Raw genomic sequence first — 72,089 nt, 5'->3', positions numbered from 1 at the left:
CTCGAACTCACAGAGATCCACCTGGCTCTGCCTCCCGAGTGCTGGGATTAAAGGCGTGCACCACCACCGCCCGGCTGTATGTTTTCTAATTGGAGTATGATAAGGATAGAATATTTCTTAGAGGGACATGTAAAAAGTCAACAGAATTCAGAGATGAAGCTACATGGCCAGTGGTTAGAAAGTGCCAACATGTCAGTCATAGAAGTATAAAGTAGAGGAAACAGTGTTCTCTGCACTCTCTAGGTAGACTGCTCTCAAGCCAATGTCTTTGTTAGGGTTTCTATTCCTGTGAAGAGCTGTCATGACCACAGCAACTCTTGTAAAGAAAAACATTTAATTGGGGATGGCTTAAAATTCAGTGGTTTAGTCCATTTTTGTGATGGTGAGGAGTATGGCCAAATGTAAGCAGACATGGTGCAGAGTGTTGCTGAGAGTTCTACATCTGAATCAGCAGGCAGCAGGAAGACAGCATGACATTTGGACTGGCTTAAGTTTTTGAAACCTCAATGTGACACACTTCCTTCAAAAAGGGCACACATAATCCAACAAGACAAAAATGACACCCTCTAAGAACCTATGGGACTATTTTCATTCAAACCGTCACAGTCACACATGGAAGTTTTAGTTTTCTTTTGGCTTAAAAAATTAGGTTTTCTTTGTTGTTGTTGTTCTAAGGTTATATTTGTTGCAATGTAATAATGACAGCAATCTTCAAGAACAAAGATTTTGTTAAATTTTGTGGAATATTGTTGTAATACCTGCCCTAAGATAAAACTTGCATGACGTGTTTGGAAAAAAAAAAAAAGAAGATAATCACAGGAAATGAAGTTTGGAATCATGAAGACGAGTGGACCTTGACCTTGAAGAAATTCAGGGATAATTTTTATAATCCTGAAATGTTTTTTATTACTAATAAAAAAATTGAAGGTGGGAAGAATAAAATATGAGTTTAATATTAACCCTTCCTACTATTGGGCTGAGAAATCTGTAGAAGTACTGGGAAGATTCTGGAACCCAATATAAAGATGCTTAATCAGGTATGAGAGACTTAAGGTAGGGTAGAAAGAGTGGCACTGTGAAGAAGTAGACATTGCTTCCACTTTACATAAGATTTCTCATTCATATTTTGTGGAACAATACAAAATAAAGGCATGAAGACTGTCTTAGTAAGTTAATAATAGGTTGGACCAAGTAATAGAAATGAAGCTTAATTAGAAAAAAAAGAGTAAAGAATAACTGCAAAAGATTCACATTTGAGTAAATAAAGATATTATTTGTCACATATATATATATATATTTAAGTAGAAATATCAAATATACAGTTATATTTAAAATCAACAATCTAGTCTAGAATACACTCATCCATGACTCACCCCACTCAGATGCACACAATTGAATACTGAATAATAAATATGGAGCGTTGTGTATGCTAGATGAGTACTCTATAAGAGAGCTACATTTCTGGGCCAGTCTTGTTTTTCACTTCTTATATTTTTATGAAATGGAATATCGTTGACTTGAGCATATTGACTTTTAAATTACTCTAAATTACTCTATAGCCTAAGAAAACCTTGAACTTTAAATCTTCCTGATTTCCCCACCTAGATAGCTGATATTACAAGCTATAACTACCATGGTCTTCTAGAAATGTATGTCTTAATCTTTAAAAAAGCATTTTCCAGGTAATATCCCAGAGGTCTCTCTTTCTGAATCAGGTTAATACATGATAAACATTCAGGTTATGTAGGTGAAACTTCTGGGAAATGTTGAGTTAATAAAGAGATTTGTATTGCTTTTACTGTGTCTGTAAATCATCAATACCAGACTATAATCTTGACATCTAAAGAACTAGGTAGAATTTTCCAACCTCAATCCATATATTGTGGTTTGATTAAAAATGGCCCCCACAGACTCAAGTGTTTGAATGCTTGGTTATATGGAGTGGCCTTGTTGGAGTAGGTGTGGCTTTGTTGGAGGAGGTGTGGTCACTAGGGGGCAGGCTTTCATGTCACAGATGCTCAAGCTATGCCCAGTTTGGCAATCTCTTCCTGCTGCCTCTGGATCAAGATACAGAAATCTCAGTTGCTTCCCTAGCACCATATCTGCCTGCATGCCACCATGCTTCCTGCTATGATGATTATGGACTAAACTTCTGAACTGTAAGCCATCCCCATTTAAATGTCTTCCTTTATAAAAGTTGCTGTGGTCATGGTGTTTCTTCACTATAATAGAAACCCTAACTAAGACACCATATATAATTTGTATTTTCCAGGACAATGTTTGGAATTGTTGCTTTGAAAGAAGCATTTTCTGAAAACCTGTGACAACATTCAAGACTATACAATGTCAAAGAACTGAAGTACTTGACCACCATCTCATACCTACACTGCAAGGTCCTCTCAACCCTTCTTTTTATGTAAGTCAACCCATGAAATCAAAAAGAGGAATAATACACATGCATTACATATGTAACCATTTGTGGTAGCCAAAAGAAATCAGATTATATTCCCAGAAATTCACAGACAGCTTCATCTGAGTAAATGAAAATGAAGACTGCTAACAGATGTAATGCTGAATGCCCTGTTGATTTTTTTGGTCACAGAATGAGACATTTTAATTAATAATATCTTAATATCACAGAGTATTGAAGCTACTTTGGAGCATACTCTTGATATTGGAAATTTCTTTGAAGTATATAAAAACTGGATGTGTTCTCAAAAATATTTTGAGACACAAATTATTGTATGTATTTTGGGATAAAACTTTCCACAAATGGAAGTCAACAGATAAATTTGTGTCCAGTTAAATTAGGATAAGGGATGAAGAAGTAGTAGAGGAGTGTTAAGAACAATAAGGAATAAAATAAGCAATTTGTAATAAAGATTTGAATAAACTTGCATTATTTTGAAAATACTTTTTGTATTGTGTTTATTATTCTATCAAACTTGGATTGCCTAAAGAAAAATGTATCAGAGATGACTTGTGTACCCATAACAGTGTTTGTGAGTAGTTAGGAAACAGCTGAAAACTGAGCTGTAAGACAGATTGCTAAATGGTCTTATTAATAACAAACCCAAGCCTGATGTTGGGGTAAAAACTGAGAGATCAGAAAAGTAGAAAGAAGCCAGCCACGTTTTTACCACTTGGAAATCCTCAGGCAAAAAGACCTACTTCCTGTATACCCATGCCTATATGCCTTTCTGTTCTGCATCTCAATTTCTCTCTCCACCCAGCTACATCACTTCCTGTCTATCTGTACAGACCCCCAGACCTCTATGGTTAATGCTGGAATTAAAGGCATATGTCACCATGCCTGGCTCTGTTCCCAGTGTGGTCTTGAACTCACAGAAGCCTGGATGACTCTCTGCCTCCCAAATGCTAGGATTAAAGGCATATGCTACCATTGCCGGACTTCTATAGTGGCTGCTTTTTCCTCTGATCCTTAGATAAGCATTATTTGGGTGCACAATATATTGGAGACACAATATATTACTGCACTGAGCCCCCAAGTAGCTTTTACAATTGTTAAAAAATATTCATTCATATTTAAATATTGAATACTAGACTTCAGTATATTTGCAAGTGACAAAATAAGTGAATGATGTAACATGAATCTTAACAGGTCTTATTAATAAAAGCAAACCTGGAGCCAGGTATTGGGGTGAATGCTGGAAGATCAGAGAAGCAGAACAAGCCACAGCCACCTCACCTTGCCAGTTCCTCATCTGATCCTGTTTCCTCAGACTGGAAGCCTCTGTGTCCTCATATCTGAATGGATCTCAGATGAACTGCTGCTCTAAAACCTAAAAGCTTAACAAGGTTCTAGATCCTGGTTTTCACACCTTATATACCTTTCTGCTTTCTGCCATTACTTCCTGAGATTAAAGATGTGAGTCACCATGCCTGGCTGTTTCCAGTGTGGCTTTAAACTCACAGAGATCTGGATGGATCTCTGCCTCCAGAAGGCTAGGATTAAAGGTATAAGTGCCACCATTTTCTGGCCTCTATGTCTGTCTAGTGGCTGTTCTCTTCTATGACCCCAGATAAATTTATTAGGGTGCACGATATATGAGGAAACACAATATCACCACAGAGTGATAAAGGTCTACTAAAATTTGGTATTCCTAAAATCAGCACATTATTGGCATTTATTGATTGTTTTAACTCCACAACCTACAAATACAATTGACTACATCACAATCTTACACAAACTGGGAAACTCACATTCTTACATGTATGCTGCAACAGAAATGAAGGAATTTTCAGTTGGCTGTTCAATTACAGAAATCAATAACTTGAAAATTATGTAGCACTATACTTGCATGTCAGCTGTATTGAACTGTGTATTCAGTGTATTCAAGAACACATCACTTTCTCTCCTTCACTGCTTTATAATCCTACAGATGACCATTATATTCTAAGCATTTTCATGTGGTCTTTTTATTCTACAGACATTTATGAAGAGTCTCCCCTAAAACTACACACAAGAAATGTATTTTTGAGGGAGTAACATTCTATGTCATAATGAATGTGGACTCATGAGGCTAAAAAAGTATATGTGAAAGAACTAGCAATGGAGTTGGAATTTAAGTTTTGACGTCAGAAAACATGATTTGTAATACTAGTATTTTCATTCATTATCTGAGATTTCTAGGGTCAATGACTTATGCAAGCAATGTGTTTGTGACAGGAAATCCAAGCAAAAGTTTGCTATCTGAAAATCAAAGCATCATGTTGTAATACAAATATAGATGTGAATCACTGATTCATCTTTGAGAGTTAATGAAGATAAGCCATAGGAAACACTTAGCACATCATTCAAAGAACAACTGGTTGATGTCAGCTAAAAGAGGAATGTTGTTTCACCATGTTAAACTCACTTGAGATTCTGTGTAGCTATAATTGGTGGTTCTATCTGAAGCTACATGTGTGAAAATTTTTCAAAATCCTGTGAGAACAAGCTGCTTGTCATCTCTTCTCTGCCTCAGATGCTTCACAATCCTGTTAGTTAGTTTGATTGATTTCTTGTTTTGAGATAAGGACTCATGGTGCAACCCAGGCTACCCTTGAATTCTCAGCAACAATTTTACTCAGTCTCCTTGCCTTAGCCATCTCATTTCACTATAATCCACATTCTTAAAACAAATATACCATGGTTCAAATACACTGGGGTAAAGCCCATAATCACTTCCATTGGTTGTTGGCAAGTTTCAGATCCCACCATTATATCAGTTGTAATGTAAATACACAAAGAGGTAATTTATAACACACACATGTGCATACTCCACAAACACATGCATTCACATATACACACTTCAATACTGAGAATTGATTTATTCTATTCTGCCTAAAAGTCAAACACACCTTATAGCATCATTACCCCTGACAAAAATCACAAATTTTTCTGAAACTGGATTTTTTATCTTTCTGAAAGATAAATAACAGTGAATAATTGAACAAGAAGGAAAGAACATTTTCATATTGATTAACTATATAATGTTATTTGGTGCATGAAAGAATCAGAAGCTAAAGTTGATTTTAATAATGATGCATGTTTTGCTTAATGTGGTATGATATATCATCATCATTTAATTTCTGCTAATTTCATGATTTAGATTTAGAAAGCATGTAGATAAGACCTGAGATGTAGAACCAGTGATTAGAACCAGAATCACTGTGATTTATCCCATTGTTGATTTCTTAGAAATTAATTCAGTTTTACAATTAGCAGCAATAACAGAATAGACACAGGAAGTCAGTTTGTAGTAAAAGCATAAGTGTTTAAAACAAAGCAAGTTGTATGTTGGGGAACATACAGACAAGAAAGTAGCTATAGTTAAGACAAACAACAGGCAAAGGTCAAGAAAGTTAATCCAGGACCAAAAGGATACATGGACATGAGGAACTGAAGAACATGCAAGGATATTCCTAATAGCTATTTCAAAGGCCTAATTTCATGCTTTAGCTATACTGCATTTCTCAGTGTATACTGTAGTTAGGGTTGCTGAGTTATGGTAGATGCATATTGTCTTTGATGTTAGTGATTTTGTTTTGGCTCTAGTGTCTAGGCACCTAGGTTTGGAATGAGTAATATGGTCCCAAAAGCCAGCAAAAGTGCTAGAGACAGCCCATATTCTCATTGTTAGGAGTCTCACCAGCAGACCAAGCTACACAACTGTCACATACATGCAGAGACTAGGTCAGTCTCATGCAGGCTCCCTAGTTGTCGGTTCAGTCTCTGTGGGTTCATAGGAGGGCTAATTAGTGGATTCTGTAGGTTTTGTTGTGGTGTCGTCAACCCCTCTGGCTCCCACAATCCTTCTTCCCTATCTTCAGCAGAATTCCCTGAGTTCGGTCTAATATTTGGCTATGGGCTCTGCACCTGTTTCCATCAATTGCCAGATGAATTCTCTCTGATGACAATTGGACAAGGCACCAATCTATGAGTACAGCAAAATATCATCATGCGTCTTTACTGTAGCTGGAGAGTTTTCTCTCCGGGTCCCGCCAAGCCCTGACAGTCCCTTAGTCCACTTATAAAATAAACATACAGATGCTTATATTATTTAAACTGTTTGGCCATTAGCTCAGGACTGTTTAGTTCTTATTTTTATATTTAGTCCATTTATATTAATCTATACTTTGTCACGTGGCTCGTGGCTTACTGGTACCTTACATCTTTTTTGTCCTGGCAGCAGCTACAGACAGTCTCCTCCTTCCCTTTCTGTTCCCTTAATTTTCTTCTCTGTTAGTCCCACCTATACTTTTTGTCTGGCTACTGGCCAATCAGTGTTTTATTTATTAACATATTTGTCACACAGAACATCTCACAGCACTTTACGTTGTCATTTGTTTTTTCTCCAGTAAAGTTTGGTTCTATCCCAGGTTTCAGTATCATCCAGACTCTGAGTCCTGGCACTCCAAAGCAGTCTCATGGGTAAGCTCAAGCTCATGACATGGGTCTCAGGCTGAGCCAGTCATTAATTGGCCTGTTCCACAATCTCTGTTCCACCAATACCCCAGCACATCTCATAGGTAATACAGACTATAGGCCAAATATAAGTGGCTGGGTTGGTGTCCCAATCCCTCCACTGGATGTCTTGACTGATCACAGGATATGGCCAGTTCAGACTATGTAGCCAGGTGGATCTCTGTGAGTTTAAGGCAATCCTAGCTTGCAGAATTATTTACATTTAAATTGGTTAAGATTTGAGAACTTTTTTTTCTTTTTTGTTTAATTGATTTATGCAGTGAAAATTCAATGCTGTGTGATTTCTAAATTCTTTAACAATTAGTCACTTATCACTCTTTCTGATTAAAAAAAATACTTTCTTCACAAGGAAATCAAAATATCTCTTATCAAAGAGAAGGTAAGAATTAGCATTAAAGTTTTTTACAATTTTTGTTAAGGAAAATGGCTTATGTAATCAGTTTCAACTGAAACTTCATTTGTGTTGTTTTCTAGGGACAGTGCCAATTATATGAAATGTACACAAGAACATTTGATCAATATTAATAATATGAGAACAGAAAGGAAGGAAAACCATGTCTAAAATCTGATAAATGATTTATAAGAAAATGTTGTCCATTGAGACTTCACTCTGCTTTTGATTCACATACCCTTCCATTACATCCTTGATATTGATCTATTAATAAAAATTTCAGTTAAAATAAATTACAAATCATTGTTACTATACAATCATTAGAAGTAGAAATCTTGAAAGCTACATTATTGAATGATGTCATGCTTTAATCATCTCTTTATCAGGTTACTATTGCATAAAGTAGATAGTGAACTACTATCCATCAAAAGGCAGCCAATGGCCTTCAAACAGGGAAGATATTAATCTTACCATTTAATAATCAGGCAAGGATTCCCACAAAGGTTAATATATTCAAATCTTCTCTTCCATGCAACTAAACAGCACTCCCAGTGACAGTGATCAGTATGATCAAACAGATACCTCATAGTACTGCTTCATGATCAAAGAACTAAACAGCCATGAAGAATGTGAAATAATACCATGCAAATTTTTATTATTTAGTATTTTTACTCTCAGATCAAAATTTTCTGTGCATTTGTGTGTTAGTGTTAATGTGTGTGTGAGAGAGAGAGAAATGAGAGAGACAGAAAAAGAGAGAAGGGGGGGTGGACAGGCCTAAACTTGGGCAGGGCATGATGCAAGTTTTTGGATTCCGTTAGTTCCCTTTTACTACGCGTATATGTATACTATGTATTTCCAAGGGATCAAACTCAGATAGTGGCTAATTGGTAATGCTCTTCTCCCACTGAGTAATCTCTTGGCCCTATTCTCAAATTTAAAACAATGAAAGTTATATCCTACTGTGAGTTTCCATGTACCCTAATCAGAAGTTGACTGGAGTTAGAATAACATTCCATCTTCTAAGATGTGTGCTAGTAATAGTGACATGGTGCCAAAGATTGAAAATTAATAAAAGTCTGTCTACCACAGCATTATATTTTGTCTTCTTGACATATGCAGTTACTAATTAGCATTACCAAATTACCAAAAATTCAAAACATGCTTTTGTAGTTTTCTTTACAGAACCAATATAAGTTCATTCTTGAATTTTAACAGATTCATCAAGGTAGTGAAATAGTCTTTATGCAAATAAAGTATTTCTTGATGGGACTAGTGAAATTTAGGTTGTTTTTTTTCCCCAGAATTGATGCAATGCCTATAAAATTAAGGATTATGCAGGTATTTTAATGACAGTTATTTTCAGATGCATCATTCAGATTTTAAATGTATCATTCAAAGACACAGGTGCAGACATTTGCTTGTGAACTATTAATCAGTAAGAGGTTTTTCAAGGCTCATTTCCTTAAAGAATTTTGAAAATGGAGTGGGAAAGATGAAACTAAAGAAAAATACATTTTCTTTGTGTTGTAGTAGTAATTTCAGAATGCTAAAATATATGATTAAAAACAATTAATTTTTATCAGCAAATAAAATTTAAGAAATTTAACACATAAAAATCATTCCAGGTTAATACATTCAAAGATGACTTAAGTTTAGATGGTTATTTATTCCTCTAGAGCTTATTGAAACATACTGTTCTAATCCTGTGGAAACCCAGAATTGAAAAGGGTACCTTATACTCAACTCAGTAACATTTTTGAGTTGATGTCTTCTTACATGGCATTGCATAAAGGACCTTCTTTTTTCTCATTGATACACATTTCATATGCCCTGAATTCTAAGGCTTTGGATCCATGTCCTGTAAACAAAAGAACAGATAACAAACATACTGGACACTTGCTTTTGCCTGCCATTAGCTAATTCTCACAACAGTCTTGCAATTTGTGGATTTCAATCCATTTTAAAAATCAAGATTATGATTTATTGAATTTCCCAAGATTATTTAATAAGTGTTCAAGTTGATGCTACTCTACTGTCTTTATTTCAGAATTCTGATCATTTTAATTATATTGTAATTTAATTATATTGTAATCACAGAGTTAGTGTTTTATGAGTAAAATTCAGTGACTAACCCTTTTTGGTTGGTTTATGACTTACAGGCAAACCCTTTTAATTCTTGGCCCTTCAGCCTGTTTCTATTTTCTTATTTCAAAATTGGAAAATTTTAAAAATTCAATGTTACTTATATTTGGTGTGTGTATGTGTGAGTGCACCAATGTGTGTGTGTCTGTGTGTGTCTCATGTGCACACACGTAGGCATTTGCAGAATTCAAAGGACAATTTTCCAATGTTCTCTCCTTCCACTGTGTGTACCTGTGTGGCAAATGTTCTTACTCACCCTTGACAGACTAGGGAATTTTATATTAGTTTTTATTTTTAAATACAGATCTTAGCATTTCCTGAATTTTTGAGAGTACATTTTAAACTACAGAATAGTCCAGGCAAGTTCACATACTATAAAGCAAGTCCTACCATAGAAACACTATTGCTTAGTGTCTTACCCATCAGCATAGTAAGTGTTCACAAACGAATGATTTGTTGTGGTCATTTTGTCCTGTTTTGCTTTTGTTGTATTTTTAGACAGGTCTCTTTGCTTACTTGAGGCTGGTCTCCAACTCAAAGCTTTGCTGGCTGAGATTACAAGTGTGAATCAACATGTGCATCTCAAAACTGAATTTTCAATCAATTAAAACATTATTCTGTTATTTGCTATGAAGAATATACGTAAAAGAAAAATATTCCCTCTATTAAAATTAATTTATTCACGTGACGTTAACTTCATGGTAAGTATTTTGAAAGCATGACTCTTTTTATACAAATTGTTATAGAAAAGCAATGAAATATCCACTATTTATCTTGTGGTTGGCACATATTATTATCTCCTAAAGACTTCTAATATCAAATTGGCTGATTCCTAAATGCCTGATGCTCATAAGATGTGTAGAATTTTCCTTATAGTACTTTTGTCAAAAGTATGGTGCTCCTGCTCAGACAAAGTGTGGGGGCTATTATTCAACGGGATTTTAATGTATATTACTTTTTTCAAAACTTGTTTAAGCTTACTGTCTAACCTCAGGATATAGAGAGCAAGTGAAAACTAATTTGTCTATATTTTCTTCATTGTTACTATTTAGATTTTCCAAAAGAACTTGAGAGCTGTATAGTATCAATTTGCCTCAAAGCAGTTAGCAACATTTTATTCAACTTACTATATAAGTTTTCAGACATATTCGGAATCAGAAACTGTTGCCAAAAGTCTTCTTGGCGTTGATGAATTCAGGTTGGTTTTCTTCATTGTAAAACACTACAGAGTTTATTATTTAATTTTTGACCTTGCATTTTTTTTCTTTCATTTCTTGAAACCCATAGTATTCAAAGGCCCATCCTCAGCATAATTCCCTATTATGCAGACACACTTATATCTCATGAAGCATTTCACTGACTAGTAGATTCAAAATCACTTTCACTTCCTTACAGCAGGGCTGAAATTTTCTAATTGTGACAACAGAGTGTGGGAAACATCTGTGCTTCAGGGCTGAGCCTCAGCAACTCTCAGAAGTGACGACGAGAGCTTTCAAATACTTGCAGTATTTGAAGGATTAAATGAGTATTCTCTACTGCTGCCTCCTTGAGTAGTCCTTTGGGAAGTTTGGAAGATGAATAAGTATGTGTAATAAGATAAGTGGGGATTTAAGAAAGGAAAGAAAGAAAGCCTTTATCATGAAAAGACTCCTTCAAGCAGTTTAGCAAATTAAAAGATTGCTCTGTGTTATAGTTAAGGTTTCTATTGCTGTGAAGAGACACTATGACCATAGCAACTCTTATAAAGGAGAGAAACAGAGCCAGATGCACACCTTTAATCCCAGTACTTGGGAATCATACACCTTTAATCTCAGCACTAGGAAGGAAGTAATATGGCTGGGCAGAAAAAAAGTATATAAGGCATGAGGAGACAAGAACTAAGCCTTTCTTTGGCTGGAGGTTTTTTCAGCTGAGGACTCAGAGGTTTTGAGTCAGAGGATTCTTGGAGTTAGCGGGGTGAGAAGTGAGAAGTGATAGTGACTGGTTCCTTTGTCCCTCAGATCTTTCAGCATTTATCCCAATATCTGGCTCCAGGTTTTTTAATTAAAAGGCCTATTATATTGCTTGCTAAAGTTGCCCACTTCCTGCTACGCTACTTTTCTCTCTCACTGACCAGTAAGTTCTGTAAATAAGCAAATGAATAGGATAAAATATATTATCACAGCTCACTTACACAAGGACACTCAAAATTGCAAATGATTCCACACTATGTGTGCTATTATATTCCCTAAATGAAGATACATTTTTTTATACATTTTCATCTCTTCCATTCTTTACCAATTTTATCAAATACCAACTTGATAGATGATTTTATAAAGCATTGCATTGACCCTATTTACAATGGTTTCTAAGGTTTTTCCTTTTGTCTGGGAAATAAATTTATCATTAAGATAGATTTTAGAATATCTTTTCAAAATATTTTACCTTCTACTGTAGTTGTGCTCATGAAAACATATACATCCTTACACAGTAAATCCATATAATCTGAAAATGTAACTCTTGCAAGTTATTCTTAGCTACTTGACATTTCATTGCAGCATACATTCAGCTAGAAGTCTAGCTGTTTCTCTGTAAACTCCAAATCATTTACAATAAATAGCAAGTGAAACTGCTCACATTGTTCAGTTCAAAAGTGATGACTTTGAAATGAGCTATTTTCTGAAAGTGCATGGTTGAGCAATACTACAATTACCAAGAAGTAGACATGAAAGGATGAGTAAAATATTTAAGCATCTTTCTAAAGCAATATTATCATTGTGATTATGATTATGCTTAACATCTACTTGTTATTTAATCCAATCTTATACAGAGCTACAATGTTGTAATTATTTAAAGCAATGTGTTTTCAGACATTTAATAATAAAAATGTTATGTCCTCTGGAAACTGCTTGTAGTTATGTACCTTTAGCATTTGGGTGAATAGGCACATTTTTCTGCTAACTTCCAATGATTTCCAACTTTCCCACTCTTTGTCATCATGCATATAACATTGGAAATTTTCAATCTGAATTCTTTCAGAAAAGGACCATGGTGAAAATATGAAGTGAGGTAAGGAAGAAAGAATAATGTGCTCAGGGTCAGAAAGCCTGGATATGAATTCTGAAGCTTTCATATTCTCTATGTGAGTCCAATAATATTCACATTAATTTGTTAAGTTCCATATTTTTTCTTTCATACAATGTGTATAATGAAACTAAACTTCTTGGCAAAATAAAAATTTGTGTATGCTTTATTTGTAATATACAAATATTAGATAGATAAATAGATAGATAGATAGATAGATAGATGATAGATAGATAGATAGATAGATAGATAGAGATAGATAGTAGATAGATAGATAGGTAGATACGTAGGTAGATAGATAGATAGTTAAATAGATAGATAGATAATTAGGTATTCTTAGTATATCCTCAAATTTTGTGGATGAAGGAAAAATTATCTCAGTCAGTTATCATGTCAGATTCATTTAAAAAAGTGAAGTTGTCACTGAACTCAGTATTTGGTAGCTGTTGTTGAATGTCTTTATTGCACTCTGACACTCCTGAGACTGCCTTGAATCAGAGGGTGGACCTAGCAACTATCTAACTAGAATTAGCCATAGAGGTTTTGGATGACCCAGGACATATACAGAGACACAGGAAGTATTAGAGAGGGCCCTAGTAAGATTCACAGCCCTTTTTGAATGGAGGAAAGAGAGAGAGAAGGTTACTGGTTGTTTCTCCACCACTTCTCTGACAAATCAAGATTTTACCCCAATATCTAACTCCCTAGTTTTATTTAATAATACAGTAGTATACATAATGGCTTCATCTGTTATCCAGCGCAGGGTATGAGATCACAAGGCAGCGGCTCCCTGAGGGCTTTGAAACCATCAGAGTCAGTGTTGATGAATTACTCTGTCATTCAGGTGTCCCAGGCCCTTGCTTCCAGTCCAGCAGGTTTCTCCTGCTTGCTCCCCGGTGTCCAGGTTTCCAGTGCCTTGTACCCTCTCCCCACAGGCTGTAGGTTTTCCCTGTACTCCATCCCTAGGCTGCTGCAGTACCAGTCTTGCAGCTCAACACCTGCTTGCACTGCTCAGGCTTGTACTGGCACTGCCACTGCCATACAACCTCAGCCCCTGGCTACAAGCAAGCAAATGTAGGTGCCCTCAACCCAGGCTGTGAAGCATAGCAACTTCCCCCAGGGCCTTCTGTGCTAGCCTAGCTGCCTGGAAACCCCACTAAGCACCCCCATAGCCAAGTACCTTCCTCACAGCTGACTACCTTCCCATAGCTTTCCCTGTCATCACCAGCAAATTTAGTGAGATACCTGGGAATTTCTAAAAGGGGAATTAGTTTTTAAAAAAACACACACAAAAAAAGTAAAACGATCTTCCCCATGTTAAGTATGGGGAACAATATTATAGTGCTGGTTATTAGGTCTTTGTATGGTTTCACAATGGATGGTTTAAAAACGGAAAAAATGAGTGAAGGGATAATCAACTTATCTAGGATTAACATAATGTCAATTATAATTATTATGAGTTTGGTAATGCATATTTTTCCTTAAAAAGTTGTTTGATATGAAAAATTGACTGATAAGATACAATTCTTTGTAGCTTGAGAGTTTTCTCTCTGGGTCCCACCAAGTCCCGGCAATCCCTTAGCCCACTTATAAAATAAACATAAGATGCTTATATTATTTAAACTGCTTGGCCATTAGCTCAGGCCAGTCATTGTCTAGCTCTTACTCTTATACTTAGTCCATTTCTAGTCATCTATACTTTGCCGCGTGGCTCCTGTCTTCCTTGTCCTAGCGGCAGCTCCAGTCATCCATCCCCTCTCCCCCTTTCCTGTTCCCTCAGTTCTCCTCTCTGTTAGTCCTGCCTATACTTCCTGCCTGGCTACTGGCCAATAAGTGTTTTATTTATTAACCAATCAGAGCAACATATTTGCCATACAGAACATCCCACAGCAATCCTTGGAAAGACCTAATAATGAAACAAAGAAAAATATTCATACACAGACAGATGAATTTAGAGCAGAACCTACTACAACATTGTGTTATGAAATTAAAGAGGAGCTGCCTAAGGTTATTAGAAAATTAACCTTAATTTATCCAGGTACCATACAAGAGTGACCACTTCAGAGACCTACAGAATATGATATTTAAGATGTTTTAATAACATAAGACTTTTCATGACAGTGAGACAGACATGTCTGCTCCTGACAGCATCAATTTACTTCAAACAAGGTTGACAGGCATCAAAGAAACTCCACATAGAGTTTGCTTTCATTGTTGTAAAGTTAGCCACTGGGCAAGTACTTTTTTGCCTCAACTGCTGACAGTATGTTGTCCAAACTGGACATGCAGGACACAAAAGAAGGCCACTACCAAATTTTGCCAAGACAAGGTAGGAGAGTCCTTCAAAATTCTTGCTCCACAGAAAAGTCTGTCAGATATTCTAGGAAAGTATGTAGAAGATGAATGTCCTTCTACAAAGTTGAAGAGGAAACTTAGATGACTGTCCAAATAGCCAGATATCTCTATCATTTCTATAGTTTTGGAAGTTGTTTGCTCTGCACTTTGTGTTTACTCAGGTTATATATTTCTTGGGTCTTTTTCCAGGTTGAAGACTAAATAGTTATAGTTACAGTTTTCTTTGTTATCAAAATCAAAAAAGAAACTCATAAAAGAGATGTAAAGTGTATAAGGCTGAGAGACATAAAAGCTTTAAGTTATTTATCTAAGAAAATGTTCTGAGGTCTAAAAGATAGCTTTATGTTGGTAATATAATTTAGAATGGAAGGGGAATTAGGTACAAAACTTTGGAATTACCAAGGTGGGATAGATGATGTAGTATTTTCTCTGAATTTGCAAACGAAAATGGGCTGGACATTGTGAATATAATTCTTACCAGATAACTGTTCTTATTGTATATAGTTTTACTTTGTTAGAGTTAAAACAATTCCTTTTTATTTAGAGAAAAATGGGAAGTGTTGTGGGATATTCTGATTGCACTATGACACTCCCAAGATTGCCAATGAAATTTACCTTGAATCAGAGGTCAGAGCTAGCTACTATCTAATCTGAATTAGCCATGAGGGTTTGGGTGGATCCATGGCATATAGAAAGACACAGGAAGTCATAGGAAGGGGTTTAAAAAGATTTGTCAACCTTTTTGGTTTTGGAGGATTCATGACATGTAGATAGACAAAGGAAGTCATAGGGAGGTGTTTAAAAAGATTTGTCAACCTTTTTGAATCAAGGAGGGAGAGAGAGAAGTCACTGGTCACTTCTATGCAGCTTCTCTGATCAATTCAATTTTTCCCTTGATATTTTGCTCTCAAGTTAATTGTTTATCTATTATTTATTTATAATAGAACAATATGTAGGTAGTCACTTCAAGTAGCTAATGTTCAAATACTACATATGTGATCTTTTCCAAATATTAAACATTAAATATATAAAATGTTATAATGAGTGAATTTACACAAAGAAACCCCAATTTCCACAAAACTTATGTGATTCATCCAAACATTAGATGCAACAAATTAAAATGAATTAAATTATTTATTTATTTAAATGTAAGCAAAGATGTTAAAATGTTTTGAAGTATTGAGTAACAGAAAATAATATTTTTGTAGATGTATCCAACCGCCTTATTAAATAAGAAACACAGAAACAATGTAAAAGAGAAAGCCAAGAGGTCAGAGCTCAGAGCTAAAAATCTCACCCTTCCTCCTGCTGTGTCCTAGCTTCTCGAAAGAGAGCTATTTCCTGTGTGTAAGTTGTTTTTCTAGTCATTCTGCCTTCTCATTGGTTGTAAACCCAAACACGTGACTGCCTCGTCACTGTCTGAATGTACAGCCCCCTAGGTCTTAAAGGCATATGTCTCCAATGCTGGCTGTATCCCTGAACACACAGAGATCTATGGGATTAAAGGCGTGTGCCACCACCGCCACACTCTGTCTATGGCTCTAATAGCTCTGACCCCCGGGCAACTTTATTTATTAACATATAATCAAAATCACATTTCAGTACAATTAGAATACCACCACATATTTTAATTAAGGAAATCATTTCATTTATATCCAAAAATAACAGTATTATTTTTGACACTGTAGAGAGTAAAATAAGAGTGAGAATTTAAAACTTGATATTAAAATGAGCACAAGCAAAACAAATAAGGGAATTCCAAGCATTAGAACTCTTATTTTTTTTCAAAAAGGCACTTCAAGTTGGACCTTAAAAGAAAGATAGCAAAGTTCCTTTATAGAATCACAAATTTTAGGGTTTGAAATCCTGGTAAAAATCAATGTGCATTTTTTTCTAGCCATCCTTCTGAAAAATTCTTCAGAAGCAAAGTTTGAGATTACTCATGTTATTTTTCTCTCTACTATCCATGATGAATAATGTACACAGGCACTATAAATACAAAGTCATTCATAAATCAATGACTTCCATGAAACTCTTCCATGAGAGATATTACAATAACTGTAACTGGTAATTAAGTAAAAGATACATCATTACAAAAATCCCATGTGTTTTATTTACCTTCAAATAATATCCTTCCACATTTTTCAATAGAAACTACAATCATATTGGCTCCAATACAACTGTCACCCATCTATTGCTGTTTAGGATCTATATTTCTGACACTGGAAACTAAATGTGGGATCTGTTTGAGTTCACGGGGATTCTGCTATCATCACAGATGAGCTTTTTACCTGAGATAGGCTTGTTGGTTCATGTGTGTTTTCTAGCTCAGGTCATCGTGCAGGCTTGGCTCAGAAACCTGATGTTCAGTCACCAAAATTTTCTACTGAGTTGGTGGAATTTTGGTTGTTGTTTCAGAAATTGGAAGAATGAAGTTCATAGACAACAGAAAGAGCAAATTAAAAAGAAGGTTTTTTTTTTTTTTTTTTTTTTTTTATAGGTTTAGAGTCAGGACCTTAAAAGAAAGATAGCAAAGTTCCTTTATAGCAGACACAGGCCCCAGGATTGGGATAGTATTAAACTGTGAGTTCAGGGTGATTTTACAGGACTGACAGTAACAGCTGGGGTGAGGAGCAGGAAGGAGAACAAGCCGGCCAGTTCTGTTGGCCCGATATGAAGTCTTTATTTCCCTTCTCTCAGTTTTATTCACATTTTCACTGATACGTGCCATGTAGGACTGCTTATTAAGGGTAACAGAGATAATGAGAAGCAAAACATCCCATCTGACACCCTTTGCCTCTGGAAAAGACAAAACCGAAGACTTTTCCAGATTCTGGCCAAGAACAAGAATCTTTTGAACTCCATGCCCCTAACTGGCTGATTGGCTTTTAATTTCCTGTTTCCATCCTTTCTGCAAGTCCAGTGACAGATTGTTTTGTTTGCTAGTATCATGATATTTAACTCACATTCATATATGCAAATTAGGTAGTTCATTGTTCATACATTCATTAAGTTGAAAAATTACTTATTTCATATATCCTTTCTTTCAGAGTTACACTATGATCCTAATATCCCATCATCTTTTCTGTTATTCTTTCCCATCTTTTCTCTATACTGTCTTCATCATCTGGTAACCTCCTCATTATGTACCTTTCAATATATTATAAAAAATCCATACTGCTTTTAGATTCCCTGTTACCATATTTGTTTTTTCAAACAGAACACATTTGTCACAAAACTGTCAGAGAATATCCTAAACTTATACTCAGCTGAGTACAGGTCATGAGACTAATAGAAGATTGTAAAATACTAGCATGGTTTACAGTGCTTGGGTAAATTTTTTTAAGTTTTATTTATTTGTATTTTACATTTATCAGTGTGGAGCTTTGGCTTCATGCATGTCTATGTACCACATACCTGCTAATACCCATGGATGGCAGAACTGGGTACTGAATCCCCTGGGATTTGAGTTACAAAAAGCTGTGAGCTTCATATGGGTAGCTGCCAGGTTCTCTGGAAGAACAGCAAATGCTCTTAGCTTTTGAGCGATCACTCCAGCTCTTGTCAGATTCAGTCCTGATTAGTACTTACTATACCTGGAGAAAAGAAAATTAGTTTTCCTAAAAATACATTTCCTTGGTCCCTTCAACATCCTACTTCCAAGCAAAGAAATATGCAAAAATAGGTTTTGGAAAAGACTAAAAACAATGAACATAAACTAACAAATTTTTTTAAGTTTCCTCATGGAAAGACTCCACTCCTTTTCTAGTAGTCAAATAGAAAGCCTTCCCTTCTCTTAAACCTAACTATTTGATAATATAAATGAAGCATTCTGCTCACTAGTTATGCCCCTATAAACATGTTTTCAGAGCTGCCTCTATTTTGGTTATCTGGTCTCTATAGCTGATATCGTCATCCTTTTGAGCTGGTATCAGGAGATACCATTGAATGTTTCACTTATAAACCACAGAAATCTATTTTTCCATGTACCAGGTGGTTCAAGGTCCATGATAAAACTCTAGTAGATTAATATTTGATGAGGGACCACTTCTTATAAGCACCACATGTGGTGATTTTTTTTTTTTTTTTTTTTTTTGCTCTCAAAAATAAAGCTTGACTGGATATCAGAGGGTGGCGCTAGTCACTAGAGGCCAGGCAGTGGTGTCACATACCCTTAATCCCAGCATTTGGGAGGAGGAAACTGGAAGTGATCTGTCTGGGCTTAAAGAAGAAGTATTAAGGCAGGGTGGAGACAGGAGCTCAGCCCTTTCAGGCTGAGGATTCAGTAGAGATAAGAGATCTCTTTACTGGCTGGCTCCTTTACTGATCTTTCAGCATTTTCTCCATGTCTGGCTCTGGTTTTTTATTATTAAGACCATGTCCATCTTGTAAGCTCACGTGATTCATTATGAATGCTTCTATAGGGCAATAATTGTGATCAAATCATCATTCCCTAAGTGTCCACTACCTGATATTAATGACCAAGAGTAAAGATTTCAACATAGGAATGTTGTTACGACACACACATGGCAAATTATGTTTATCAATAGGGTATCTTTTTTGTTTGTTTGTTTGTTTGAGACAGGGTTTCCCTTTGTAGCTTTTCGCCTTTCCTGGAACTCATTCTGTAGCCCAGGCTGGCCTCGAACTCACAGAGATCTGCCTGCCTCTGCCTTCTGAGTGCTGGGATTAAAGGTGTGTGCCACCACCTCCAAACTCATTGGGGTATCTTCATCTTATTGTTTTGTAAGAAAAATTATCTTGATGAGAAAGACTTTAAATTAAGTTACTTTTGACATATTTAATTAAGAACATTGCTAGAAATACCTATCAATAGATACTAAGGTTTAATTATAAAGTGGTGAGAAGTGTAATTTGTTAATGCAGGAAGGGTTGACTATTTGTGGTGATAACATGTGAACGTTTAATAAACTAGAACAAATGTTAACATTTTAGCATAAAGTCACATGAATGTGTGAGGAGATAGATATGTTTAGGTTTATACTATCATTTGATATGTACATGTGTTGAAACAGCAGACTTCATCCATCAGTTGAATTTTTATATTTCCATGTATTATCTTTAAAAAATGCCTTCTACATGTTATAAAAAAAAAGTCCTTTTTTATAAGATGAATCAATAAACGGTCTTATTAATAAAAAACCTGGAGCCAGATATTGGGGTGAAAAATTAGAGATCAGAGGAATAGGACAAGTCATAGTCAACCTCATCTTAACAACTCCTCAGCTTCCAGAGAGAACTACTTCCTGTGTACTCACGCCTATATCCTTTCTGTGCCCTGCCATCTCACTCCCTCTCTCCACCAACTACATCACTTCTTCTTTCTGCCCAGCTCTATCACTTCCTGTTTTTCTGTACAGACTTCCAGACCTCTGTGGTTAGCTACTACTAGGATTAAAGGCGTGTGCTACCATGCCCTGGCTCTGTTCCCAGTGTGGCCCTGAACTCACAGAGATCTGGATGAATCTGCCTCCACAATGCTAAGACTGAGTGCATGTGCTACCACTGCCTGACATCTATGTTTAATATATTGGCTGGCTTTGTACTCTGATCCTCACATAAGCTTTATTGGGGTGCACAAATAAAATATCACCACACTCTTTGTAGGTTTTTTTATTATTATTTCTGTCTTTTTTAGAATTATATTATAATTACATCAGTCTCTCTTTCCTTTCTTGTCTCTAAATTCTCCATGAACCCCTCCTTTCTCTTTTTCAAGTTTATGGCCTTTATACATTATTTGTTTTTACATAAAAAATATATACATGTTCTGAAATATATAACAACAGTGTGCTCAGTGATAGAAGCTTCCTTACATGGATTAAAAATGAATTAATATATAAAAATAAATGAGCATGTCTCCGAGAAACAAAATATGTAAATATCTAATTTATTTTCTGATTTTCAGAGAAAATTGTAACTTCTGAAATTTTTTTTTCCTTAACATTTCATGGAAAAAAAATAATTTGGCCTGTATTAATCAAAGTACACTCAGTTGTCCACAGCACACAAAATATACTTTACTGAATGTGACAAGCCTCATTATTTCTGTATTGTGGAAAATAGACTTAAACCTGTCTAATGCCAGGTTAATAGAGGCGTATTGAGCAGCTGACTCTTAGACCTTGAGTGCACACATGCTGGGCCTTGATTTCTTCACAAGGCATCAGGGGAAGTGTTTTCAGTTTTTTATGAAGTTTCTTGAGTGCAAGACCAGCCTGCAGGAGCTTAGGATCTAACAAATCCTGCTGTTTCTAAGACTGCAAATGGCATTCCTTTAAGGATTAATCTTTTAATATTCTCTTGGCACAGTTCCACCATTCCCTTTAAAGGGTTATGACTTCCCATACTAGCTGTTGCTTCGTTTTTCATAGTAAAGAATATCTTCTTCTGCGATAGGACAAAAGTTGGCCTTGCAAATGAGCAAGACCCAGGAGGCTTCTTAAAATGTTTCTGAGAATTCCACTGGATGGTAACCACAGCAGGGTATTTAGCATTACACTCCTTGCCTTCTCCATCTGACATCTAACAAATGAAGTGATAGATGTGTCAGAAGGTATTTCCATTCTCATTAAAAGATGATATATTCCAATTAGACATCAGTCCATTTTGAACTGTCATAAGTCCCCTTGAAGGGGAATTTTTTCATGCCTCAAACACAAAAATAAGACTACTGTAAATTACTTTTTGAATGAAAAATATCATAAATGCCTGTAAACACATGTACACATACAAACATGTGTTACATATTTTTAGCCCAAATACCAAATCATCGTAGGAAAGGTGAATATTTTTCACTGTATTAGCAGGCAAAGCTCTTGGTGAGAGAAACAGTGAAAAAAATATTTAATTACTCAATAGGGAGGAGACAAATTGCTGAAATAAGTTCTAGGTATTTCAAGTACTATTACAGAAAATACAAATGGACAATAGCATTGCAACTGATCTTTGAAAGCAGTTGAGTTCAGAATAGGTGGATTGTGAAAAGTCATCACCTTGTGGCTATAATTTCACCTTATGATTTCTTGAAGTAAGATAAAATTGATCTCATATATTGTGAGAACCAAAGTTAAATGTTGGAAGCTCTTGTTCATGTTTTCACTCCCCTAAAAAAATTTCATTTGATACAACTGCACCGGATGTGCTTGATCGGATGTAGGCCAGAGATAGTAGGCGGGAAATACATCAGGACATGTGCTTGCCCCTGACTGAACCTGATGAGAAATGCGGTGGTCAGATTGTTCTGCCTTTTTAATCCTCTGCAAAACATGACTCATGGTTATTTCCTATGAACCTAGGAGTGAACCTGGCTAAAGGCCATCTTCCTGGCCAGTATTTAATTAAAGGTGGCTTCAAATTTGTCTCAAAATTATAGAACTTTTTTTTTCTCATTTGTTTGTTTTCAAAAGTCTCAGGATCAACATTTGGAGACTCACAGCAAGAAGAAAATCCACTCCACCCAAATTCTGCTGAAGCAGGGCTCTTCACTCTGGGACCATGCTTTCCACTCTGCTAACTCCTGGGGTGAAGGACTGCACTGAAAAGGAAAACAGCAAGCACTTTTTTTTCTTTTTATCCCCCGCACACACACACCCATGGAGATTTCTGAATTCTGGCTCTGGGGGATCTTGATCTGGGGACATAAGGGGCTAATGAGGCATACCAATCCTTGGTCCAGGACAAAAAGAGAAGTCCCACAGCCCTCTGGTTATTTCTGATTCATTTGGAACTCAATCAGATCCACCACTTTTTACCCCGAGCTGCCCTGGGACTCTGGGAATGCCCCAGTGACACTGGGGGCTGAAAAGAACTAGGAGAGGTTCAGCATCGTGGTGCTTATCAGCAGAGTTCCCATACTTAGGCTGCACAACCGAGCACAGGAACTGTAAAGGTGACCTATGACACTGGGGGCCAAGCTGAGATTCTGGAAAGGGGGATGCCAGGCATTCTCGTATCTGAGGAGGAGAACTCAGAGTTGTCTGAGTTCCTGGCATCTGGGTTGTGAGTGTGGTGAGGCTATTGAGGAGAAAAGGGGGCCTCCCATTTATTAAGAGAATTTCTCTTAGTCAGACTGGAGGATTTCTCTGAATGACTCCAATTATTGTTGTCATTGTCTTGTGTTTTCTGTTGTCATTTTGGCTCTGTGTCTTATCTAATGTCTGTCTCTGTCTTTCTGACTCTGGGCAACTAAATGGACAAATGGCAAAACTGATCACCTGGAGCACTGCTCCAAAGGTCACTCTGGAAATGGTGGAGCTTTTTAGGGTATGGGGATTGATGGTAGTACGTGTCAAGTCTGTGCATGGAGGTAACAGAATGCAACACCCACAGCCAGGCGTGGGGTTTGATGGGCAGTTAAGAAGAAAAGCCCCTCAGGCCCTGCGCTGAAGCCTGAGGGAAGACCCTGCTGGAGCTACCCCGCTAAGGACACACTGTTGTAGCTCCTCTCCTCTGAAAGGTTGGAGAATCAGCTCCAGCACCAAACCCTATCATGTCCAACTACCAGAGTGGCTCTTCCTTAGAATTACAACACGAAGAAGGGAGGGAAAGTCTTGTCTGGTTTGTGTGTATGGATAGATCTGTGTTTTCTGGTGTGTAGGTAAGATTTATTATAAACACAGAGCTGAGGCAGAATTGTATCAGGCTCAGTTGAATGTATGAATGAATAGTGGTCACTGCCTTATTTTTGACTGGTGTTCTTTGAATGTCTGAGCTTCCTCCTCACACATTCTGTTCTGTGTGGGTAATACGAAAGTCATCTTATACTGTTCTATCTTATTAAGAAACTGGCTCTCAAATAGGGTTAGGTCTCTCCCTTTCTCAGACTCATGCATTCTTCTAATGTCTCTATGCACAGGGTCTAGAGTTATGACAAGGATAAAAGAGCAAAGCAGAGAAGCTAAAGGGATGATTGGTTTCATTTCATTGCCTGATTATTACATCAACTTTCTGTATCTCAATATTTGTAAGTTTATTAGGTATGGTTAAAAATCTGTCACATCAGTTTCTTTTGTTTGTTTGGTTTTTGGAGACAATATTTATCTGTGCAACAGTCCTCCATGTCCTTGAACTTGCTTTGTAGACCAGGCTGGCCTCCAAATCATTGAGGTCTGTCTACCTCTGTCTCCCAAGTGCTGGGATTAAAGACATTTTCCACCATCACAACAATGTTGCCTAGCAATATCAGGAAAAACAAAAGAGATCTCCTGAGTAGGCTGGGGGCTGGTGGGCATGGGAACTTGAGGGATTGGGTGGATGGAGGGGGAGAGTACTGAAAGAGATGATTGGTGGTGGGGGTGGCATTTCAAGGTCAGGTAGAAACCTGATGGAAGGGAAACTCCTTTGAATCTATGATGACCCTAGCAAAGACTCCTAACAATAGGGATATGTAATATGAACTGCACCTCTCCTGTGATCAGATTGGTGACTACTTCAATTGTGGTCACGAAGTCTTCATCCTGTAATTGTTGGAAACAGATTCAGGGACCCTTAGCCAAACCTTAGCCTGAGCTCAATTTCTTCTTTCCGCACCTTGATATGTCATTCTTTTTGATACCCTTGGGAAGTCTGCCCCTTTCTGAACAGAAACAGAAGAGGAATGGATGTGCGGGGAGGGAGATATGGCAGGGTCCGGTGCTGTTGTTCCCTTTAGGGGAGGGAGCAAAGTAGGCACAGAGTCAAACCACACAGACTCAGAGAATGTCAAAACAACATACTCAGTTTATTAGGAAGAGGCATGCCTTTTATCCCCTCGACCCTGCCCTGGGGGAGGTCTGATAAATATGCATCTGCTGGTGTGACATGGCTGCCTCTCATTGGTCCAGGTCATCTCCAGATCATGTCTCAGCTGCTGTTGCTAGGGCCCTTAGGCAGACCCAGGTTGGCTCTCAGAAAGTATCTTTTTTACTGGTTTGGGTCAGCTAGGCCTCAAGTCTGATAGAGATAAGTCATCCCACAGTGGGAGAGGGGAAGGAGGGGATAGGAGAGGAGAGGGGGGAAGTAAATGCAGTCAGGAAATAAAATGAATAAATTAGTTAAAAAAAATTGTAATATCCATAACAAAAAGAAGTTAACTTAAAACTTGTAACATGGGATTCAGAGTTAAAAATCTGTAAATAGGTAATCTAAAGAAAACCATGTGGCATGATTCCATTTTGGGACATAAACATGTGACCTGCCACCATCTTTAGGCAATCATGAGACTGGCAGCCATCTTTCCTAGCATTGGGAAAGAAGGATGTCATGTGACTTCATCACAATCTTGATTAAAGGTAACCACATGCTGGAATACTAAGTTGGGACAGGACCATGCCCCTCCCCCCTTCATAATGGCTGAGTAAGGCACTGAACCATAGGGAATGGGGTCTAAAAGTCAGTCCATGTACCTGGAATAAGTCCTGGTCTCATTGCCAGGGGACCTAGAAACACATCAAGGCACACAACTGTTCCTATGAGGAGGGCATGGGATGGGGTGGAGGGAGGTGTGGGAAGAGCAGGGGAAGGAGAGAAAGGGGAAATGGGGGTTGGTGTGTAAAATGAAAAAGAAAATTTAAATTAAAAAAATAAATAAATAAGGTGGGCTGGAGAGATGGCTCAGAGGTTAAGAGCACTGACTGCTCTTCCAGAGGTCCTGAGTTCAATTCCCAGCACCCACATGGTGGCTCACAACCAACTGTAATGAGATCTGGCACCCTCTTCTGTATAAATAATAAATAAATAAATCTTTAAAAAAAAATAAGGTAACCACATGGTGTGGCTTGACCAAGATACTTTGAATTATGTTAGTTTTTTATATAATAATTCCTGTCCTGAAAATAAGGTTTATGAAAGATAGGGTTTAAAAACAGTGCTTGCTTAATAAGGTATAAAAGCTGCACCTCCATGCATTCATGTACAAGGACATACTTCATGCTGGCAGCAAGACTTTGTAACCTAAGAGTCACCCAGGTAGTTTTGGTTTTAAAGACATAAAGAGGTTATGGAACTGGCTGGGATGGGGCCAGAGAGGTGACTCAAGGCCCCGAGGAATTCCAGATATTGTGCACTGAATTGTTACACTGTTCCAACTTGGTTTTACTTTGGCAGATTATGATTGTGCCTCTTGAAGTAAATAGTTACTTTACTTTTTGGTAAGGCAAGAGCACAAGTTGAGAGATTTTTTAAACTTTAAGAGAATATTTAAAGTTTTACAGAAAATTTAAATGAAAAAAATGGATATTTTTAAGGAACAACTTTTAAAAATATTTGGATTCACTGGACTATAATACATTTTAAACTTATAAGATATTGTATTATGATGTCTTTATTAGTATGTATTTTTGATAAACAAACAAAAGGCAAAAAATATAGGGCCACAGCCATGAGCACCAAACACTATATACCAGAGACTGGGTTATTCCTGTCTTGTGATGGAGCATGACAATGACCTAAACAGTCTGGCAAAGGATCTCTCCTTATCTTATGTCTATTGAGGCTAACAGAGATTGATTTAAGAATAAACGGCTATCCTCTTTGTCTTTACTAAATTTGTTAAGCTTTTGCTGTTTTGATAAACCAGGTCATCTAAGAAACTCTGATATTCTGTATTGGTGCTCTATGTAAAGACCAGGAAAGTAAAGCTGCTAGTCTCCCTGTGGACTATTCATGATTTACAAGTTTTATTTTGATACTAAAAGAGCTTCAATTCAGAAACTGTTATTTTTGTTATAAACTCTTAGATATTATGCCTTAATATGTTCAGAACTATTCTTGTAGTCATACTAAGTACTAATGTAATTAATTACAGACATAAATCTTATTTAGCCTCCTGTAAATGTTTTCAAGTTTAAATCTAAAGCAAGTAATTAAAGACAAGCAAAGTTTGTTTATCTCAGATACACTTAATAGATGATGGTCCTCAAATTTGTCAAAGATCTGCTGAATATGGCATTTAAAATGTTTAATAATAATAATAATAATAATAATAATAATAATAATAATAAAGGCTTACTATGACTGACAGAGATCCCCAGCACTTAGCAGTGACTTCAACATCTCCAATAGGATTATAGGGCACAATGATGACTCCACCTAGATTGTAGTAATGCTAACCATTGGGAAAGTCTGCCTCAATGTCTCACCTGCAACCAGGACCTGGCCCAAACTGTGGATAAGGAGGACACTATAGAGTTGATTGCTCCCCTTTGCTTAAACAAATAAGGTGTGTCTACAATGTCCTTCCTCCACAGGAAAGCCTTTCATCTTATAGGCCTGATAGCTGAAAGCCGATTCTACCCTGGGATCTCTGCCCCCAAATGAAGCCAGGGACACCACAGGATCCTAGGATGATCATCTAGGTAATGCACTAGTCTCTCATTCTGATTGAGGCATGTGCCATTTGGATTTTATCTCCTGTTTTAATTTATCCTTCTCTGATCTCTGATGGCACCAACAGATGACTAACTGTAGCTTTGTTAACATAGCACCAACAGGCAACCAGTTCCTTCCCCAAAGGCTACAGACAACTTGTTTTTTCATTTCTTACATAAAAATCAAGCTTTGCTTTCTATGGTGCTACTAGGTCTCTTTTTAAGAAAAGACAAATAGGTTTGCCTTCCTAACAAACTTCATATTAAATGATAAACAGATTTCAGATATAACTTTTCACTAAAGGAAAACACTTTGCAAAAAATTGTTCTCAATAATAACTACCTATGTCACTGCTAAACAACTGAAAGAAAACATTTTAAAGTCTATACAAGTTTTAAAGCTCTAAGAAAATAAAGTATATAAAAAATGAAAACAGGTTAAGACTTCTCCCCACTCTATTCTGTTATTATAGTGAGATTTCTTACAGATACCTTGTCTTGGGGTTTCTATTGGTGTGAAGAGACAACAAGACCAAGTTAACTCTTATACGGAAAAACATTTAATTAAGGTGGTGGCATACATTTTAAGAGGATCAGTCCATTATCATCATGATGGAGAATGGTGGAGTACAGGCAGACATGATACTAAAGAGGTACCTGAGAGTTCTACATCTTGCAGGCAACAGGAAGTAGACTGAGTCACTGGGATTGGCTTGAGCATATATGAAACCTCAAAGCCTACACTCACAGTGACACACTTTCTCAAACAAGGCCATACCTACTCCAACAAAGTCATACTTCCTAATAGTGCCATTTCTTTTGAGGGCAATTTTCTTTAAAACTACCACATACTTCTTAGTTGTTTTTTTTACAATGTGGATTTTAATACAGATTACAAACAATGGTAATGCTAGTGTATCTAAAACTTTTTATCTCTTTTTGTAAACTAAAAACAAAAATGTAACCATCAAAATACCAAAGGAGTCATAAGATTTGGATCCACCTCTCATAGGTAAAATTAACTCCAGATAATTACATCCTATGTTTCCTCACCTGTCTATTCCTGAGGATGGGACCTCACCGCCCCCTCCACCCCCGGTCTTGAGCCTCCTCCGTTTCTTCAATTATTAGGACTATGTTCCTAAAAGTTACAAATATAAGATTGTCCCTGACATAGGGGACAAAAATGGCTACCTGTAGTGCCAATTGGCATACCAGAAAAGGTAACTGATAAAACCTAATAGGCTCAGATCTCTCAACAGGTAGATTCATTAGCTTAAATAGTTTTATAATATGATAAGGCACTCAACAGGCTCTATGTAATACATAGAGGTTGTTGTATAGCTTTAAAAGAATATTGTTGTTTCTATATAAACCATTCAGAATTATTAGAGATAATCTGGCTGTATTAAAACAAACAAACAAAAAACTAAAACAACAACAACAAAAATTGCCAAAAAGGGGTCCTGAGATGATGTACACAACTTTAAAGATGGTCTCAAAAAAGGATATCTAAATGTTTTAAGCTACATCTTGATTTCTACCCTCCTACATTACAAATTTTCTCAGCTTAAATGCATTTATTTCTCAATAATATTTTTTACTTCTAGTACTAAACAAGTATTTTTAAGCTTACTCATACAATGGATGATATTTACAGCATGTAGAAAACAAGTCCGAACAAAAATACCTTGAGAGTCTTGTTTGTGTATTTGTACTTTTATGTATTGTGTAAATATGTAAGTGTATGTGTCTGCATGTGTGTGAATATGTGACCATCTGTCCACTATATGTGTGTATGTACAACTTTATGCATGCTTGTTTGTGTATATATGGACTCGTGGGTGTGCATACCTGTACAAATGTACTTACATACATCTTTATTTTTCTTTAAAAGAAATTATTTACTGGCTATAAAGATGATCAATATAAAAGGAAAGCAATGTTAAAAGTTTTTAAAAAATGTTTAATTTAACATTCCTGATAAAGGAAGGTACTTAGTATTCTCAAATTCAGTGGAAAACTTGGAAGCACATGTTCAATAAGTTCTAACAACAATGGAATGTCAACTTCTGTTGATAAACTAAGTGTATATAGAATTTTCAAAATCACTAGCCTGTCCAATTGTCAGCCCATAAAAGTTCTTCAGTTCTCAATGACATTTTTAAAACTAAGACATACATATCCCAGTGCAACAATGCCAGGCTTTTTCTGGTCATGGAAACATTGCACCTGGTTCTTGCCATGCTGCACTTACAATGTAAAAATGCGATCAAAGTATTTAAAATGTTGATGGTTTATCATAAGAGACACTAGATAATTTTGGATTGTGATTCTATTGTATCTCAAAATGAAAAAAGTAACTTTACTCTCTCAGCTCCTTCCCATCTATCTGCCCATGGCTTTCATTGATATTTTAAGTCTTTTGAGGACTTTTGTTTCATTTTTTTAAGCTGGATGGGATATCCAAACACAACAATATCATGCCAAATATTATTTTAAGATTCATTTAATTGTTAATCATGTCTATAAGTGTCCTGCGGTTTTGTGCACATATGTATGAGTGCTAAATTATTCCAGAGGAATGCGTTGAATATCCTGGAACTAGAGTTACAGGTAGTTTGTGTGTAGCACAGATGGGATGCTGGGAGCAGACTTTTGATCCTCTGTAAGAAGAGTCAGTGCTCTTCACTGCCGAGTCATCGATCTGCTTGTATAAATAGCTTTATTATATTATATAGCCATCACTATTGTGTTTATGATTAAGAGGTGATTGACTATATTATATAAGGTTTTGTTTGTTTGGTATGCTTTATTCTAGGGGAAAATGTGAGGTCTCAGGAACATCTCTGGTAGCTTCCTCAAACCTGAATTTTTCAGTCAATTAGCAATGCAATCAAATATTTCTTTATCATCATTATCATTATAGTGGTTGTTATTTCACTCTCATCAGATATTGCAGTACCAAGCTACCATGACAGATAAAAGTACTTCACAGGTACCAGACATGTACTAAGTTTATGTTTACTGTACTTCATTCCTTCTGGCTATTCTGTTCATTCTTCACAGGTATAATCTTGAAAAAAAAAAAAAAACAGCTAAATCCTCCCTGCCACATGTTTCTAAGAGAATACAGACTGAATCAATATCTTCTAAAAGGCTTTTAAACCTGTACATCTCCCAGACATGTTCACTAATATTTGTGGTGAATTCATTTCTTTTAGTCCACTGCCTCTCAAATATTTTTTCTCAGTACCACCAGTAATGTGACTGAACAATTCACCAAACATTCCATTCTTTCCAATCCTTCCACTATGCTCTCTTGATTCAAAAAAAAAAGATCAACTGAATTCACAGTCTTAGCTTATCCCAAGGCACTCCCATCATAACTTTGAAATGAGGCTCCTTTCAGAGAGCTTGGGTTTTTCTACCAGCAAATAACACCCTGGCTATATTTTTCAAATAAATTCACAAGTCATTTGTATTTCCTATTGAGTGTTTATAGGTCAGAAAACTCACCTTTTACATTCTTCTAAAAGATGTTCTTGCTTAATGTTTACAAGCATAGAGTGTATGCTTCTTCACTATCTATGCCCTGTCTTTCGTGTGCCTTAATATCTTTGAATAATCTTTGGATTTGATGAATGTTTTTACTTGTCAACCTGATTAATACTTTCCTATGAATGTTAAGAATTCTTTCTGTAGCTATAAATGCCTTCATGAGTTATAAGACAAGTACTATGGTTTTTGTTTGTTCACCATTTTTCATCAACCATCAATGAGCTATCTTCTTTCTTTGTCTCATACTGACACACAGTTCCAACCATCTAAGAGTACTTTTGGTCATTTAGCATCACTAGATTCTATTTAGGGGCTGGCTAGCTAGCTTAGTCAGCAAGTACATGCTTTAATAGTTGGAGGAACTGAGTCCAAATCTCTCTCCAAAACTTGTAAGTCAAGAGTGGTAACTTAAGCTGGGCAGTGGTGGCGCACGCCTTTAATCCCAGCACTCGGGAGGCAGAGGCAGGCGGATCTCTGTGAGTTCGAGGCGAGCCTGGGCTTCCAAGTGAGTTCCAGGAAAGGCACAAAGCTACACAGAGAAACCCTGTCTCGAAAAACCAAAAAAAAGAGTGGTAACTTATACCTCTTCCCAGGACTGGAGAGTAGACACAGGAGGAAGATTTCTTGGAAGCATTGTTTTCAAATTAGCAAGCTACAGATCTGGTAGAAAACTCTCTCAAAAATATAAGGAAACCACTTGCTATAAACATTTTATATCTACATACATATGCAAAAATTTGCATATGTACCTGTACATACATAAACACACATATATTGATGTAGTTATAATTATAATTTTCTTTGGTTATAATAAAAGATAAATTAGATATGAAATTTTAGACTCACAAATATAGCATAGATAATAAAATATTTTCTTTAATTTTGCCAAATGCATATAGACTAGATATTGTAATAGTAATTCTTGCTTGATAACTCTTCTATTATATCTAATTTTACTATGTTAAAGTTAAAACCTTCATTTTTTATTAAGAAGAAAAAGGGAACGGCTGTGAATATTTTTCTGTATGCTATGAATACGTGTTACTCTGATTGGTTGATAAATAAAGTCATTTGGTGTATGGCAAGGCAGCTTAGAGGCAGGCAGGAAATCCAAACAGACAGGAAGAAAAAGGAGAGGCAAGGCAGACCTGCTAGCCACTGCCAGGAGAAGCAAGATGTAAAGGTACTGGTAAGCCACAAGCCATGTGGCAAAGTATAGATTTATAGAAATTAGTTAATTTAGGATATAAGTGCAAGCTAGCATGAAACCTGCCATGATCAGTGTTTAAAAGTAATATAAGTCTGTGTGTGTTTATTTGGGACTAAGCAGTGGCAGGACATGGGTGGGAAAGATTCTATAGGACTGGAGAAAACTTCTGGGCACAATATATGTATGTATATACAAACAACAAACACATACACAAATTCCACATTCATTAAGTCCTGGAGTGCTCATAGTGCCCATATTCAGTTTTGTCACCACAATTCCCTGTCCTTGCTCTCAAAGAATTTATGTCCATTTTATTATTTCTTTATCCCAAAACTCCTGCCTTTGCTTCCAATTTGACTCGTTATTCTAAAAAGCATATTTTAACCACACCTCAAAATCCCATAATGTAATAGATATGATTAAATGTCCAATGAAGGTTTCAATTTTTAGCTCTTATTTGTTATCTTACAGATGATTTTTTTCCAGAAATTTCAAATTTTTTTCCATACTTCTTGAATGTGTTACATTTCCCTATCATTATATCAGATGACTAAATAATTCATAATTGATGGGATTAACATATACAATATGTAAGATCTCCCTTTCCCATTTCCAATTAGAAATTCTGATTATGCCCATCTCTAAATTTATTCTATTTATTCATATCCTTGGATGTAAATATTCAATTAAAAACCATTTGTTAAATTTATTGTTTTTTGCTCTCAAAAATATTTTGAGCCTTGAATTTCACCACATCACTCATTCTTCATATTCTTCCAAATATATTAACTCATAAATGCATGCCAGTGTTATTGCTTACAAAGGAAACAAATGGATAATTGTAGTTATTTACTAAAAGATCAACTTCTATGTCCTATCCTACTGTTCTACTTAGCTCCCTAGCCATCAATGATTATGGGAGTATCATATTTTTAGTGTGTCCTCAAACGATGTGCTGGAAGAATAATCTAAAATGCAATGATAATAAAAAAGTGAGTCTGGGGTTAGAACCCAATGATGTAGCAGGAATCTTAAAGTTCTTATTAATAATGCTGGAAGATGAGAGAAGCAGAACAAGCCACAGCTACCTTACCTTGCCAGTTCCTCAGCTGGTCCTGTTTCCTCAGACTGGAAGCTTCTGAGTCCTCATCCAAATGGGTCTCAGCTGAACTGTGCTGCTCCAAAGACTGAAAGCTTAACCAGCCAAATGCTTAACCAGCTAAATGCTTCTAGTTTCTGGTTCTCATACCTTATATACCTTTCTGCTTTCTACCATCACTCCCTGGGATTAAAGGCTTGCTTTCTGGGATTAAAGGCATGTGTCACCATGCCTTGCTGTTTCCAATGTGGCCTTGAACTCACAGAGCTCCAGAGGGATTTCTACCATTGGAATGCTAGAATTAAAGGTGTGAGTGCCATTTTCTAGCCTTTGTATCTAGTGGCTGTTCTGTCTCTGACCCCAGGTAAGTTTATTAGAGTGTACAATATTTTGGGGAACATAATACCACCACACAATGACATAGTACTTAGGCAACATGCTAAACAGCAGTCATAGGTAAAATAAAACAAATCTTAACAAATTAAATCATCAGTATGATAAAGGAACTTAGGGCCATGTTTAATATATTTTCTGTTACCTCTCTTTACCTTCCATCTGTTTGATGTTACATCATGAACACCTCTACCAGATGCGACCCCTAGAATCTAAACGTCTAAAACTCCAACCTAATGAGTCAAATGAACTTTATTTTTATAGATTACCTTACCTATATATTCTATATATTTGGTTGTACCAACAAAAAATACTACATATATAATAGATTCACACCCTCCATGCCAATTTTGACATTTTGTTTTATCAGTAGATGCTATCATATTTTATCCATAATCCAAAATCCATTTATTCATAAGAATGGAATCCACCAGGATCAATAAAATGAAAATGTTTTATTATGCTACTAACAACATTTTTATATTATTCAGTAAAGAAAAGTTTTCTTTTGTATAAAAACTTCAGTCAGGGATAGTGCTGGTGTTGCATATGGAATATAAAAGTGGGTTTATGGAACCATGTTAATCATTGTCATCTTTAGAGTGATCAAGATGTGTGGGTATATTTGCTGTGCTTTATGAAGATATATGTTAAGATGGAATTGAATGTTTAAGAAGAAATGAAAATCCATGAAATCAGGAGGTCAGGAACTAAAGCAGAGAGTTTAGCAGTTGTGATACACCAGTAAGCAGATTTCTCATGAATAAAGTTCATGGCACAGGTTTTAAGCATGTCTAAAGATGCTGTCACAGGCAGATGGTATTAGGCATAGAAAGAACATCTTCACAACAGAGAATATGGATTGAATCACAAGAGAGAAGAAAGCAACCATGCATATTTTTCACCAAGAAAATATATAGTGTGTGGGACTCTGTAACCAGATCTCTGCCCTCACTCATACAAGAAACCACCTATTTACCCTATGAGAAAATAATACTAAAATGTCTGTGACATAGAGGACATTCATAATTTATCATTTTACATGATGATGTCAACTTATATGTCTTGTTTTTTTCTAATGCATCTCTCCAGATTATGGATTAGCATGCTCAAATAAGAAGAAGAAATTAAAAAAAAAATAAACCAAATCATCTTGTTCTACTGTTCATGAGAACTGAGCTTGGAAATAGAAGTTTCCAATGACATAAACTACTTGCAAAATATTTTGTAATTAACACATTATATTTAATGAAAAAAATTATTTAACACTTGAGTAAAAAGCAAGTATTTATTGTATATTTACTTATTAAATTGTATATTTTTTAGTTTACAATAAGTTATAATTACTAAAAGTAGAGATTGATAAATTTAAAGTTGTATTTCCTTTAAAATGTTAGTGAAATATTGATAGCATTATAAAAACCTACTTTATTAAATATATATGGTTTACTTTATATGTATGACAAACACAGGATCAAAAGACAGAAAATGGAAACCCTAAAAATCATCTCATAATAAGTAGGAATTGGAGACTAGCTTCTTAATTATCACAAAGTATTCTACTCAGCAAGCTATATAACTGACTATAATTACACCTATATTTATATATCATCTAATACATGGACATTTACTGTTATTAGACACATGGGACATATATACAATTTGAACTCTTGATAGTTTCTCCTAAAGTTTTATTCTTGCATTATTTTTACTATCTCAGTAAATGAAATTTATTCATTTTTTCTAACTATTAGTATTTGTCTCCCTCCTTAGATGTCATTTCATAAAATAATTGTACATTGTTAAATTTGTGATGTGTGCCACATCTCCTGGAATCCTGCATGCATGACTTTTCTCCAACAGTCAAGTTGTCTTGAGGTAATTTGATTCCCACAGCCTTCTAACCTTGTCTGTAGTTATTTTCCATTGTTATGACTCCCAGACCTGTAACTTGAATCCAATGGTGAGGCCCCAGAGATTTTGCTGGATTGCAACACTCAGGGAACTTGCTTTTCTAACAGAGCTGAATCTTGTCACCATGCTGAGGTTGTGAATCCTCATTGTTTGCAATCTTCTTTCACACTATTGTGTCTCTTTGTTCCCCTTCTTATCCTTTTCAAAGTTTTTCTTCATGTAAAGTAAAATATTTTTTAATAAACATGAACAATGTATTCTTACCCTGATTAAAAATTAAAATAAGTTTCTCACTATAACCTAAACCTTGTTTGTCATTTTTCAGAATCCTTTGCCCAGTGTCAATCATATTTGTCTCTTTTATATACTATAACTCAGCCCAGCTAAGACAGGTTGTCTATGCTCTTCATTCTGACATAGTGATTAATTTAAATGTTACCTTGCTCAAGTACGATATCTCAATTTCAGTGTTGTCTCATTAGACAAAGGCCACCTTGAAGATTTCAACCTCTTTGTTGATTGTAGTCATGCTGTGTTTTCCTTGCAACATTGAATTTTGCATGTTAATTTTCTATTTTTATCATGTCTAACATGCTAAATTTGAACCTCAACAAAGACATTAATCATTACCTAAAAATCCAATGCAGTATTTGGCTCATAGTTGAATTTAACTAATAGCAATATATTTTTAAAGAAAAAAATAACAATTATATCTTCCTCCATTGCTCCATAAGTATTCATTTAGCAACCTAGTAACCTTTTGTACGTGATATTTATCAATGTAGCAATACTTTTTATGAGTAACTTCCAGCCATAGTCCTGTTTTTACCCAAGCTATAAATAAAAACTTTGGAAATTACTTAACATGACTAATAATTAGGCAAAAACTGGCATTTTCTAATGGCTTCATGGTAAACATGGCTATACTTACATTACACTGAAAATAAATATCCTGAAACATTTAAATAAGAATAACATTAGCTAGAAGTTTCTGTAGATCATGCTGCTTTATATGTAACTATAACAGTATATTGCCTTTGTATTGACATAGAGTTGGCCTAATTATATTTATTTTGAGCTCTGGAACCTTTGTGACTAATAGCCTTTTAGCATGTGCAATCCAGGCAGAAGGCCTCAAGCATTGCTTTACTACAATTTATGAGACATTCTCTAATCTATAGGGTGCTTAGTACTTGAACAGGAAACCTGTTATTGTGGAAGAACTACAATAGTCCAGATCTTTCTCATCTGTGCCCTTGAGAGGTGACATATAATTTTTTATACTCTAATCTCTGTAAGGCCTTTCTCTGTTTTGACACATGAAATAAGCTGAATTGAAATTATGATTCACATATGAGCACAAGTCTCTGTTCTCTTCTGCTTTGTGTCTTTGGAACACCACTTCATAGAGTGTAATTACCTGGTAAGATGTGAAATTCTATATGTGCAACTCCCATATTGTAAGAGGCAACTATGCCATGTTGACATGCTCTGAGAGGGAATTGTATTTTTGAGGGAGAGAGAAGCTAATAGACAATCTATCTGCACATGGACTAAATATCACCAGAGGTGAAAGCCCACCACAGAGTGCTTCATGTGGTGCTGTGTAAATCAAAGATAAACTATATTAATTCTTCGGAAATTTCTCAACTTCAAAATTATGAAGAATCACTAAAGTGATTATTTTCAATCAGAAGCAAAAAGACCATTTGCTTAAACAGTGATAGATGATAAAATAATTAGAAAAATATGAATTAGTGAGAGGCACTTTCCTTATACTCAGATTTATATTTTTCTGCCCTACAGCTATCTTCTTAAGTATTCCAGTTGTAATCAATAAGCCTGGAGATATTTTCATTGTAAGGGCTTCCATTTCTGTAAACAATGACTGTTTATATTGTTAATGCAAATTCAACACTTAGTAGATAAAGTAAATGGCTGTTTTAGAGTGTTTTATGATTTTAGGTGTATAAAAAGAAGAAAATGTGATTAATAGACTCATAGTGTATGTGGATGTGAATTTTAAACCAAGCTAATATTACCCATAACAGTTGTTCCAGAAAGAGTCTATTTAAAGAGTTTCTATGCTTAGCAAGAATGTCTCCTTGACAAGTATTGCCAGTAAAACATTCAGTTATAGCCATGCTTAATCAAGTGACATTATCACCAATATGTATTGTTGTATCTTTGTAAAATGAATTAAATGTTACCTTTTAAATTTTAATTTAGAAAATGGCTAAGGAGACAGTCACTTCTAATTGAGAACAACAACAACAAAAATCAATTGTAGACAGATTTTTCTTTGGGCTGCCAGTTCACAAGTAATGACACAGAGGTGTATTATTAATTATGACAGCTTGACCTTAGCTTAAGTTTATTCCTAACTAGTTCTTATAGCATAAATGAATCCATAGCTTTAAATATATGTTCTTATGCATGGCTCATTTGCCATTACTCTACACTGCCCATCATGATTCCTTGGCATCTGGCTGGCGAATACATCTTTCTTCCTGTGTGAGTCCTTTCTGTCCCCAGAAGTCCCTCCTAGCCTCTTGCTGCCTAGCTAGTACCCATGTAGCTCTTTATTAAACCAATCACAGTGACACAGCTTCACAAAGTGTAAAAGGAATATCCCACCACAATCAATAATTTGAATTTCTAATTATGTGTGTCAATTAATATTTTAGTAAAAAAATAGAAATGTTTTGAATATAAATAAGAATTTGTAATAAAACTCTTTACAGTGTTTGTGTTCTTTTCACTTTAGATAAGCCTTCTAGAATGCAATTAAGTGTAGAAATGGTTTGCCTGGATGCTTAAGAAAATACAAAAACAAAAGAAAAAAGCAGCACTGACAATCTAATATATAAGACAGGTGATATCACATTAAGATCATGTATAGCTATAGACTGAGAGGATGAATTGGCATTGGGACACTGACTTTCTCTCTGAATGTATATTCTGGAAGATATAGGTTTGCCTATGAGAAGCTCTAAACAGGAACACTGACACTGTAAAATTGGGACTCCTATCAGTCACTTCAATACCATCCTCACTCAAACAGAGATTACTGAGAAAAAAAATCATTTTCTGCTATAAAGCAAACCTTTTTAGAGTTATAACTGCTGGTCCAGGTACTCAATGGCAAGGAAAATCTCAACAGGACAATGTCAACTGTGTTTTTAAAAATGTGATTGATACCTATGAACCAAAGGCTGAGGGGCCCCCAACTGGATCAGGCCCTCTGAATAGGATGTAAAGCTCTCAGCTACTGCTCCAATGCCATGCCTGTCTGCTTCCTGATGGTCACAGACTAATCCTCTAACACAGATCCCTTGCCTTCCCTGTTTCCTGAGAACCAAGGCCCAAGAAGGTAAGAGTCCTCCAGAGCTGTGTTCACAGTAACAGATATAATATATATTAAAATGCATTAAAGTCCATATGTATGCCCATGCACCCAGACATGATGAGACTCAATGTATGTATGTGTGAATGTGTGTACACATGTGCATATGCAGCATTTGACCACATGATCTGTGTTAGACACGTTGATGGATTAAAATTGTTCCTGCCATATCCACATAGTATCTCACAACCACCTATAACTCCAATTCCAAGGGCCCCTCTTCTGGCCTCCAAGGGCACCATGCACACACATGGTGCACAGATGTGCATGCAAGTAAATCACCCATTCACATAAAATAAAAATAAATCTCTCTTTTAAAAATTGAAAAAAAAATTGTGATTGATACACCATGTCCAGAAAAAAAAAAAAAACAACTAAACTCCATATTCTGTGATATATAGTGAGATTATATTTACACTACAAATAGAGGTATGGTTATTCACAGGGAGATGCCAGGTCTGTTGTTACAAACTCTCTCCAAAGCTAGGACACAACAAATTTATTGTCAGCAGGATTTACTGGGACATTTTTGAATGAGAGACAAGTCACCCTCATCAAGGTCTCTTTGTGGGAGGCTGGCTTGGTAAATAGCAATCAAAGTACCACTTCTCAATAGATATTAGGTCACTGATCTGACATAAATCTTCCATCCCAAGTCTCCAAAGTCTATGCTATCTATAAGTTTCAGGACTTCATGGTAAATAGAAAATGCAATAAAGGTCATATATGTATTTTCCTTTAATTTCTTATAACTACTTTCTAGGGTGGATTTAAGCAATATTTCGTGTGAGCCATGGAAACAAAGGAAATTGAGGCTGTTTATAAAGTGTATTCTCTGTGAAGAAATTGAGCATTTTCTTATTGGAAGTTGTTGATTTTTTAAATTTTCAAAACCAGTCATAATGCAGAAAAAAATGTAATTTTTCCTGGTAAAGAAAAAAAACATAACAAATAAGTAAATAAAGAAAGGGAACAAGTATTTGTATTTCTTTACTTTTTTATGAGTCTTTAATTTTTACAATATCTGACATTACTTGATTCAGTGAAATGAGTTGACCAAAACAGGGTACAAGCTCTGGAAGCTTACATTTTTGCAATCCATCAAGTTAACACTGTCATGATACTCTCTGATTTGTTGCTAATCTGCAGTGCCTGGAAGCATTGGTCCTTGCTAGAGAAACTTCACTGGTGTAAGGGTTAGGGCCTAGGTATGTTAAAGTATAAGATGTTAGCTTTATTTAGCACTTCACTAGCCAGCATTGTGGCATCTATCTAGAAAGTTGGGAGAAGAAGCATTCGATAATGAATGCTGCCTGTGTCTCCGAAGCCTTGTTCTTACAGTTTATCCTTGATTCTGACAATGTAAGTCAGTGAACAGAGCCTTTTTTAAACCTTAGAATCAACAGCATCTTGTAATAAATATTTGTCTAACACATCTGAGGTATGCACACTTAAGACTGGAGATGAGAAAATATGCCAAGAAAAAACAGAAGCAATTACATAACTTATAACAGATGTTTGATTGCTTCTACTGCAGAGATGTCATTTTACAGGATGCCGCTTTGGAAATTTGCAGCCCCTCCTTTATTTATGATTGACCAGGCTGTCTTCCATAGTTTAAACTTTTAGGTGGAATCTTATAACCTTCAAGAGATGACTATGTCTGCAGTCTGTTAAACTAAAGTCAAGTTTAGAAAACCCAAGTGAAGGTCTTAAATCCCAGAGAATCAGCAAATAAATAAATAAATAAATAAATAAATAAATAAATAAATAAATAAATAAAATTTAACATTTAACAAACAGATTACAAATGGGCAATTCTAATGAAGTACTGTTGTATATGAAACTAGTGTGTGGAATCAGCTGGTATCTCAGATTCAACACATATTCCAGTGACAATTGAGTTTGATCTTTTTTAAAATCCATGAGACTGTTGACTATCATGCTGAAGTAATATAAAAGAAGATAAAATGATTTTATTTTGGAGAAGTCACACCATCAAAATCAGAACTAAATTTCAAATTTGAGTATAAACATGATTCTGTCTTCTGCAATTTAGTTCTAATACTATAAAAAAAAAGCAAAGAATCCAAGGTGGGTAAGATGGAAGAGAAATGTGAAATTCAAGTTATGATAACACTGTGTTAAAACAGTGATAGAAACTGCTACACCTACCATGATAGATAGTTTCCAAATGTGCAGAGCACTGCCTAAACAATCTCATAGTTTCACAGAGACATGTGAATTGCCTATAAGGTACATGATCAGAACATCAACAATATACTTATGTTCTCCTTATGAACAGAACTACAGATGCTTCTTATGTGGCATAGGATCAATTGCCCACATAGGATCAAAAGACAAAGGTTTCCGAATCCTCTGAAGATTAATGATTGAAAATTCTATCTACTTAAGATTATGGTGACTGTAGGTTAAGTCCTGTAATGTGTATATCTTACCAGTCTTTTCTTATTTCTAAAAAATGTATTTTATTTCATAATATTTATAAGGAGTTCGTGTGTTGATAGACAGTCAAGTCTCAAGAGACAAGGACAGCACTGATTAACTTCTGGAGAATACAAGACACTGAAGAAACAAGTGAAACAAAGTTGTAAATTCACAGTGTGGAAGACAACGCAAGGGGAATGTGTGAGGCTCACAATGGTCGTGGAGATTTGGGGTCTTCTAAACCAAGAACAAAACACTGAACCCTCTGACATTGAAGTTGTAGTATTTCAGGTGATAGATCTTCTTCCCTGTTAATGCTTCCTGTTGAAAAAAAAATTTTTCTTTCAATTTCTTTCTTAATGTAGTGTATAGATGATCTAGATTAGTGGTTCTCAACCTGTGGGTCATGAACTCCTAGAGGGTTAAATGACAATTTCATAGGGTTCTCCAAACATATCTGGTATATGGTATTTACAGTATGATTCATAATGCTGGCAAAATTACAGTTATGAAATAACATTGAAATATGTTTTTTATGATTGGGGTTCGCTACAACATGAAGAACTTTATTAAAGTCACAGCATTAGAAAGGTTGAGAATGACTGATCTTTATTACTAAATAATCAAGATCTCAACTTTGTTTCTAGAGGCAATTGAAAAATTTTGAACAGTAATATAATTTCTGATCTAGAGCTCTACTTTGAAGATCACTAGCCTTAACTGATTCAGATTTCTCCCTGATTTGCTAGAGAGATAGTGTGACTAAAAGTCAACTTCTTTGAGAGTTGGTTTCCTCTCTTGTATCACCAACATATTAGACTTCTCATGTTGACTCTATCTTCTGTTTTCCTCTGTGGAAAGAGTCATACAAAGATAATATCTCAGTGATTCCAGGAATATCATGTCTTCAGATACAGGAAGCTGTCATTCCTTGAACCATAGAAACTAAAACCCTGGCTTGCTGGTGACAGATCTAACTGAATTTTTGTGACACAAACTTCCTAGAGAGCATTTCTCTGGTTAGTCTATAAAAAGAGGAAGAAGGTATAGTTATAGTAGTATCTTCTGTGGTCAATTTACATGATATATTCATATATTTTATCAGATATTCTACATTTACCATTCTTGAGGTGGTGGGACCTGAGAGGATAGAAGTGGTAAATGAAGAAGACTGAAGTATAAAGCAATAGCCAACTTTGTTTAGAGCATCAGACAATTTATACTCTGAGGGTTACAAGGAGTCACATGAGTAAAGTATACAAGCACAAAGGTGAGTCTCATGTGGTGGGCAAGTTGCATGTGGCAAAAACAAACAAAACTAAAACAAACAAAAAACACTGAAAGCACATTTTTTTTTTTTTTTAATAGAGGCATATAAACAAGTAGCAATAGCCATTTGTATTAGATAATATGCAGCAAACTCACTCCTATTTGCTACACCTAGGAGGAAAATGAAAGCATAATCAAAAAACAGTTCCATGTTGTTGAAGAAACTGATGTCACAAGACTCTTGGTTTCTTAGAGTTTTCTCATAAGCACTCAGAAGTCTCACATGAATCCATTAGAGTATGTTTGGACAATTCAGAATTGACTACACTTAGTCACAATTAATTTCCTTTCTATCCATGATCACATAAAAAGGAAGAAAGTAATTATGTAATCTTTATGAGAAATCTTTCATAGGAGTTTTAAATATTAGCTTCATGTTGTCATGGAAATGTGAAGTTTAAGCCTATAAAAGCTTGGGGAACGTTTTGAAATGAAAGATAGCAAAGATTTTGGTTTTCACTCTTTATGTCACTGCTATAATTTAATCAATCAAATCAATATTATAGGAACAAAAACTTGAAATGAAAAAAAAAACACAATTATTTGATCAATATCATAGAGTAAAAAATGGCTCAAAATTTGCATTGGAAACTCCACTTCTCTAGTTCAAAGCTACTTGTGGTTTACAGGGTCAAAGTCCCAACTATGTACTTATAGGTGCTGGAAATCATTGTGTTTCTGTCTGTTTTGTCCTCACCTTCCTGCAACCGCTTAGCCAATTTAAAATGTGTTGCTCACTGACTAGTCATTTAGCAAAGTCGAGGGTAAATATTTAAATTACTTTTGTTTTGAAAAAGATCAAAAAGTATCATTAACAAATATATTTTTAAAAATTAAATATATATTGAATCATTTTTAAAATGCTCATATTAGTAATATTTTAGATACTAATAGATTCATTTGTGGTGACTCCAGTTCTGTTTGTCCATCTGGTTGTATGGGCACCTTGGTCTCCTTTCAGGAAAGACAACCTGCAAAGGTGGATCCCAGCATCAAACCTTTCTACCTTGCCCTCATTGCACTCATGTTTTAGGGTTCATGTCATTGAGAAAACAACCAAATCATACTCTCGGAACTGTACTAAACCAAAGTAGGAGAAGTAATAGCATATTAGACACAATGATAAGGAACAACCACATAGTATTAATGCTAAATATTTTTTCTGCCTATTACATCCATTCATTATCTTATTTAAAAGTTTAAACAGATAATCTGGCAGCTAGATCACTATTGTAGAGATGACTTTGCCCACGTTTTTCCTCCATAGGACACAAAGTAGGATGTGTTTAGGGACCTTGCTAAAGACAGATGGACAGATAATGTAGGTTGCACTTCAGTTTACAGTATATCACTCTATGCCCACAACAGAATTCAGTTCTCATGGAATTCAGAGGAGAATTTATGCTGTGAATAGTAGTATGCTCTCTGCTTGACCAAATTTAAAATTAAGAGCAAGTACCTTAAATCAGAACACCCCATTTTCTTACTCATTTCATTAAAATAACTCTTGTAACACTCTATAAGTTGTGCTTGTGAAAGTCTTAAGTGACAACTTTTAAGAAAGTTCCATACACATTGATAATACATTTAACAGAGTATTAATGATAAAAACAATTCTGTCTCAAAGTCAATGAATTAAAAAGTTAAAGAATTTTTTATTTATTTTGTCTTTCTTCAATGTTTGTAGTTCAATCACATGATTTTCTTTTTTTCTCACAGGCTCTTCTTCCTCCATATTCATCATGTTTGTGAATCATGAATATATTGTGCATTATCTGTTTTTTTTTCTGTTGTTTTTACATATACCTGCCTCTATTATTTCTCTTATATTTGGTTATTAGTGTCTAAAATTCAGACAAAAATATGCATTTAAAAACTGATTTAATAAATAATTCCTATTTAGACTCTATTTGTTATTGATATTTCGTGGTTTCTTTAAAAAGAAAGACATTTAAAGATTAACCTTAGTCATTGCTGAGCAAAACATATAAGTTGGTGAAGCAGCAGCAGGAAGTTGAGGTCAGAAATAGACAAGAACAAAATGAGTTCCAGCAGTGGTAAACACAATGAGGCTTGAATACTTTTATGCTGATAATCCTCTGAGGGAGAAGCTTGCATTTCCAGTAAAGGCCACTTAAAGTGCAGGTTAACAATAAGAAGTCTGGGCCTTCTGAGACAGCAGGAGGAATAAAATGGTAGATTTCATTCACCAATTTACTTTAAGATTGTCCCTTTTGGGGCAAATAGACAAAGTATAGATGCATTGTTTGAAACTTCTGTGAAATGCAATAAATCACTCCAAAATAAATTATTGGTGTGAAAGGAATCACGTTTTCTCTCATTAAGAAGTTCTAATGGTCTCAAAGAGGATAAAATGCCCTATAAACTCTTGACGAAATGAATCCCCCATTATTCTATGAGGCATAATATACCGTAATCCTCAGATCTGATCAAATAGTCAACACTGATTAACTATTGCATACAAGATGACAAAATTATGTTTGTGGTGAAAGTAAATTTTCATTCTATGTCTTTATCTTCCCATTCATTATATATATATAATATATAATATATATATATATATATTTACACACACACACATATATATATACATATATACATATATATATATATATACACACACAAATATCTATATCATTTGGTTTGAGCATGTCTTTCTGAGGTGCTAACTCATATGCTGTACTTCTTTTATTTCCTAGTGAACACTGCATTTTCATTTGTTAAATGAAATGAAAATGCTGAATATATATTAAAAGATTTCCAATCATTTAGTTACAAGATATTTCTAGTGTGTTACATGGGCTGTGTTCTCTGAAAAAAAAAAAAAAAAGGAGATAAACAAGATAGTATGTAAAGCTACATTGTGTGGACAAGGTGGGACCCAATGATTAGGAAGTCAAACTAATCTTGAAACCAACCTGCCAACCAAAGCAGTATTGCTAGTAATAAATTTTTGGTTGATAATATCCTGGGTGATGGGATGAAATGCAGTGGAAGTCACTTTAGAAAGTAGGATCTGAGAAAGCCTCTTCGAGCCTTTGAAAAGGCAAGGAGTGTGGTGTTAAATGAACAAAAAATCCAAACAAAAAACACAAAGCAAAAAAAAAAAAAAAAAAAAAACCCTAATACAACATAAAGTTCATTTATAGACCAAAACCGATTTGTGTGAAATGTGCATTTAGGGTCAGCCTATGTCCTAAAACAAGAGAGCAGTTCTTGCTGAGTAATGGCAGGTTATTGGGCTTTGTAAGATGGGAACAAAAGAGAACAAAACTTGATCAGTTCACTGGAAGTTTCTTCCAGTTACCATGCTTTGAAGGAAGAAGAGGTTTCCCTTTGAAAATCGCTCAGGTAGACTGTCATCCTTAGTTTCTAAGGAAAGAAATCTGTTTTCCAATGTCATCTTCTTATAATTTCACTTTGGTTATATGGTAGTTAGCACTGAGTGCTCCATTGATGCTTAGGAAGGACCTCAGTCCAAACCAAGAGTCTCAGGAAAGTTCTGTTGTTTGGTTTATTAAATAGTAGTAGTATATGACACAGGAAAGAGCCAACTGTGCAAGCAAGTGGCCCCTAAACACATTTCTAACATCTAAAAAAAAAAGTATTAATGCTCAGAATTGCTTCTTATGTAGCTCATAAATAATATCTCCACCTTTACTTTGGGTACTGATTCTAAACTGTTCTAAGAATAGCTGTTCTGTTCTGGTCAGTATATGTGAAGCTGGACTGCCAAGCTAGCTCTCTGCATCTCATGGGTGTCACATTTTCTGAAGGAATGGACTTTTAGAAAAAATTATAAACTTTTAGTTCTAATTTAGTATAGCATAATCTTGATATTAATCCCACTTGCAAAAGTTTTATGTTTCAGAAACTATACATTACTTCCTTGTGTACATCATCATAAATGTGCTAGAAATTTCTTCTGGAAAGCAATTTAAAGGTGCATAATCATGCATATGTATATACACACGTCTCAGTTCACAAAATTTCCTTATGAAGTTTTACATAAAAGATAAATGTTGTGGAAATGTAGTAACAGAACAGTTCTAATTGAACCGTGACTTAGAGGACAGTATCTTTCTGTGAGGTTTTTCCTCCACTGTAATTCTCACACCTCAGCTTTTTGGAGCAGCAGGCCTTTAGCAAAAGGATGTATGAAAAGATCAACCTGTAACTACTGGGAACACAACAACAAAAAATGTATTTCCTGATCTGGTAAAAAGATACAAAGAATATATGTATTATGCATTAAATGCTATGTAATCTAGCCACCCCCAACTCTTCAAGAGTCCAATATCAGTGAAATGTATAGAATATGCACAGGATTCACTAAGACCAAGTTCTCAGTAGAAAGCAGCAAAAGGGCAGGGAATAAGAAACAAAGACAGGGCTAGGGAGAAGGGAAAAGGAACAAGAGACAGGAGGAAGGGATATTTGTCCCAGAGGGATAAAGGACTGCCTCTAGGTACAGGGGAAACAAGAGGCCCATTATCAAATGGCAGTTTATGAAGGGAAAGGGAGAAAACCTGTGTTAGGATGAGCTGGTTAATTTTAATTGGGCATATTAATTAGGGTAGCCAAAAGGAGCCCTTTTTATTTTATTTTATTTTATTTTATTTTATTTTATTTTATTTTATTTTATTTTATTTTTCAAGACAAGGTTTCTCTGTGTAATTTTGTTGCTTGTCCTGGATCTTACTCTGTAGACCAGGCTGTCCTCGAACTCACAGAGAACCACCTGGCTCTGCCTCCTGAATGCTGGGATTAAAGGTGTGCTCCACCAACACCCAACAAAAAGAAGGCTTTCGATTGCTGGACTTACATGCTTTGGTTAGCTAAACCTTGGTAGTCAGCTTTGGGAGTAGGAAGTGGCCAAATAAGGGAATAGACCAAGATGGTTAGCTTTAGGAATGTAATCTAATTGTTTAGGATGGCAGAGGGAACGGGGAAGGGCAAGGACTGCCAGAGCCCTGTAAGCCTTACTCAGGCCTGCTGGAGCCCTTCCATCAGCAAAATTTTAATCCTCCTAATAGTATAGCAATCTTTTTCAGTACAATAATCTCAAAATCATGCTTATTGTATTTGTGCGAAAAGTTTCTCTCCAGACAAAACCATCCAAAGCTGTTAATCTCCCATTTGATCTTAGCTAACTATACAGTCATTCCTATCATTCTATTATCAACAATAATGGAAGACGAGCAGTTCCTAATGCATTTTACAATTTAATACTCCCTTAAGAGAGAGATTCTTCATAGAAATATTTAACAAGCAGTTTCAATTTCATAAGTAGAGATGAGTTTAAGGGGGAAATGCACTGCAGACTGATTTTTCTATAGGCCACCAGCTCACAAAAAAATGACATGGACATTTATTATTAATTACAAAAGCTTAGCCTTAGCTTAGGTTTGTTCCTAACTAGTTCTTATATAACTTAAATTAACCCATATCTTTTAATCTACATTCTTTTATGTGGCTTGGATACCTTTACCCTGTACTCCCCATACTGCTTCTTCTCTACCTGGCTTGCTAGTCTGCCTTCTTCCCAGGTCTCTCTCTGTCCAGAAGTCCCTCATATAACTCCTACCTACTTATTGCTCATTTAGCTTTTGGTTAAGCCAATCACAGCCACATATCTTTACACAGGGTAAAGGAATATTCTACATTGCACTAATGTGTTCATTGGTGCATATTATGTAAAATCAGCTCTTTCAGTGAGGTACCTCACCATCTCCCAATTTATGGTTCAGACATGCTTTGAAAGTCAATTGCTTCATTCAACTGTTAGTGTTCACACCTATAGCTAGGCACCTGTATAACACACTCACACTCCAGAGTGTCAGACATCACTTGTGATGTCATCAACTTTAGTTTGTTGATGAATATTTCAATCAATCTCTTTTGGTTTTGTTTTAATTTAAACAGAGTCTCACTGTTAGTCTTGGCTGTCCTCGAACTCACAGACATGCACGTCCCTTTGCCTCCAAAATGCTGGAATTAAAGGCATGCAACTACATCTAGCTACAACCAATCCTATAGAATGGAAATTATTAACATAAACTACTGTAAACAAAAGAGTTTATAGTTGTCTATACAGTACGGGATGTTTAAAAGGGGAACACTGGAACATACATGGTGTGATTCACTTTGATTTATTTAAATAATAGGTCTGACTTATAAAATTTATATATATATATGTATATATACATATATATATTATTTCTTGATAACATATTTAAGAATTAAATAATTATATAAAGGTAATCATATTTTTCAGAGTGAAAATAAGTATTTATTTATTTTCCAAAAAGTATGCAAGTTTCTTGTGATTAGGCATAAAAAAATATTCTTTATAATTGCTTTAAAACTCAGCATAGAAAAATTTAAATATAAATAACTATTTGCAATTCATTTTTGTTTCTTTTGGACAGTTTTGCTATTTATTACATGCAATATATTATTAATTAAATATAATTAGGTTATTTATCTCCTTTCCTCCCTCCAACACCTCCTATTTTCTGTCAACACCTCAAATTTTTTGTCTTCTCTTTCTTTAAGACATTTTTGATTATAATTATTATTGTGATATATATATATATATATACATATATATTTGGTATTAGACACACATATATGTATATATATATATATATATATATAAATTCATAAATCAATAAAGATAACCCACTGATTCCATTTAGAAATGCTACTATTTCAGAGCAGAACACTGCAATAAACAGTCACTTCAAGGCTCATTCCTGGGAAAGACTAATTCTTCTTTTCTTAGAAGTTATTATTTTTTGTATTTCTTTGTCTAGGTTGAAGCTCCATGAGATTTGCTTCTTCTACATTAACATGTCTTTTGGTGATGTACTTGTTGAAGTCTTATTTATTCAGCCATATTGTCGAAGTATCATGAGTGAAGTTTCCCAGTCATTTTAGGAGACACAATCTCATAATATACTTCATTGTTCTCTGGGCTGATACAATTTCCCTATGTATTAGGTGCAGGGGTTTTGTGGTAGATGCATCCCTTATGGCAGGTTACACCACATTTGATTGGTCTCTGCAGTTTGACTAATTTTGGTTTTCAGCATTGGTTTCCATCTCTTGCAAAGAGAAGAGTACTTGGTGACAGGGGGAGATGCACTTATATTATATTATTTTTATAAACAACTGACACCAGCAAGGAAGTTTATGCACTTTACTATAAGCTAAAGCATGCTAAAATACGGCTATTTCTGACTTTTACATAGTATTTTCAGAAAACAACAAGCATGAAATATTGAACAAATGTTTATTGCCAGGATGACTGGACATTAGTAAGGAAAATAGTTGGAGAGTAGTCATAGCAAGTTATTATTAAGCCAAAAGTTTAATAATTTTATTACTGGTGATAGTAATTGATGTAGCAAAATTTATTCATCAACTGATATTTGAGCCAAGATTTTTACAGAAACCTAAGTTTCTTAGATTAAATGAATCTACTTTTCAATGAAACTAGAATCCCTACAAATGTTCAATTCTCTACTTTTGATTACAATAAAAATGAAAGATAAACCAAGCCATTTAATCGTCTTAAAATTCAAACAATATGATAAAGAATCAAAAATACGAACAATTTTGTGTTACTTGAAAAATATCTGTGTTCAGTACAGAAATATTTTTATTAAAAAGAGAAATATTGACATTCAAAAGGAACAGAAATTATTGACAGTTTGTTCTTAATATTTTCCTAAGTCACTTATTTGTGAGTGCAACATCTACAAAAAAACAAAACTACTTGCCACTGTGAAACCCTGACTAAAATAGATATCAAAACAAATGTTTTTTTGGGGGGAGTGGGATATTAAAGTCCCACTACTGACATGCATTGTCAAATTTTATTTGTAGAAACTTATACTTTACTCTTTCTATGGTAATTTCATCTATTTTTTTGTATTGAAAATAAAAAAAGACTTACTGTTTTTGCTTTATTTATGTCCTTTTAGGTTTATATTAACAAAACTAAAGAAATTAGGAAAAAAGAAATCAGGGAAAAGAAGTAATTCAAGAGCTCTCTCATGCCTTTCACTAAAGTCTTGAAGCTGATATGAAGTGGATTTCCATTAAATCTTTTCATTCACACATAGGTTTAGGTTCTCTGATAGATATTAACAACAGTATCATAGGTTTCTGTTACTCTTTTTTCCTTTCCTTCATTTTTCTCTTGAAAATTTTATATTGTTTGCCCAGATGGTTGAATTTCCTCTTCACATATTTGTTTGTATAGTGAACATATACATGTGTACAGCTATTTGAGAAGATTGGGCACTAGTCTGTCTGTCTGTCTGTCTGTCTGTCTGTCTGTCTCTCTCTCTCTCTCTCTCTCTCTCACACACACACACACACACACACACACACACACACACACGTTGTTCAATGTTTAGGATCTGAGGTCTCACTGTTGGAAGGAAGACACAGGAACATGCACTTAAAGGGTATATGGGAGACCCTGCTTGTTTCATTTTTCCATCCCCCTACTTTCTTTCCATTACCTATGCTTCTATCATGTGTCTGTATCTCTCTGTATCCCTCTCTCTGTCTCTCTCTGTGTAATCCATCCATTCATCTCTGTGTATGTCTCTCTCTTCTCTAGCTCCACATATACCATCATTTTTTTTTTCTATCTCTGTCTCCCTTTCTTTGCCTCTCAGTATGTCTATAATCTATCTAGCCATGCATCCAGGTATTTATGCATCCACGCATGCATGCATTCATTCAAACATACATCTATCTTTCTATGCATTCCAGCTGCTGTCAGAAGCTGAGTACCTTTTAAACACCATTTGCTCTAATAATCAATTTCAATCTTTTTTTTTTTTTTTTTTTGGTTTTTTGAGACAGGATTTCTCTGTGTAGCTTTGTGCCTTTCCTGGATCTCACTCTGTAGACCAGACTGGCCTTGAACTTATAGAGATGTGCCTGGCTCTGCCTCCCGAGTGCTGGGATTAAAGGCGTGTGCCACTACCTCCCGGCTCAATTTCAATCTTTATGACTCATCACATATTCTGAGTGGAGGAGTTAAAAAGGATACCTATCATAGAAGCATCACAACAGCCTCAAGTTTCCTGATTATCTAAGAGAATTAATGGGAAGAAGATGAAAACTGACTTCATCCATGAACATTGATGTAACTGTAAAGATCCTGCTTGGACACAATTGTTTGCTGAGAATAGGGCTAAATATCTATCAGTCATACAGGAAGATTGAATGTCAATATTTTCCTGAATCACAATTTTCTGAATATGTTGGGAACACAAGTATCTCAGCCCTTTAAGTATTTCTTTTGAAGTAATTAAGAATTTGGACAGTCATTAGAAAGACACATATTCCTTATGATACTGAAAATTTTAATATTATATAATTCTTTTATAATCACCATATTCAAGATAATAAGAGTGTTGTATATTGTCAGAAATATTTAGATCATTCATGTTATTATATGTTAAGACTTTCTGAGCAAAAGTACATGAAAGATAAATATAACTTCAATGAAAATAAATGTCTTCTTTCAAATTAAATTGAAATTGTAAGTAATCAGCTGTAGATGTAACCAACCATCCTATTAAATAAGAAACACAGAACCAAGGCAAAGAAGAAAGTCAAGAGGTCAGAGAAAGTCAAGAGGTCAGAGCTAAGAAATAAAAAACCTTACTCTCGCCGTGGTCCTACCTCTCGAAAGAGACCTACTTCCTGTATGTCTGTCTTTATGAAGACTTTCTGTTCTGCCTTCACATTGGTTGTAAACCCAACCACATGACCTCCTAGTCACTGCCTGTCTGTACAGACGTCCAGGTCTTCTATGGTTGGTATTGAGATTAAAGGGGTGTATCTCCAATGCTGGTTGTATCCTTGAACACATTGAGATCTACCTAGCTCTGCCTACCAAGTGCTGGCATTAAAAGCATGCACCACCACCGCCCAGCCCAGCTTTCCTATGGCTTGCTAATAGCGCTGACCCCTGGGCAACTTTATTTATTAACATACAAATAACATTTTAGAACAAATAAAATATCACCATAATCAGTAAAGGAATCTGAGTTTTAACAATATTGTTAGGGCAAGATAACAAACATCATAGTTGACAAGTAAAGTGTAGTCTTCATGAATTTGATATGTTTTGTAGATTTTTAGTAACTTGTGGTTTTTTTGTTTTTGTTTTTGTGTTTGTTTTTTGAGACAGGGTTTCTCTGTGTACTTTTGGTGCCTATCCATGTTATTCTTAATGAAAATCCTCTAGCATTATTCACTGATTTATTTTTGTTGTTATTTTCAGGGTGTCATAAGTATTAGTTTCCCTTCAAAAATACTCAAGCTGTCATATTTCTCCATGATATTCCTCAATTTAGGTACTATCTCTACCATCTCTTCAAAATTATGGTTCTCCTTACAGTCTTCAATTTTTCCATTATCAGCTGTAGGAATTAGTATAAAATAGTTCTTTTTGCTATAGCACATAACTCAAAAATCAGCTTGTTCTCCTCACTAGACCATGTTAATATACTGTCTTCTTATAACTGTAATTACAGTATCTTCTGGCTACTTTTATGTCAACTTTACACACTCTAGAGTCATCAGAAAGAAGAAAAGCTCAACTGAGAAAATGGTTCCATAAGATTGGGCTGTAGGTAAGTCTGTAGAGGATTTTATTAATTAGTGATTGATGGGGGAGGGGCCAGCCTATTATGGGTGGGATTATCTCAGAGGCTGATGGTCCTTCGTTCTATAAGAAAGCAGACTGAGGAAGTCATGGGGAGCAAGCCAGTAAGAAACTATCTTTCATGGCCTCTATATCAACTCCTTCCTCCAAGTTCCCACCCTGTTTGGATTTCCTGCCTTTACTTCTTTCAGTGATGAACACGGATGTGGACCAATAAACCTGTTTCTCTCCAAGTTACTTTGTTCCAGATGTTTCATCACAGCAAAATAAATTTTGTCTAAGACATAGTACTACTCATGTTATACAAAGAAAACAAGTAGGCTACATTCTTAGGACAATATCTTCCTAATGCCAAACACAATTTCAAACTGGAAAATGTAAAATGTAGTGAAAAAACTCAGATTACTTTAAAAATAATGTATTCTTTCATCACTACTCAGAGACATAAATTTATTTTAGAGAGAAAAGTTCAATATTTGATATTTTAGCATCATATAAAAGTACACATTTATATAGTTAACCAGAAAAACTTGATACCATGATTACATATGCTTATTAGAATGTGCAAGTCTTTTGATAAACACATATTTGTGTATTTACAGTAGTATGATTCACCTTTTAGTCATACTAAGAATTTATTAATGGCTAATAAATTCAAAGCATCTCCTTTCACGTAGTCCCACTCATAGATATAACAATAATTAAAGGATTTGTGGTTTAATAAAGAAGTTGTCTCTAAATGCTAGATTGAATGGTGCTGTTCAGACATCATGGTTATTACAGATTTTCTTTGACCTTTAAAATGCACTATTCATCTCCACATAATAAAAAATATGTGGACTATTTTTCAGCATTCTTGGGCTTTTTATTACTGAAAAAAATTATTAAAATTATTAAATTATTAAAACATTTTTTCAATTTTTTAAATTCCACTTTAAATTTATCTCTTTGGTCATTCAATTGTATTATTGTGGCATGGTTCCAAAATTAATTCATGCTTTATAAAGTTATCTTATTAAATTTATACTATTTAAGTCATAAAATTTAGTCCTTATGATATATATATGAGAGACCTACATACATAATTTTAATTAATTCTCTTTTGCTTAATGATTTAAGGAATTGGACAGAAAAGTGTTTTCAGACAAGGAGTCAGAAATGAAGACTGAAGACTAATAGCTTCATTACAGTATCTTGTCTTGTTTCTCTCTTCCTGAAGTGGCATGCCATTAGTTCCTGTCCAGCACAAAGGGATTTGCCTTTAGTTACTCTTCCGCATACTCCATAAAACAATGGATACTCCATCAGTCCCCTAAAATCCCAACCAAATGATAACACCATGGCATTCTGTTGGTGGCATTCAGGCATCAGAGATAAATTTAAAGGAAAATATGCCATAATGAATAAAACCCTTGATTTCCACACAACCAGATGACCATGATTAGGGTTTATGTGACTATTATCTGACCACAAGAGTTAACTTAAATCAAAGGAGGAGAGAAAGAGCAGTTCCACCCCAGAAACACTCTCAGCTATTACTCTCTTGTCATCTAAATACAACTTTCACTTATGTTTCAGGAAACATAATTATTAAAAATATTTAAAATCACTAAGGTTATTATTTTGTAAAGAGGCAATAAATAAACACTGACATTTCATTCCTTTAAATTTGAATCTTGGATAATTTCATTAAGCTTCATCAAAATTCTAAATTGAGCTCTCGATACTCATAGGAAGTCTCTGTTCTTTCTATAAAGTAACTCACATGAGAAATGTAGAAATGATTTTACATATATTCATTCATGCTTTGTTCTAGAAAACTTCATGCTCTTGAAAAATCTTCACCATTAGAAGAAACTCAATGCTTCAGGATTATATACCTTGTGTGGTTGGCAGTAGGAGTAATATAAACAGGCCATCCCTAAAGTCACAGTCACTTGTTTAAGATTGATCATATTGCCACCATAGCCATCTATATACAATGCTGACCTGAGAAATCTATCAGGATTCCCATGAACTAAAATGTAGTCTGAGCCAAAGTCTACCATAGCCAACACTTTTTGTATATTGGTGGAGAAACAATGGACTGCTAGCTCAACCCAAGTTCTCTAGTACTCAGCGGTCTCACCTACCTGGCTGACTAAGCCCCACCCTCTACCAGAAGAGTGAGATCATCAGAAAGAAGCATAAGAAACTCTTAGATCACTCTAGCTGTCTCTGAATTATTGTTCATATTATTAAGGAACTCTTGGTAGTGCTAAGCCAAGCCCCTCTGATCCCATGAAGCCACTAGCCCCTCATTTGGCTTATAATATCTCTATTTCTCATCAGCTCCAATTAATTTGAGGTCTGCCCATGTTTAGGGGTGTGAGGTATGATGTGCTCTTAGCTTTTGCTTATGGAGTTGTTAATCTGTCCTTACATTCCTTTGGCACCACCCTGATAGACCAAACCATCTTCTTCTGTTTTCTTGCACTTGTTTATGTTGTTGTGATAAAATGTTCTGAGCACATGAAACTAATGAGGGGGTTGGTCTCATAGGCTTACATTTCCAGGAAGTTATCATCATGGTAGAGGAAATCAGGGCAAGAATGTCATTGGGAACACAATGCAGAAACTATGACAGAATGCTGATGGTTGGCTCACTCTCTAGCTCACTTAGGTTCATGCTCAGCTAGTTTCTTATACACCCAGGGCCATCTGCCCAGGATTGTTATCAGCTACAGTGAGATGAGCCCTCTCCATCAACTGACAGTCAAAACAGTTCCTCATAGGCATGTCTATAGATTAGTATGTTAAAGATAATTACTCACTATGGACTTGCCTTTTCTTAATTTTATTTGTTTTTTCAGGTGTTTCTATACTCTGTCAAGTTGATACTGAATACATAGTAGGATCTTCTATGTCACTCAGGGCTGACATTGCCATGTTCACTTTCTCTAACTGATGACCCATGCAGGGATTCTACTTCCCTGATTGGCACGAGAATCAAATACCTCATTTGGTAGAAAGACATCAGAATTAGAGCACCAGGGGATTGCAGAAACATGGCCTGGACTTCCTATATTAGGTCCCTGTAAGAGCCCCATGTAGTCAAACAACTTTTGTTTCCCTTCAAATAAGAAGATTCTACAGCTTCTCAGCTCAGAATATGATGGCTACTATACTCCTTGCAGTTAGGGAAGTTTGGTGGAATGACAAATGAAATATAAAATGAGAGTAGGCTCAACATGGAAAATCAATGTTTGAGATGGAGAATCACATTCCAGACCTATTGAATCAGGTAAGTCATCAGGAGGAAGTAAGCTTATTCTCTGGGGACTATTTTTGGTCCTAGTGTATTTAAATAACATTTAATCATGGCAAACTATTTTCAATTACCCCAGTTGAAAATCATGTACCACTTGATTCAGCTTGATGTCTTTCATTTTAGATTAGATCGAGCTTATTCAGGAAAAGTTGTAAACCATGAGCCTGAATGAAAGAGAATGCATTTCCTTTGTGAAAACAAAGAACACATTGTAGAAGCTGACTTGGCAATATAAAAAGAACTTCAAGACTAAGAGGCCATCCTTAGAATACACAAAGTCACAGACTGCAGAAGATTTAGTAGGGGCAGAACCATGATTTGGAATTTCTGGGTTATGTTAGATCAGATAACACAAGGGAAACATGATGTATCTGGGAGTCAATACCATTTTTTGTGACGTGTGCTTTTAGACCAAAGTAGAGTTTATTGATGCACATTCTGGTGAATCGCCTTGCCCTAGTTCTGTTCTCGAGTACTGAAGTCTCTGTCCCTTATTAAGTTGCACTATACTTAACTCTGTTTCATGTAAATGGAAATTATAAACCAGTTCATTTATCTAAGTGTCTGAACTGGAAGAATCACAAGACTATAATTGTCTAAACAATTGTGTAAAATTGCTCTTACATTAAAAAATTTCAAGCCAAGAGACAAAGTAAACCTAATTTAACTTTACTGTGCTCACAGAGTTTATTAATAAAAAATAATTTGAAATGCAGAAGCATGTGAACTTTGGATGAAATCAGCATAAGTTTTTTTTGTTTTTTGGCAGCACTGATTCCTGTTACATTCATAGCTACTGCTCATTATGTATGGCTTCTGCTTTATTGAGTAAATAAAAAAATCAATTAGTAACATAGAAAGAAAGCTAGCAAAAATGAAAATTTGAAAGCTTAGGGACATGGCTAATTCTAATGAAATTTAGAAGAAAGCAAAATAAACTGGGAGTCAGAAGTCCTGAGTTCTCTAAGCTAGCATCTGTCAGGTATTATTTGACAAGCTGTTTCAACTAAATTATGAGAAAGCATAGGATATGTATTCATCTTTGTACTATAGCAATGCTTGCTTGGTTTCTTTGCCTCACAAAACAAACTCACTTATGCGATATGAAGAGAAAATGTAGCACTCTCCAGGGATGAGCTACCAGCTTTTTTTTTTCCGTTTCATACTTCCCCATAAACTCTTTCAATTCATCCTAAGGAAAGACTGAGGCAAAGCAACAGGTTCCTTTGTGAAAATAATTATATTTGGAAACCATTATATGTTTCTAAAGATTTTCACATATGACTTTAATAATTCATTGAATATTGACATATATTTTTAAAAGGTGTTCCACCTGGACAAATTTATTATGGATAATATTTTTGTGAGTCACTGACATAGACATACAGATAGCCATTTCTTCTCAACAGTCTGTTACATAGGGGAGTAGAGTTATGTGAACTCTGTTGGAGCTCAACTGTACATTTCCTTTGTACTCATGAAAATATAGTAAAAATATAAAATAGAGACCTTAATCAACTTGGGGTAAGAGCTTTGGAAAATCTTTAGTCAGCTCAGTCCTTTTATGCTGATGTGAAAAAGAAGAAATGGACACAAATTTAATGGCCATCTTGAAACTTCAAAGTGGCTTTGCAGTCACATGCCAGGCAAATGTGCACAATGGTTAATTACAGTCCAGATGGTTTAAAGACGACATCTAGAACACACAGAACTCAATCATGGGCACTTCACACTCACTGGACAGAAAGTTACATTTCTCCTGACCCCCACCTACTCTGCTGTCTTTATAGGTTTATATATTTTTTTTAAATAATTGTTAATAGATGTTCAATGCTTTACCTGCATAACTGTTATTTCATTGATCACAATGCACCATTGATTTATCCCTGTGTATATAGAGAGAAAGATTTAAAATTTTTAAAGAAAAATATTAAATTATATTTATTTATCTATCTGAAAGTGGTTGGGTAAATGTCAATGCTTGCACATGAAAGACAGAAGCTACTTCATAAGAATTGGATAAAGCTCTAGTTGTCAGGCTTGGTTGCATCCCTATCCACTGAAACATCTTGTTGTCCCAGGATTATTTTTTTTTAATGATGACTAATGATCCATCATATGTAATACTTAAAATTCCTACAAAAGTGCTACAAGCATTAAGTTTGCCCTGACTTCCTGCTTTACAGCAACATTTGTTGACTAAACTTATGGTTGTGTATTCATGCTACTATTGTGGAAGATCATTTAAACACACAACTATGGGTTTATTTTTAGCTTCTCTATTTTGTTATGTGCTTTTTCATGTTATCCTATAATGTTTTAAATCATTATAGCCTTCTTATATAATCTGAAATGGAGAAATATCATTGTTTTATCTCTAGTACTGTATTTATGAGTTTCAGAGGGGTTTTCTTTTGCTTCTGTAGATCATGCCTTTTTAATTTTCATGGGAGACATTGAGTCTATAGAGTGTTTTAGACAATGTGGATATTTTAATATTTCCTAACATCTGTGACAATGCAGCATCTTTTCACTGTTTCCTGTCTTCATCAATGTTTTTCATATTTTAGTTTGCAAATCTCTCATCTCTTTTATTAATCTTTTTCCCACTTGGGACATTGTTTTTGACACTGGAGGAAATGGAACTGTTTCTTTGATTTTATTTTTCGGTCAGTTCATTGCTAACTTTTAGAAATACAACTGCTTTATTTGTTATGTACCAAATGCTTCATTCCCTTTTATACTATTTATTATGTGACTTAATAACCTTTTGTTTCAACTCAAAGACCAAGCAGCATGCCTTACAGAATAACCTGGTGGTGATGAGCTATCCCCACTTTCATTTGTCTTAAGGTTACTTCATCTTTAACAGTTTGTGAACAGTGGACCTGAATATAGTATTACTGGTTGACATTTTATTTTTCATTTACATTGAATTTTCAGCACATTGACTATATCAACCCACTCCATTCTGGATAACACATTACTCAAAACACATTACTAGTCTTATGGGTCATGGTTCTTTTTGTCTTAGTGCATTCAACATTCTATCCTTGTGTTTGACTTTTGGCAATTTTATTGTATGTCTTTCTACTGACTCTGTTCTTAGTATTTGGTCTTTTGGACTCCATTACTTTGAATGTCCCCTTTACATTCTGAGATTTATGAAATTTCACTCATTGTTTCCTAGAATGAGATTTCCTTACTCTTCTATTCTTCTTTTCTTCCAGTTCTCCATAAACAATTATTATTTTAAATGAGCCAGATATCAGATTTTTTCAGTTTTTTTTTTTAAATTTCCCTGTCTCCTTTTATCTAGATAAAACTGTTGATTCCACATTTTGTTTGTTTGTTTTTTGTTTTGTTTTATTTATCCCTTAAGTCTTCTGTTGAATTATTTTGGCAAAAGTTTCAGTCATTTGATCTTTAAGCGTTTAGTATGGCTATAGATTACAAGAACCTATAGTCTTTTTTATGTGTCTTCTCTGAATTTCTGCATATAGATTCCTAATTATAAGCAATTTCTGGTTTTACCGAAGTCTAAAACCTTCTCACAATCACAGCTAAAGATATATGTTCAAGATACAGCAAAACCTCTACTCTTTCCCCTACTATCTTTCCCGGGCTGCCCAGTCCATGATGACTGCATCAGCAGTCTACATACAGGAATGCACAGCCTGTTCCTTTGACGGCATATAGAAATATCAAGACACAAGTGGCATGCTCACTCCCTTCTATTTCTCCAGTAGAGAAGGTTGAAATCTATACCTTCTCCATCTTGTTCACTGAGGCTTGCTTGTGAGCTAGGGAAAATAGGAGGTTCAGGTGACTTGTCCAGGCAGTGGGCTGTGCTACTTTTGGGGATTATCCAATACAGATAGAACAACATTGCTTTTATTTCATCGAGGGCACATACTACAAAATTTATTTTACTTATTAATTTTTAAACTAGAATCAAAGTAATAAATCACATTATAGCATTTTATTCATGTATTATCATTAATACTTGGTTCTAATTTGCTTACTGTAGTACTGTTATCTCCAACTCTGATGCCATAATCTATTCCTTCTTTACTTTCATGTCACCTGTAACAGATTATAACCTCTTGTCCTTCTCCTCTTACCTTAGAATATCTTCCTTACTTTTCATAGCCTACTTTCTAGTTTCTGACACACATATATACACTCCCACATCTCCCCAAACACACATTTAAATCTAGGTTCACCTTATGATATTAAACATATTGTCTTTTAAATCTGACTTATTTCATTTAATATAATATATTCAAGTTTCACTTGTGTTCTTGAAAATGACATTTCATTTTTTTTGTAGCTGAATAAAATTCACCTGTGTTCATGTCACCTCTTAACTATAGTCTTGAAGCTGCATAAGAATTTTTTTCCACTTGTAAAACCTGTTCTTGTGGAGGTACAGAGGCTGAGACTTGCTTTTCTTGTCTATACTTTAAATCTCTCACGACTGGCATGAATTTTCTGAATGTATTTTCAAAGGATATCAAATTCATCTGTTTCTAGAGATGCCCTATTTTAAACAAAAAGCATGATTTAGTTATTGATGTTGCACATTCCATACTATCAAGAACCACGCCTTAATTTGAACCCTTCCTGCCCTTTTAGCATAGGTTTTGGTGGAAAGGAATAATTAGTAAGAGAAGTTTGAGCTTCTAATGCATAGAGCTATTTGCAGAGAAGAAGATGAGATCAGCATGTTTGCAGATGAATATAGCCTTAAATAGAAATCACTATAATGAAGGGCCAGGAAGCTAAGATCTAAACTCAAACTGAACTTACTAAGTAAAGCTTTAAAAGGTGATCTAGCCTCTCAAATCATAATTTCCTTGATAATGGGGACTGTTTCTGAATTGTTCAGCTGTTATCATAGCACCTAGCATGTGATAAATCATCCAAAAAGTTGAAGAACGTTAAAAAAAAATTGCCAGTTTTTACACTAAATTTAAATGTCACAGAGCATCAATGATGATTGTAGTTACTCTGGTGCTTTTAAAATTATTTTCAATTATTTGCCCTTCGTAATGGCTCCACTGTTCTGGGCACTAAGTAACTGAGAAATGAGTGAACAAATGAATGAGTTAATAGGCATTCGTTGCTGCCTTAGTGAAAACAGAATGATTAAAAAGAGAAGGCAAAAGGATAACAACAAAAAGATAAACCAACATCTATTTCTTTTCTGCTTCCTTTTGTCCCTTTCTCTGATTCCACTCACCTCAAAACCCCACAGATCCCCAACTTGAAAAGCAATCTGAGTCAGAGCATGCTTGTTAGCTGTGCCAGAATGAGAATGCGGCACTTGACCGTGGTATTTTCATTTTAATATGTGTACTTGCAATGGGTAAAAGAAAGGTCAGAAAACAAGCAATACAGGAAGCAGTTGAAAAAAGATGTGTAATTGCGGGGAGGGGGGGAAGAGGGGGGGAAACAGAGCTTTTTCTCAGAGTAGTGACTAAGGATAACCAAATGCTGAGCAGCTGTTTTCAAGCAGATTCCTCAAGGCCAGGGTTGGAACTTTGGGACATGACAAAGTTGCTCTGTAGCAGAACACAGCAGACAGGCACAGCAAGAATGGCAGGTGGTCCTTCGTCTTTGCAGGAGCCTACAGTGTTCCACGAGGTGATGCCAAGGCCAAATCCTGAAACCCACTCAGAGACAGACAGCTGCTGCTGCTTATTGAAGCTCTTGCATGACTAGTGATTCTGATTGAGTGGGAACTATTTACCAATGAGAACAGCTTTGAGTATTGGATTTTCTTTTTGTTTTTCCAAAACACATCTATTTGAGAGTTCTATTCAAAATGATATTTAAAAAAAAAAAGATAGAAAAAGACTGATCTTGAAGGCAAATAAGGTACTTACAGGATAAGTCAGTTTTGTCCTCCAGCTCTTAGCTGTGGGGAAGTTCAGATTGTCTCCCACAGCCTTCCCTTTCTTCACATCTGCACTACATTCAATCTGCAGAGAAAGTTCAGTCCACTACAGTGACTCAAGAGTTGACACTCCTCTAAAAGAAAGAAACAAACAAACAAAACAAAACAAAACCTTTATGGAAGAGAGTGATGAAGGAGGACAGGGAGTAGAAAGAGGACGTGGAAGAAAATTCAGGAAACTCCAAACTGAGCTTTTTCTCTACAATTTTTAATAAACTATATCTGCCCCCATTTTACTCTGGCTTTACCTTTTATTTAAACAAAACAACTTTGACTCTTTTCCTTATTACTCAAATAATAATTCATATTCAGAAAAAAAAACACAGTACTGTAGATGAATTTCTAAATTAAATAAAAAACATGGAGCCATTATAGAGGTTAAAGCCTGAGAGAGATCAGAGATTTAGGAACAGCCACAAGCTAGCCTCACCTCATCAACTCCGCAGCTTCCAAAGGTGAGCTACTTCCTGTCTACCCACACCTTTATGCCTTGCTGTTCTGCTATCTGATTTGCTCTCTCTGTGCAGCTACATCACTTCCTCTTCCTGCCCAGCTCTGTCACTTCCTGTCTGTCTGTACAGACCTCCAAACTGCCATGGGTTACTAGTGTTGGAATTTAAGGCATGTGCCACCACACCTGGCTCTGTTTCCAGTGTGGACTTGAACTCACAGAGATCCAGACAGATCTCTGCCTGCCAAGTGATAGGATTAAAGGCTTGTGCTACCCTTGTCTGACTTCTTTGTTTACTTAAAATGGCTGGCCTTTTGCTCTGATCTCCAGGCAAACATTATTTATTAAAGTAGAAATAAAATATCACTACATTTCAGCACAAATAAAATATCACCACACAGTACTACACAACCCAGTCTGCTTAAATGACTCTTCTCGCTGAGGCACTTAAAACCCAGTTGACGTTGAGCATGTCATTCAGTCTCTTTCATCTTAGTTTCTTCAGTCATGATAAAGGGTATTAACAATATTTAATTTACAGAATTGTGTGAGAGTTAAATGAGGTAACTTATGAGTGTAATTTGTAATAGTGCCCTGACACATAAGAAGTGCTATGCAAATGCCAGTAATTATTGCATAAAATGTGAAATGGCACTAACACTAATATTATAATAGAAATAATTAGAGAATAAAAATTATCTAAAATTTCGCTTCAACTCAGGACAGCACTCAACATTTCAGAATGCTAGTTTATATACATTTTGAAAGCTTCTTTATCAATAACTATACTATTAATTATGTTAATTATAGTCATTGTTATATAAGCAGTATCTATTTTTGATACCAGGTATGCAACTCTGATTCTTGTTTTCATTAAAATGTTATAAGAACAGTATTAAGTTGAAAATGTTGTTAGCTCAATTTTAAGAATCAATACATTGCTGGGCAGTGGTGGGACATGCCAACACTAGGGAGGCAGAGCCAGGTGGATCTCTATGAGTTTGAGGCCAGCCTGGTCTACAGAGCAAGATCCAAGAAAGACACCAAAACTACAAGGAAAAACCCTGTATCGAAAAAACAAAAAACAAAACAAAACAAAAAAAAATCAACACATTAAGCATTATGATATTTGGTGTGCATATTTCTACAATGTTTTGCAATAACTCACACTATCATCTCAGTCCTTTCCTCCTTTGTGAGGGCAGAGATAGGATTAAGTTATATTATTTTATATTACAAAGGAAGGGATTTTGCAATGTATTAATGGAGACTGAGCTCAGTTAATAGTGACTTAATCAAAGCAGAGGTTATTCTGTGTGGGCATAACCTAGATCATAATTGTGCACTCTTGCTGCCTGTGGGAAGTAAACTGTATTGTTATAGTGAGGACCCCGTGGCAAGATGTGAAGGGGCACCTCAAAAGGCTGAATGTCTCACTGTTGCAACTGGAAGAGACTGTGTCCTAAAAACATGCCCTGAACATTCCAATTACACATGAGATCATAGATTTGTGCAACAACAGTTTTCCCTGTTAAGCTGGTTATACACCTCTGACTATGGAAACAAGAAGATTGTAAAGATAGTGCTGTGTTAAGCCACTAAAAATGTATTCTGTTGCAGGGTAAAATAGCACAGAAGTGTTAAATATAAGTAGCTCAATATATATATGCTGTGGATATCACTCTATATAAATAAAACACTGATGGCCAGTGACCAGGCAGGAAGTATAGGCGGGACAAAGAGAGAGGAGAATTGGGGAAACAGGAAGAAGGAGGGAGAGACACTGCAGCCACCGCCAGGACAAGCAGCATGTAAAGACTCTGGTAAGCCACCAGCCACGTGGCAAGGTATAGATTTATAGAAATGGGTTAATTTAAGATATAAGAACAGTTATCAAGAAGCCTGCCACGGCCATACAGTTTATAAGTGATATAAGCGTCTGAGTGATTATTTTATACGTGGATTGTGGGACTGCGGGGCTTGGGGAACCTGGAGAGAAGCCCTCCAACAACAAATATATATTTAAGTTTATATATATATATATATAATATATATATATATATATATAAACTTAAAACAATCTTGATCCAACTTTCTTAAAACAAACAAAAAAACAAAGATATTCAATGGCAGTGTTAAATAAATGTACAAGATAGATCTTATATTAGCCTGTCAATTTTGCTTAACTATATTCAACCATTTAGGTGTATGATTTTGTGGTTGAAATAATTGCCTAATTTGCATTTTCTTAGAAAGTTATGTAGGTTTCCTTTATTCCAGAAATATATGGTGAACGCAAATTAAAGTTGCTGTGTTATTAAATGATTTTAATTAAGTTTGGGCTGGAAAGGTAGCCTAGTTTTTAAGATTGGATTAAGATCGGACTTACAGAAACCTAGATTAAATTCTGAACATCCCCAGGATATGTCAAAATAATTTGTTGGCCATATGATATCCTTTTGTTCCAGGGGATATAATATCTACTTATGGCCTCCATAAATGCCAAGTATGCATGTAAGATGCGTGCGCGCGCGCACGCACACACACACACACACACACACACACACACACATTTATGGAAATAAAACACTTATATACATAAATAATAAATAAATGAAATTTTAAGCGGACATGTAGTTGGGAGACAAAAAGGGGAAAGGAGTAAAGAGGGAAAGTAGTGGTGAATCTGATAAAAATACATTGCATGAAATGCTAACATAATTTATAAATGTTTTTAGTAGGCAATGAAAATGTCTAAATTTTTGAAGCATATGCATTTTTATATATTTACTGTTTTTCCAACATATGGAAAAGACTGACATCCCTACTTGGATCAACATGACTGCAGAGTTTGATTTCTCGCTGCAAAATGCTCTGTGTTCTGAATTAAACTGAAATGCACATTGTACAAAAACAATCCTCAAAATTTGTTAGACAATAATTTTATGATAGTCAGGATAGTATAATAATGATGAATTCAATATGTGTGCTTTAAAATCTTTCCTTGGCAAGTAATTGAAAACCACATTATTTTATAGTAAGAAATATAAAAGAACAAAATGTGGCCCACAATTAACTACCTTGCTAATTGTCAGCATTATATATATATATATATAAATACTATTGGAGAAAAATATTTAATTTATAGGCACAAAATAATATTTTCCCTGTAATTATAATCACCCTCTCTTTGTATTTCAGTGTTAGAATATAATTCAAGAAAGAAGTCAGGGAAAAGACAGATGAATTAAAGAATTAGAGAATATCACAAAAATCGTTATAATTGGAGTCAGATATTATTTTACTGTGTACTAAAGAACAAAGGCAGACTCATGTCTCAATGAGTAATGTTTAAACAAAGGGAATAGAAGTTGCTAAAGTTCTCTATGGAGAAAGAGAGGAAGAGTGAATAACCTAAAGAGATCAAAATCAAGATCAAAGTTAGAGTGAGAGAGACAGAGAGAACAGATGAATGGATAAAAAAAATATGGGTACATACTATAATGTTATTCCAAGAAGTAGTTGTACAACGTGGTATTGTTTTCCTGATTCCTGCAACAGTCAAATTAGTTTTTTTTTTTATCTCATGTTGTCTGAATATCTGTTGTTTCTATGCCCTCTCTCTTTATGGACAATGGTTGCCCCTTCTTTAATGTGTGATGCGTCATTAACCATGATTTTAGGTTTGTCTGCTGTGATCAAATAGAGCTTTTATGATGCACTTTGAGCTCCATAAGACTAGTGAACTAATATTTAACTAAGTTATGTTATACCTCCATCCTTAGCATATGGCCAGAGAATTGAAGGTCATGCATGGTTCAGTGGGTATGACAGCAGATATAGTATCAGGAGCAAAGGCAAGTGATGAAGAATTCATAATCTATTGGAAATTAACATTGACTTTATGTAACTTGTAAACAAAGATTCTTAAAAACTACATGAAAAAATATGAAATATTTCTTGAGGAAGTCAAAGAAGACCTAAAACTCTTAAAATAAATTGGCTTTTTTATTTTAAGATATAACACATTTAGGATTATCACCCAAACAATAAACCTTAGTTTAATATAATTCTTATCAAATCTTAGCAAATACCTTTTGAACTGTAGACTTTTTTTTCACAAAGTCTTTATGGATAGGAATTGTGATTCATTAGTACACAAATGAATTTTTGAGTATAAAATATTGAGAATCATTTTTTTCTCAATGCTAAGACATACGACGTAGTCACAGGAATCAACACTGTAGGTGGTAGACACACAGAACTGAAGGAGAGAATGGAAAGCCAGTAAGTAGATCAATGATAAAGTGTTCAATACATTTCTGAAAAAAAAGGAACAAAAGCTTGACGCTAGAGAAGAGATTTTTTTTTTCAATAAAAGTGATAGAATGGAACATCTTACCAATTTAAGCGGTAAACCAGAACATTTTTGTTTTGTTTTGTTTTGTTTTTTGAGACAGGGTTTCTCTGTGTAGCTTTGGGGCTTGTCCTGGAACTCACTTTAGACCAGGCTGGCCTTGAACTGACAGAGGTTTGCCTGGCTTACTCTCCCCAGACAAATCAGAACTTTTGTCTGAAGTTCATGAACACATTCTTTTTTTTAAATGGGAGAAAGTATGAAATACAAAATGCAAAATTATGAATCTAGATGATTTGATTTAGATCATTAAAATTTAAAATCACTTACCTGAAGAAGTTGTTTAAAAAGAGACAGATTTATTCAAATATATTTAGATAGTTTGGAGCAAGCATTTCCTCTCTGAAACACTGTAGAGCGTGTTTGAAAGTCTCCCACTGTACAGTTATAGTAGGTTAAGTTCATACTCCATGAATGCCTGGTTGAGCAAAGCCTTCCCAATCATAATTCAGTGATTCCTCCCCTCTTATTTATTTCAAATGTTTTGCTTCGTTTTCTCAGAAATGACCTAACAGGAGGATCCAGCAATAGCTTGTAAAGAGCTCTTTGCCACAGAGGATCTACTGAGGAAGCTATGACACCATATCTCTGTTATTGAAATCAATCACCAGTCCTCTCAGTAAATTTGCTAACATAGGAATTTTGACAAAATTTCTGGAATAAACAGCTTGCAAGGATGCTGTGGATATCGCTCTATATAAATAAAACACTGAAGGCCAGTGACCAGACAGGAAGTATAGGCGGGACAAAGAGAGAGAAGAATTGGGGAAACAGGAAGAAGGAGGGAGAGACACTGCAGCCACCTCCAGGACAAGCAGCATGTAAAGACGCCGGTAAGCCATCAGCCATGTGGCAAGGTATAGACTTATAGAAATGGGTTAATTTAAGATATAAGAACAGCCTGGCGGTAGTGGCGCGCGCCTTTAATCCCAGCACTCGGGAGGCAGAGCCAGGCGGATCTCCGTGAGTTCGAGGTCAGCCTGGGCTACCAAGTGAGTTCCAGGAAAGGCACAAAGCTACACAAGAGAAACCTTGTCTCGAAACCCCCCCCCCAAAAAAAAAAGAAATAAGAACAGTTAGCAAGAAGCCTGCCACGGCCATACATTTTATAAGTGATATAAGCGTCTGAGTGATTATTTTATACTTGGATTGTGGGACTGAGGGGCTTGGTGAAACATGGAGAAAAGCTCTCCAGCAACACAAGGAGGAAAGACCAGCTGCGGCTCATGGTTTCAGCTGTTTCTGTGTTTAGCTAGTTCCATTTTCTTTGTAGGTCTCTAACAAGGTACATCACAAAGGGGAGCATATGGCAGCAAAGACATTCAAAGTATTTTGGCTTCTTGACAGAAAGTCAGAGAGGAATTAGCCAAGAAAATAGTATGCCCTTCAAGGACACATCCGCAATAACCACTGTCACCAAAATCTCCATCTGATACAGTTTCCACCAACATTGTTCAGATTGCCTATTAGACTACAAATCCACCACTGGATTAAGCCACTGTTGAAGTCACATCATGAGCCTCTCTTCCTCTCCATTAAGGACTGTGTCTTCAGCACCTGAGCTTTGGGGAAGATAGAACACTAAGGGGTTGATAAACATTTTTAAAATGTTGATGTAGCCAAGACAAATTCGAAATTGTCTACTGGGGTTTGTTTAAGGTACCAAATTCCTTTTTTTGTTTGTTTTTGTTGTTGTTGTTTCTGAAGGACCCAGAAGAAAAAGTAGAGAAACTATACTGACAGGAACATCCCAGACTCTGCCTCTGTATGACAGTGGTTCTGAAATCTTCAGAATATCATCAAACTCTCTTGATTTTCATTTCCTATATTGAAAAAAATATAAAAATAATCTCTGACTCTTGTGGTTCTTTATACTAACATGACATTTAACAGCTTGGGTGGGGTTGGTATTCATTAGATGATAGTTATTAGATACAATGATAGTAACTATAATACAAAGAAAAACATTTTTCAAATCCTCTTTCCATGAGCAAACTACTAAGGTTGGTACCACAAGGCTGATTTTAATTGCCATCTTTTCTCTACTCACTTGCCCTCTAGCTGAGTGCTAATTACTCATATGCCATAACAAATCTGATTCTGAGTCTTAAGTTAACATCTTTGTTGCTCAAGGTGTAGAAACTGACAACTGTCTGACCTCCCCAGTCATTCTAAATCCCTGATGCCACTTTTAGCTTTTCCTGAAATAAACATATATCAGCTTTGTGAAGCATTAGACTGCAAGCTTCCAAAATTTTTCCTGATATGCACAAAATGCTAACTTCCAGTGACAGCATGTTATCCTCTCTGTCTGTCTACTGAGTTACTTAGTGTCTTTTAAAACAGATGAAAGCCAGCATGTCCTGTCCTCTGGCATATAACTTGACCCCAAGATCTTGACATTTTAAAATCAGTAAATTTAGGTAATGAATCTACCTGTTTATTCAGAAAGATGAAAGACAGGTGACTCTTCTCTGTCTGTTTCCTTGGTAGTGACATCTTTTCACATTGATTGTAAACTTTTTACCTTGACAGGAGATTTGAGAAAAGGGAGACCATTACTTCATTCATTCCTTTCAGTATACACTGAAGACCATAGCCATTAAAATTTTGGCTACATAAAAATTGGAATGTAACAAGATTTAGAGGATTTTAAGGTATTCTTTATCTGTTTTACTAGATAAATCTTACAGACTTATTATTGGGATTCATGGTTAAAATCACTAACACAGGCCTAAAAGAAGCTCGTATTGAAATAGAATACAAGATAAAAAATATTTCTTTTTGTAGACCCATACATGATACCTAAGTAGGTCATAAGATCAATCCCACAGATTCTCTGTACTACAAGGGAGTGGAAATATAAAGAAACTTTTGTAACTGAAGTTTTCCTGTGTCCTGCCTGGCCCTCAGTCAGGACAAATCTCTCTCACCCACCAATCCACAGCTTCTCGGACCCAAGTAAACACACAGAGGCTTATTTTATTTAAAAATTGTATGGCCATTAGTTCAAGCTCTTCTTATTTATGTTTAGTCACGTGGCTGGGTACCTTTTTCTCAGTTCTGCCGTCACATCTTGCTTCCTCTGTGTCTGTCTGGCAACTGCTGACTCAAACTTCTTCTTCCCAGAATTCTCCTCATCTGCTCAACCTACCTATAATTCCTTCCTGGCTACTGGCCAATCAGTGTTTCTTAAACCAGTGTACAAAAACATTATCCCACAGCAAACTTCCCCTTGTTTCTTACAAAGCTGATATATAAGTCCAAAATCATACAGAAAAATGCAGATGGTATGTATTTTTCCTATTAGGCCATTCACATTACCTATGCTTTACTTTCAAAAGGCCCAGAGCAATACTTTTAATACAGCTGGGCGTGTGCATGAGAGTTTTATTTTAAGAAGACTATAAATTCGTGTGTGCAGTAACAGGTATATAAATAGACTAAATATGGAGTGTTATATCCACAATGCATAATCAGCAATTTAATTACTATGACACTGAAAAATTAATACTTTTACTGAAATTACAACAGACCTTTGGTTTATTTTATGGAATGAGTTGGGTAAATTGTAGCACTAAGTGCCTACATAAAGAAATTGGAGAGCTCTCACAGCATCAACTTAACAGCACACCTGAAAGCTCTAAAATAAAAAGAAGCAAGCACATCCAAATGGAGTACTTGGTAGGAAATCAACTAAGGATTTAAATAAATAAAATAGAAACAAAGAGAACAATACAAAGAATCAATAAAACAGAGAATTGGTTAATTGAGAAAAATCAAAAAGATAGACAAACCCTTGTCCAAACTAACAAAAAGACAGAGAAAATGTCCAAATTAACAAAATCAGAAAAAAATAGAGAAATAACAATAGACACTGAGGAAATCCTAAGAATCATTAGGTCATACATTAAAAACTTATACTCCACACATTGCAAAATTTAAAAGAAGTGAGTAATTTTCTTAGGAGACAAAACTTATCAAAGTTAAATCAAGATTAGGTAAACTAGTCATATAGTCAAAATAGACCTATAACCCCTAAGAAAATAGAAACAGTCATTAAAAGTCTCGCAACCAAAAGAAGCCAAAAGCCAGAAGGTTTTAGTGCAGAATTCTACCAGAATTTCAAAGAGCTAATATCATATCTCCTAAAATTATTACACAAAATAGAAGCATAAGAAACCTTACCAAATTCATTTTATGAAGACAAAATCACCATGATACTAAAACCACACAAAGCAAGAGAATTACAGACCAATTTCTCTCATGACTATAGATGCAAATTGTGGCCCATGCTGCTGCTTAGGGCTATGATGATGTCCATAACCACAGCTGCAGCAAAGAGCCAGGCTGATGTTCATGATCTGTGCTGCAGCTGAGGGTCATGTCTAGGTCTATTGTCTTTCTGTTGCCTTCGGAATGTAATGTATTGATGTCCTTGGCTTGTGTTACCACCAAAAATCATGTGGATATCTGTAGTCTATGTTGGCTCCTGAAACCAGGCTCTTGTTCACTGGTCAGACTTCCACCGGGAACCATGTTGGTGTCTGTGG

The sequence above is a fragment of the Peromyscus leucopus genome, chromosome 4 (genome assembly GCF_004664715.2).
Source record: "Peromyscus leucopus breed LL Stock chromosome 4, UCI_PerLeu_2.1, whole genome shotgun sequence".
NCBI classification, from domain to species: Eukaryota; Metazoa; Chordata; class Mammalia; order Rodentia; family Cricetidae; genus Peromyscus; species Peromyscus leucopus.
This window is presented reverse-complemented; position numbering follows the sequence as displayed.